At 39.2% G+C, this 72,089-nt stretch overlaps 2 protein-coding genes across 3 annotated transcripts in view; one reads left to right on the top strand and one right to left on the bottom strand.

The window, feature by feature from the left end:
- LOC116324914 (inverted formin-2) overlaps positions 1-1,411 on the bottom strand; it is a 3,670-nt gene extending 2,259 nt beyond the window's left edge. Inside the window, exons 1-2 of one of the 2 annotated variants that reach the window (XM_031745692.2) lie at positions 1,262-1,411; positions 1,108-1,159 (exon numbers count right to left, since the gene is read on the bottom strand). The gene's annotated coding sequence lies outside the window, so the exon portion shown is untranslated. The remainder of the gene's footprint in view (positions 1-1,107; positions 1,160-1,261) is intronic. The other variant, XM_031745691.2, reaches the window with a different exon arrangement.
- Positions 1,412-50,816: 49,405 nt separating this feature from the next.
- On the top strand, positions 50,817-62,639 carry parm1 (prostate androgen-regulated mucin-like protein 1). Its single transcript, XM_031745669.2, has 4 exons — positions 50,817-50,948; positions 54,444-55,103; positions 61,042-61,120; positions 61,546-62,639. Exons 1-4 carry the CDS (start codon positions 50,918-50,920, stop codon positions 61,634-61,636), a joined length of 861 nt encoding a protein of 286 aa, XP_031601529.2. The 5' UTR covers positions 50,817-50,917; the 3' UTR covers positions 61,637-62,639.
- Positions 62,640-72,089: the final 9,450 nt, after the last annotated feature.

Here is a 72,089-nt window from a genome sequence, read left to right as displayed (position 1 = left end):
TAAAGCTGCCATCTCATTAACAGATGATTGGCTGATCCTCACAAACAGAAGGTTTGAACTACGGGTGTGTGGGGGTGCTGTGATCACAGCCAGAAGGTATCCCATCTCTTTGGCTTCCTAAAGATTCCACAGCTTAAAAAAGAACTGTCTAGTATATTTAATATGTTATATCGGAGACATTATCCCCATTGACCACTTTAATAGCAGCAATCAGCCAATCACATAGCAGCAACCTAATACAGTTAGTCAAATATGCATGGTTAAGATGATCAACTGAAGTTCAAACTGGGAATCAGAATGTGGAAGAAAGGTGATTTAAGTGACACTGAACATGGCATGGTTGTTGGTGCCAAACAGGCAGGGCTGAGTATTTCAGAAACTGCTGAGCTACTGGAATGTTCCCACACAATCATTTCTGGGCTTTACAGAGACAAAATATCCAGTGAGCAGCATTTTCTCTGTGTGAAAATATCTTGTTGATGCTAGAAGAGGTCAGAGGAGAACAGCCAGACTACTTGGAGCTGATAAAATGGCAACAGTAACTGAAATAACCACTCGTTACAACCAAGTGAGTGCTGTTTATACATCACAGTCTACCTGAGTATTGTTGCTGACCATGTCCACCCTTTTATGACCACAGTTCTGCCATTATGATACATCATGTCTCAAATAATCCCTACTGGTTTATCGAATGTGGCAAGTAATTCACTGTTACCTCCAAAGTCACCGGATCTGACCTTTGGAATGTGGTAAAACTGGAAATTTGCATCATGGATGTGCAGCCGACAAATCCATTGAATCTATGTGAACTAATGTAGTAGTGAAGACTAAAGGGAGCCCAACTTAGAACTAGGAAAATGTAGCTGACAAAACAGTCAGTGAGTGTAGAAGAGAGAGACATGTCAATGAAGAATCCTGAATGCAGAATTAAACCAGCATATTTGCTGTTGTGTAATAATGACTTTTAAAACCTTACTTTAGGGCAAAGTTAGCAAATTAGCAAAAACATTTTTAAAGTCAGATCTGACTGCTAATTTTATACATGCAGCTCTCATGTCCCACTGAGCAGTGATATGAAAATTAAGATAAAGATAAAGATAAACTCACACGATCAGAGAAATTAATTGATCTCATTGGTTTTGTTCGCTCGAGTAATCACCTGAAAAGTATTAGAAACACAAGAAATAAAAAGGAAACCTTGAAACTGCCACTGCCTAAACTCCTATTTGGTGTAAATTTTTACAAGAAAGTTTAAACTTACGTCATTCAAATGTGACTGCGTTGAGGGCAAATTCATTAGAAAATGTGGAAAAGAAAAAAAAACGGATCACAACAAGAGCTGTGGTAAAGAGCTGCGCAGCTTTCCAGGACCTAATGCGGAATCCTGAGTTCACACCAGTAGAGAGGAAGCCAGTGAGAACAGCAGGAAGCTGTCCACTTCCCTGACATACAGTACGAAAACGTGATTGGAGAGGACTTCCTATTACCATGGTTACAGGAAACTAGTCAAGGAAATGCTTTTTTCAAGGAACTGAGCTTAATTCTGATAGACAAAGCAGAAAACAGATGCTCTGCTGAGTAGAAGCAATATTTATTTCTTACAAAGCTATAAATACCACTCACATCATCCAACCATGTAGGTTAAAAAAGCAAGCCTCCCATTTTGCCGTACAGCCTCATATAACAAAGAAATCCTTTATAAAATGGGTTTTCAAGGCCTCTTTGCTTTGATAAATAAGAGAACAAAATGCCCAATAGAGTAGAAGAACCACATATATGCCTCCTGACCTCTAAATCTAAGGTCTATCTGAGTAAGAAAGAACAAAATTAACAAAAGCTGTTTCAAAGTGAAAGTGCTGTTTCAGAGCCGCCGAAGCAGCCCAAATTATCCCGACTGTGCCGCGGCGGGTCAACAGATGCAGAGAGATGGTGGCCGCCATGAAAGGCTACCCGCTATCTGATGGAGCCTTTATTCGGGGGACGAATAAATGACACAGGCACAGAAAGAGGCCCGCTCCGGCACAAGTCCAGCTCTCATTTATCTGTCTAATAAGTTTTGATGCCGGGCCAAGCCGAAAGGGAGAAACTCTTAGCTTTCGCTCAATATCCCTGCCTGGCAACCTTGCAATCCTCTGATATTGAAGTAGGGAGTAATAATAAAAGATCTGTTATCAGAAGCCCAGTTGTAGTTCAGGGAGGAGGTGATCCGCCCAGGCAACCTGCCAGAAAAGGGTTCAGCAGCTGTCCTGTTTCTTAAAAACACTAAGGCGATAACAGAAAAACAATCTGATGTCTACATTTAGTTTGGTTATTCTTAATGTGTCTTTATTGAAAGTAGCCTCTATTGTCAGGAATGCAAAATCCATGGAAACACAAAGCCCAAAGATTAAAACTAAACTAAGTATAAGGAAAAACTATTAGGCTTTGGTATGTGAGACTGGACAGTAAATGGCAAATAGACTGACTCTTACATAGCACAGAGCAACTTGGGGTTACTCTCTTGCCCATTTCTTTGCATGCAGAATGGAGAAGCCAGGAATCAAGCCAGTAACCTTCCAATTAATAATAATGGATTGCATTTTATATAGCGCTTTTTGAGACCCTCAAAGCGTTTTACAATTCCACTATTCATTCACTCTCACACACTGGTGGAGGCAAGTTACAGTTGTAGCCACAGCTGCCCTGGGGCAGACTGACAGAAGCGAGGCTGCCATATCGCGCCATCGGCCCCTCTGTCCATTACCAGTAGGCGGTAGGGTAGGTGAAGTGTCTTGCCCAAGGACAAACAGAGCTGGGGATCGAACCAGCAACCTTCCGGTTACAAGATGAGCTTACCAACCCCGTGAACCACGGTCGCCTCGAATCATCCTGAGCTACAGCCTCCCTAATATAGATGTCTGTTTAATTTGATGATGTGCTCCACAGGCGTCTTTGCAGCCTCCATTCCTGTTCTTGTACATCTCATTCTTTCAGTAAACTCCAGGTCACACCACCTACTGAAAAACCTGATCCAGTTGCTGGATGAATTAATGATAGGCAGGAGGAGGAGTGCAGAGTACTACTGGATGTTTTTGTGGGAAGAAATGATCTGATTCCATATTTGAATGCCATCTGGAGAGATGGCGGTCAAATTTAGAAGCAAGAGGACAGCTACATGGCCCGTGTCTATTCTGGGACAGGATGTTGAAGTGGTGGGTTAGTACAAGTACCTGGGCGTCCACTTTGACAGCAAGCTGAACTGGAAGTCAGTTTCAGAAGAGGATATCTAGGATCTATTTCCTAAGAAAATACATTTTTTCCCCTTAGGAAATAGCTACTTGTGCAGCAAAATGTGGGCGATTTTCCTTCAGACTCTAGTACCGAGCACTAATAAGTAGGCAGCTTTTATTACTTTTTCATGTAACAAAAATACTCTCTATTAAATGTGACTTCTCCAGTTAATACTGCTCTGAAACACAGCTCCCTCTTATCTTACTTTCCGTTTCTATCACTGCATCCTCACCATCTTTGTATCCGCTTGTTGTAATGACGTATAAACCCTGCATCTTTTGCGTGCATTAAGGCTGTTGACTTTTTGATGTGCTGTGATGTTTAATATCTTGTTCTATTTAATATTTAAAAAACAGCCATTGTCAGTCTCTCTGCCTTTTTCTTAGTTTTTTAAACCTTATGGTGTAACTACAGCCCTTGGGCTAACAGGTTTGACAGATACCAAATATTTGAACATGTCAGAAAAGAATCACACTTATGAATAGTTGAGTTTTCCATAGCAGGTGTTTCCCTGACTGAAGCGTGGTTTGTTTTCAGCATCTATTTCCTGCAAAGTGATTGCATTTGTCTCTGCCCATCTCACATTAACTTTTACTGAGGAGTTTATCCTCCTTTTTCACTATGCTAATGTTTTTATATTATTCTAACCATAGCTGTGTAGCTACCCACCAAGTAACACACGGTTATATGCAAGGTAAACCAACTTCAGTAACTCTACAAACATTGGTTCTGTTTAGATTTCCTTCTTAATTTATGTCCAAAGTGATAGTAGAGCTTTGCTTTTAGTTTTTTTAGAAATCCCTCAGTCAGAACATAGTGTATCATCTTTAGATAGAAACTAGTGAACTAACTTCCTACTAACTTCTAACTCCATTAAACGTTGTGAATCCTGTATTTCATGGATGTCTGGATGTTAAATTTTGCTGTCACACCTGGGAGAGCAGCCACACTGAAGATTTTATCGAAGAAGAAAGAATCTGAGCGTTTTAAATTCTCAGTGTGTTAGGGCTCCTGGGTCACTGACCCAGTGTTTTGGATTATAGACTTTTGGATTTTGTTTATTGTGTTAATGATCTGTTTCTTTGTCTTTGTTCGGTATAGTTAAATTCTCTCAAGCCTCTTTCTTTGTTTGTATTTATAGTTCTTAGGTTCCTGGTTATTTAGTTTGTTCCCTGTTTGTCTTAGTCTTGCGTGTGTTCGGTGTGTTCCCCCTACTTCCTGCTTTACTTTGATAGTCTCCTGTCCAGTGTGTGTTTTGTTCAGTCCCCCTGTCTTTTCTGCTAGATTGTTGCCAGCCGTGTTCCCCAGGTATTTCCTCTTTGTCCTGATTCCCTCTTGTATTTAGTGTCTGCGTCTCCCTCTGTCCAGCAACGTAATCTCCCTCATTATCCGACTGTGTGTTCTGTCTGTTAGTTTAGTTTCTATATTTATACTTCCAGCAATAAAACTGTGTTTTGAGTTCTGCCTATAAGTCTGCATTTTGGGTCCTCCATTCCTGCCCACTTCACATAGTACATGCCACAGTGATGCCACAGTGTTTGCTTGAGTCTGGGAACAGAAGAAGAGTTTGGACCCAGAAATGGCTAATAACACCAGACTTAGTGGCAGTTTATATAAAAGAGGGATGTAGCAACTGTGACATCAGCTGCTGGTTAGTGATCTGTGAGCTCAGCATTTTGTCAGTCATCATTTTGGTGGAAAGAGCAGAGGACTATTAGAAACCGAGGGAAACTGCACACTCACACAAGTTAGGCCCACCTTGACAAATAACATGGTTTACTGCCCACCCAGCCTCTTCCAAACCCAGCTGTCACAGGGCAAGAGGACAGGTTGCAAATCTGTCGCAGCGATTGGGACCATAAATTCATCAGAAAAGTGTTTAATGAGATCATAAATCAAGGATAGGTTTTTTTTGTGTTTTTTTTTATGAGTCACCTCCTGTTGGCCATTAGAAAGAATACAGTTTTTATTCAGCTTCAATTTTCAGTTTCCACACTTACTTTACCCACAGAAAGGCTACTAATAGTTCCCAGTAAAACAAAATATCCGCTTCCTTGTTTGGGACCAGATTTAGTTTCCTTGGGTAATTTGACACAATTGCAAAGTGAAATTTAAGCTTATATGGGACCAGTCAGAAAGTTAATGGTGCTATGGTTATATAGCACCATTAACTATAGTCAGCACTCACTTTGCAGCCAACACTTATTTGAACTGAACTTTACTTTATTCGTCAATTTCTTTTTATGGATAAAAATAAAATAACATTGCTGCTTGCTCTAGGCAAATAAGCATTCAGTGTAACATATAAGTGCCATATCAACATTAATAACTACAATAACTGAGTCTAATTAAAGACAGTGTAGAATAAAATGCAGAATAAAATCTTCTGCATAACAGAAAGTTTATATCCAGAAATCAGAGTCACATGTTTTAGTTTAGTAGTCTAATTACGGTGGGGAAGACGTTATTTGCCAGTCTTGTGGTCCTGATGCAAATGCTTTGGTACCTTATCCCTGACTGCAGGAGTGAGAACAGGTTGTGAGAATGATAGGAGGGATCATTTATGATGATGCAACCTCTGATAATGCAGCACTGGTTGTAGACATCAGACAGAGATGGGAGCAAGGCTTTTTCACAATCCTGTTCAGTTTGTCTCTTTCCTGCTGTTTCCAAGCCACGAAGTGATGCTGTATGTAAATATGCTTTCAATGGTTCCTCTCTAAAAGACTGTCAGTGCTTGAGTGGGTTAATTTATGAAGAAGGTGGAGAGAATTTTGCCTTCTACACAATGGCCAAGCCATCATTCGGATGCATTCCCAAAAACTTAGTGTACTTTACCCTCCCTACCACTAAAGGTCAGCTGTGGAAGAACTCTATGATAATCTCCTTAGTTTTGTCTCTCTTCACAGTGAGGTTGTGCGTTGTCCACCAGGCTGTCAGCTGCTCCACCTAATTTATGTATGCTCTCTAATCCTCAGTGCTGATCAGGCCAACGACTGTGGTGTCATCAGCAAACGTCAGTATATGGTAGGTGTTAGAAGAGTCATGCATCAGTAATGTGAACAATAATGGGCTTAAGTTTATTTGATGTTGTTTAAGGCAGAGTCCTTATAAACAATGAAGCCAGTTGAAAATAAAAGTAAACAGAAGACATACACACAAAAAATAAAAAATAGTGCTAAAATGATGATGATGGTGGTTATGATGACTATGCCGATATCAAGAGTGATGCTGGACATAGTGATGAGAACAAAAAAGAGGTGATGTGAATGCAGTGGAGAGAATCCTTTAGTTAATGATCCCAGAGATGTAAATGCATTCATGAGCTCTTAATGTGAAGGGCTAATGTGTCCGAGTGTGGAGCTGCTGTTCTGACATGGTGACGAGCCGACAGAAGGCTGAAGTAGGATCTCTGTGATTGGACTTTTGTTTTTTTCTGTGTGCATGACTAAAGACTCCCAGGAAGCTGTTAAGTGCTCTTTGACTGGCCACTGTTAACCCGCAGTGTTAAACACAAGCATGTTCGTCACATCCTGCTCTTTGTAGCAGCCTTCATGAGTATGACAGTGTGTGGGGGAGTTTGTCTTCATAAAGAATCTCATACTGAACAGATGCATTATGAAACATGAGTCATCTCAGTTTGGCTATATCATGGTGTTAGTTTTCGCAGACAACGTAGTACTTCTCTAATAATTCTACTCTTTCTGAAAGTACATACTGAAACCTGTAAAATATATTCACTTTTTAACATATAGTTCATTTTAAATAGGGATCCTTGGTATCAAGGCACTTTATATTATAAGGTAAAGACCCTACAGTAATAAACACATTGCCCAACTTAAAAAGATTAAAAGCCATATTTAGAGTGTGTGCATAGTTGGTCAAAAACACTCTTAAACTTTGAAGTAATGAGGTCAGTATAAAAGGCTTTAAACTACTCTAAACAATTTTTTTTTCTACTGTTGGATTGTTATGATGTCACAAGAAGGGAACACGTACCCCACCTGCTTGCAAAGCTTTCTTACTGTTTGTGAGGAGTGGGCAATCAGAGAAAGGTGGCTTAAAGAGAAGTTATCTTTAAGCCTCAGTAACATAGGTGTAGAGACTGGTTGCCAACTTCCTGGTAACCACTGGTCTCAAGAAAAACATGCATATTAACCATCGATGAGTGGTTGCAGGAAGTTGTTTGCTGTGACTGGGTGGCACTGGTGCAAAGAAGTATACCGTACTGCACCAAAAACTTCCTTTTGATGTTGTGGTTGCTAGCAGATTGCTGTAAAGTCTATGTATCACCAACCACATACTAAGCGGCAGTGAAACTGTGCAAACAGGAACTAGTAACCTTCACTAGAAAATAGTCACCTTCAAAGTAAAAGTTGCACCTTTTGAAATGCGCTTGTTTAAGCAGTAAGGTACAACTTTTACTTTGAAGACAAAAGTTTTTAGTTTGTGCTGCACATTTTCACGTTTCACAACCTCTGCAGACATATCTGCATCTTTCATGCAAACTACGGGTGACTGCAGTAATTTGCTATCCAAAGCACAAGGAAAGTTTTTGGTGAAGCGCTCTGTTTGCAACAGCCAGCAACTCCAAGCTCCATCATTCATTAACCAACTGGTTGTGTAATAAACATTTTGCACCAGGTGGTCACTTGTCCGTGTCTGAGCCGATACAGACCTTCTTATAAAACAGGGTCTAAGTTTTAAATATTAGGTTTAAGCTTTTCATTCAGTGTTTTTAAATCTCATGGAAAATACAGATGAAGATGAAATATAATATCTGCAACTCTGATTTGGGACATCAACTATTACGGCGTTGTAGCCCTTGAATTAAATACTTAAACTGATTAGTTGATAGAAATGGGTTTTCTTTTATAAAAACGGAGTCAGTGTAGTGTGTAATGCAATCTAAATGAAGTGATAAGTGCGCTGGTCCAGTCAACCATCAGAAGTTAGAGGTCCCTGCAGTCAATGACCACAATTTATGTAATGTCCACAAAACCTTAAAATAGCAGTCACCTCTAGAAACAGAATTTTACTTCTCTGCAGTATTGTGGGCAGTCTATAGTAGCAGAACATGTTCATAAAAAGAAGCTTTTTAAAAAAGTTGCAACATTTGAATCCAGTAAGTGAAGCAACTGATAAAGCTCAGAGGGCGCAGAAAACAAATTAATAATTTCATCACAACACTGAGCTGTTTTTTTCAATTTTACCTGAGGGACTCAACAGCAGGACACAGCTGAATGACTTGACAGGTTTTGATGAACAGTTTCAGGAATGTGCAGCAAAAGACAGCACTGAAAAGCACTTCTCCAAAGACCAGAACATCACTCTGGAAATTTTTCTCAAAACAAAGTAAGTAAGTATTTTTACTTCTTTTTCACAGGGTTACCCGTCTGGTTTCCTCGAGTTCCAGAACAGGTAAGTCTAACTCAGTGGGTCAAATAAGCGTCCAGGTGAGAACAGACAAACTCACAGGGGTTTTACATTAGGGATGGTTTAAAAAATCGATTTCCTGATTCAAAATGATTTTAGTTTGAATAAAGCGATATCGATTCATTAAATCCTGAATTGATTTTTAAATAGAATAGAATAGAATAGAATAGAATTCAACTTTATTGTCATTGCACATGTCAATGGTACAGGGCAACGAAATGCAGTTTGCATCCATCCAGAAAGTGCTTTAGTCGTGATATAGATATATTACAATATAAATTAGCAATAATAGAGATGTGTAAGTATATTACAGAAATGGGTCTATTATGGTATGTTATAATGTACACAGTGTGAAGTATGTTATGAATATTCTATAACTATAAGTATGTACAGGCTGTAGTGAGTACAAACTATGTACAGGCTATGAACAGGATATAAATATGAAATAAAAACTATACAGAAATCTGAGATATACAGTTATACAGAATGTGAACTATGTAAGTTATAAACAGTTGTGGGATTAAAATTATCGTATGTACAGAATGATTATCTACACAGAACTATACAGTAGTGGTAAAGTGCTAGTGGTTGTGGGTGTGTGTATGTTCAGTCCATGAGTTTAACGTGGGTCAGATGTCAGGAGGCAGAGTTCAGGAGTCTGACAGCTGTGGGGAAGAAGCTGTTCCGGTACCTGGTGGTCTTAGTCCGGAGGCTCCTGTAGCGTCTCCCAGAGGGCAGGAGGGTGAAGAGTCTATGTGATGGGTGACTGGGGTCTCTGATGATTTTCCCAGCCCTTTTCAGACACCGCTTCCTGTAGATGTCCTTTATGGCAGGAAGTGGTGCTCGGGCGATGCGCTGGGCAGTTTTCACGACCCTCTGCAACGCCTTCCGGTCCGAGGCAGAGCAGTTCCCATACCAGACTGTTATACAGTTGGTCAGGATGCTCTCGATGGTGCAGCGATAGAAGTTCACCAGGATGTCTGAGGACAGGTGGTTCTTCCTCAGAGTCCTCAAGAAGAAGAGGCGCTGGTGAGCCTTCTTGACCAGCTTGGAGCAGTTGGTCGTCCAGATGAGATCCTCGGAGATGTGGACTCCCAGGAACTTGAAGCTGCTCACACGCTCCACAGCCATCCCCTTAATGTGGATGGGTGGATGTGGGTCAGCATTCCTCCTGTAGTCCACGATGAGCTCCTTAGTCTTCTCGGTGTTAAGCAGCAGGTTGTTTGTGTCGCACCACTCAGCCAGACGATCCACCTCCTCCCTGTAGGCGGCCTCATCGTTGTCACTGATGAGGCCAATCATCGTGGTGTCATCTGCAAACTTAATGATGGTGTTCGAACCATCAGCAGGTCTGCAGTCGTGGGTGAAGAGGGAGTAGAGGAAAGGGCTCATCACACAGCCCTGTGGTACACCGTGTTCATTGTGATTGTTGATGAGCAGCGGTTATCCAGTCGGACATGTTGGGGGCGGTTGGTCAGGAAGTCCAGTAACCATTTGCAGATGAGGGAACTGATGCCCAGGTCTGTCAGTTTCCTGATGAGTTGTGAGGGTGGATTGTGTTGAATGCTGAACTGAAGTCTATAAACAGCATTCTGGCGTAGGTGTTGTTGTTGTCCAGGTGTGAGAGGACAGAGTGCAGTGCGATGGAGACTGCATCCTCTGTGCTCCTGTTCTGGCGGTATGCAAATTGGTGGGGGTCCAGGGTGGGGGGAGACAGGATTTGAAGTGTGCTAAGACCAGCTGCTCTAAGCACTTAGTGATGATGGGGTGAGGGCTACTGGGCGGTAGTCATTGAGGCTAGATGGGTTGGAGTTTTTGGGTATCGGGACGATGGAGGTGGATTTGAAGCAGGCCGGTACCACAGCGTGGGCCAAGGACAGGTTGAATATGTCTGTGAGCACTCCTGCAAGCTCCCCAGAACACGCTCTGAGAACACGCCCTTGTGGACATTGATCCTGCTCAGCACCGCTCCTACATCGGTGGGGGAGAGAGTCAGAGGTTGGTGGTCTGGCGTCATGTCTGTTATGGTTGTGGTTGTGGGGTTCCCTCGCTCAAAACGAGCATAAAAGTTGTTGAGCTCGTTGAGGAAGGAGGCATCAGAGGATGTGGGGAGGGTTTGGTGGTCCTGTAGTCTGTAATGGTCTGGAGTCCTTGCCACATGCGTCGGGGTTGGAGTTGGAGAAGTGTTCTTCTACCTTCTTTTGTAATGGTGTTTGGCTTTTTGATGCCCTTCTTTAGATTAGCCCTGGCTGTACTGTAGGCGTGTGCATCTCCTGACCTAAAGGCAGTGTTGCGGGCCTTCAGGAGGAGACGAACATCCCGGTTCATCCAAGGCTTCTGGTTGGGGTACATGGTGATCCGTTTCTGGGTGGTGACACTGTCTGTGGTTTCGAGATGTAATCCAGTACAGATGAGGCGCACTGGTCCAGGTCTGTGTGGGTGAACATATTCCAGTCTGTGTTTTTAAATCTGTCGTGGAGCACTGCGTCTGTCCCCTCTGGCCACACTTTTTAATTGTCCTCACAGCAGGTTTCACACGTTGGATGAGTGGTGAATACCTAGGTGTGAGGAACAGGAGAGATGGTCCGATTGTCCAATGGGGGAGGGTGTTGCTTTGTAGGCTCCAGCCAAGTTGGAATAAACATGGTCTAAAGTCTTGTCTCCTCTGGTGTGGCAGGAGACATGTTGGTGGAATCTGGGAGGACTGTCTTTAAGTTGGTGTGGTTGAAGTCGCCAGCAACAATAAAAGCAGCCTCGGGGTGTTTATTCTGGTGTTTGTTAATGGCTGCAGAAAGTTCTTTCATGGCCAACCTAGCATTAGCGTCGGGGGGGATATGTACTGCAGTGAGTATGATCGAAGTGAGCTCTCTGGGGAGATAGTAAGGTCTGCATTTGACCATTAAAAACTCCGCATTAGGTGAGCAGTGACTCTCAGTAGTAGTGGAGTTCATGCACCAAGCATTGTTAATATAAATGCACAAACCTCCACCTCTGGTCTTGTCGGAGTCATCTGCTAGCCTGTCGGCTCGGTGTCTGGCAAAATATAAATGTATTTTGCCAGAAATGCCAGAATCTCAGGTTAAAGCTCACAAAACTATTTCAACAACCACCAGAGAGTTAAAACACCAAATTAAAAAGCATGTAAGCAAATTCCACTGAAAGATGTAAACACAGAGAGTGGATCGTTCACCCTAGGGCACATACATGGACACGCCATCGGGTACTGAAAACCGACATCTCACAGATTCTGAACCTGTAGGTTTTGTCACTCTCCGCAACTGATGGAGAGCCCCAGATTTTAAGCCCTATGGTAGTGTCCCCCAAAAGGGTCATGGACCCCCTGTTTATCCATTACCTAATCACACGAGCCAAGGTGTGGAAACGGGTGTGGGTCAGAAGAGTGACTTTTGTCCTGTAGACCAAGGACAATTTCTGCTGTTCAATACCTGAAGAAATTTTAACTTTTTAAAATTATTCCAATTTGCAAAAGGCTTAGCTGTGTCTCTAATAAACCTCTGTGCCTTTGCTCTGTTTCACTTCAGCAGCATCAGGTAATGTTCATATGTTGAGTCATGGTTTTCTTCTGTTTTTGAGCTACTGCAGAATGTTTTTCAGTGGGTTATCTGCTATAAAAAGCCAGGCCAGGAAAATCTCCTTCATGTTTTTCTGTGCTTTATCCTCAGTTACTTTAACACAAAGGCATCTGCTGTGATGTTTACACCTCTGATGAAGTCACACAAGTATCAACTTTGTTTTTGTACACAGATATAAAAATATAGATACGTACTGATAAATGATCGGGATTATAATATTTCTTTCTTTGTGAATAGGAATCGAATCAATTATAGAAATCAATACCCAGCCCTATTTTACATGAAGTAGAAATGCAGGCAATAAACAGAAAGTGGAGATAGGAAACAGCTGAGCATGCTTGAGTTCAAGCCCACTCCTGGAAAATGGTCAGCATGTGATCCATAGTTAGGAGTTGATCTGGAACCGGATGAGACAACAGTGCTAACCAGTGCCACCGTGCTGCCCCTTATGTAAACATAGTGTAGGAATTTTTATCAGGTAGGGGTCAAGTTGCTGAAATTAACTGTTTTAGTTATTTGGACAAAGCATTTTTTGACTTTTGATTTTAACGAGTGCACTGCTGAGAGTTTGCCCAACTCATTAAATTCAGTTTTTAATAAAAACGACACCTCAGGAACTTAATATGTTGCTTTTGGATATCACAGCACTGAGTGAGTACAGGGACTGAACTCTTGACCTGTCTAATATGTCGCAGTCTGATATACTCATCAGGCTAACTCTGCACGTGCCAATTCAAAGGAGAGTAGCAATTGTTTAATTGATGTGCAAAGTGTTGTTGTTAATGGCTCAACGCCTCCCAGCCCTCACTCTCCTCCTGCCTCCACATCTGACAGTCAGTCAGTCTGTGTCCTGGTGGCTATCTGCTCTTCCACATGTGTGTCTGCGGCCTCGGGCCTCGTGCTGTCAGATCAGCTTTCCACGGCAGACAGCACAAGGTCATCAGACGACGACCCTCGGCCGGGGCTGCCCCGCGGTCGCTCAGCTGTCCAAATTCATTTTCAGCCATCCGTTGTCCTGCGCTCACCAGCCATCAGGGTGGCACCACTGTCAAGAGAGACCCTCATCTGTACACACAAACACATACGAACATGCTCAAAGCAAGCACGTCCATCTTAAAGTATGACGCCTGACATCAGTTTAATTTTTAAGCACTTGGTGCAGAGGCAGCTCAGACTCATGAGCTAAGAGTGGTAATGTATGATTTCTTTTTATTACATTAAAAAAATCCTGAAGTGATGTCAGATATTTAGTTTACTGGTACATAACAAAGGGAAAAACTGAGAAATCTTCAGAAATGCTTCAGCACGCTCATTTTTGGAATTTTGCTCAAAAAAGGAAACTATTTTTTTTAAAACCCAATTCCAAAAACCATTGGGATGCTGTATGAAGTGCAAATAAATTATAAATCTCATAAATCTGTATTTTATTCACAATGCAATATAACAAGTGGATCTTAAAGAGGCAGACTTTCTCAGAAGTAAAGAAGGGCAGCGGCTCACCACTTTTTAAATAACTTTATCTACAAATTGCTGAAGAACTTCAGAGTAATGCTCATCTACAGTACATACTATCAAGAGATTCTGAGAATGTAGAGAAATCATGTTTAAAGGACAAGGATGAAAATCAATATTGGATGCCATTGATCTTTGGCCTTAGTGCTGCGTTTGATACTGTCGATCATAATATCCTATTAGAGCGATTAGAACATGCTGTAGGTATTACAGGTACTGCGCTGCAGTGGTTTGTATCATATCTATCTAATAGACTCCAATTTGTTCAAGTAAATGGAGAGTCCTCTTCACACACTAAGGTCAATTATGGTGTTCCACAGGGTTCAGTGCTAGGACCAATTCTATTTACATTATACATGCTTCCCCTAGCCAGCATCATTAGAAGACATAGCATAAATTTTCACTGCTATGCAGATGACACGCAGCTCTATCTATCCATGAAGCCAGGTAACACACACCAATTAGTTAAACTGCAGGACTGTCTTAAAGACATAAAGACCTGGATGGCCGCTAACTTTCTGCTTCTTAATTCAGATAAAACTGAGGTTATTGTACTCAGCCCTGAAAATCTTAGAAATATGGTATCTAACCAGATTCTTACTCTGGATGGCATTACCTTGGCCTCCAGTAACACTGTGAGGAACATTGGAGTCATTTTTGACCAGGACATGTCCTTCAATGCACATATTAAACAAATATGTAAGACTGCTTTCTTCCATTTGCGCAACATCTCTAAAATTAGAAATATCCTGTCTCAGAGTGATGCTGAAAAAATAGTTCATGCATTCATTACTTCCAGGCTGGACTACTGTAACTCTTTATTATCAGGATGTCCTAAAAACTCCCTGAAAAGTCTTCAGCTGATCCAAAATGCTGCAGCAAGAGTACTGACAGGGACTAGGAAGAGAGAACATATTTCTCCTGTTTTGGCTTCCTTCATTGGCTTCCTGTTAAATCCAGAATTGAATTCAAAATCCTGCTCCTCACATACAAGGTCTTAAATAATCAGGCCCCATCTTATCTTAATGACCTTGTGGTACCATATCACCCTATTAGAGCACTTCGCCTCGCTCTGCAGGCCTACTTGTTGTTCCTAGAGTATTTAAAAGTAGAATGGGAGGGAGAGCCTTCAGTTTTCAGGCCCCTCTTCTGTGGAACCAGCTTCCAGTTTGGATTCGGAGACAGACACTATCTCTACTTTCAAGATTAGGCTTAAAACTTTCCTTTTGCTAAAGCATATAGTTAGGGCTGGACCAGGTGACCCTGAATCCTCCCTTGGTTATGCTGCAATAGACGTGAGGCTGCCGGGGATTCCCATGATGCATTGAGTTTTTCCTTTCCAGCCACTCACTATGTGTTAATAGACCTCTCTGCATCGAATCATATCTGTTATTAATTTCTGTCTCTCTTCACAGCATGTCTTTCATCCTGTTTTCCTTCTTCACCCCAACCGGTCGCAGCAGATGGCCGCCTCCCTGAGCCTGGTTCTGCCGGAGGTTTCTTCCTGTTAAAGGGAGTTTTCCTTCCCACTGTCGCCAAAGTGCTTGCTCATAGGGGTCATATGATATGATTGTTGGGGTTTTCTGTATTTATTATTGTGCGATCTATTGTACAATATAAAGCGCCTTGAGGCGACTTTTGTTGTGATTTGGCGCTATATAAATAAAATTGAATTGAATTGAATTGAATTGAATTGAATTGAAATTGAATCTTTGGGCTCTCTGGAAGCACTGCGTTAAAAGCAGGCACAAGCCTATCTTGGAAATCAATGAATGTGCTCAGAAATCACTGACTGTGAGCAGAATTTCCTGTCTCATCTACAAATACAATAAAATATGAGTACTAAGTATTATATTTTGTTTTCTTATAAACAGCCTCATTTTTACTTCAAGGCTCACGCCCCCAGTCACGCACACATGCATACAAGTGCTTTTTCTGTACCCAAGCCCGGTGCCTAACATTGGCGCAGACATTCACACTGCGATGGATGCATTGGGGCAACTTGGAGTTCACTATCTTACACACAGATCCTTTGACATGCAGACAAAGTAGCTGAGTGGACCTGATTGATAAATGACCCGCTAGTCTTTTCAGCCATAATTTATAACTTGAGCATCAGTTAAATGGGGCTTGAGATAGCTATGCTGTGGCATCATGAAAAGTAAAGAGAAGAAAAAAAGGGTTAATCTGAGCTTTTAGATCAATTTGAAGCAGCGTTTGTGATATTACAAGTTTAAAAAAGTTCAGGCTTAGAAAGAGGAAACAGAAAATGAATCACATGGTTGGGAGGATCCTAGTTGGTGCAGCCTCTGGAAGAGTCATCCAGTATCCTCTTGATCTGTGTGTTGTGACGCAGGCCTAAGGCCTGATGAGTACCAGGACCTCCAGCTGAGGCAGGTCAAACTGCTGTTGTGCAGCTTGTGTTTTCCACTCTTGAGCTTTCTGCTGCTCTACATGGGCCTGGAGAATATTTACAAGATGCTCCCTGTCCTTTCCCCCCCCCAGTGCCAAATGTAGCTCCACAACACTTAACCACATTGTCTGCTTGGTAATTCGTATTTGAATGGGTTGGACTTGACCTCTTCTTCCTCCCCACATGCCTCATTCAAAGAGAAGGGAGAAAAGAAAAATGGGAATTATACAACCCTCCCCCCAAAAAAACAAAACCTTCTCTATTAGATTTAGATCTGGACTTTAACTAGACCAGCCCAAATTTATTTAAAAACCGAGGAATGCAAAATAAAGTGAGAAGTATTGGCCCAAGTTTACAGAAATGCCTTTCCATTCTAAAATGATATAGTACAAATGTTTCTATATCCACAAAACACAAATAAAAACAAGATGTGATTAAATAAAAGCATAATTGTGGTTTCTGTCTTAGATTCATGGTCTTACTTAAAACCTCCTCCAACTTCACCGCCTTGGACTGCAGTTACTGACTGTAGCCGTTGTTCTGCACTGCTGATAGTGAGTTCAGTGTAGTGGTTACTGAACCCTGTTGCAGTGAACATCCAAAGCAGAACAGCTGCTGTCCACAAAAGTGGAGTTGGAGTCCATCAGACTACAGCTTTGACTCTGGAGAGCAGCTGATATCATGGATCATAACAGCGACTGGGTCAGGAGGAAACACATGAAAACTAAATGATGGGAGCTTTGTTTGCAGACCATATGCACGAGGCTCTGAATTGTTGCTGATTAAACCATCAAATGATCTTTTAGGAGACATGTGACTAAAATATCGATGCATTTATTTTGAAACAGCATTTTATAAAAAAGAAGAGGTGAACATAAATGACAGTAGTTTAAAGAGATCTTTCATTAAACGCTAAAGAGAGAGAGAGGGAGAGAGAGCGTATCAAAGGCTTCACTTAAAAACGTATGTTTTTCAGACTCCCCTAAATAGTGAGATCTCATGAACTATAGGCTTCAACCCCAGTTTGTTTGTTTGTGTTAGTTTACACAAATACAATGTAAACAATGTCTGAATTTACAGAGACCCTTTTGGTGCAGAAAATGTGTACCTGAAGTGTGTTAATAATGTCCTGTACTGGTGCTCATTTTATTTTGAAGGCTTTTAATTGCCTTTAAGAAGTATTTTCACAAGATTTTTTCTTTTTTTTTTTTTTAAATCTAAGAACTTCTTAAGTAAAGCGCTATACAAATACAGGCCATTTACCATTTCTTAGGCACTCCAAACTTTGCATGGCTGAATGGGTATTTTAGGATCTGCTTTCATGCCTCCTAATTCAAAGTGGACATTAGTGTCACATTGAATGTGAAGATGAGGTGTGGGTTAAATGGTTTCTATTAGTCTCCAACCAAACGCTTGACAAAAGCTTCACGCTTATCAAGTGATGGCTCATTGGACTGAATAATTTCCAGGCTTATTTGCATATTCATGTTGGTGACAGAGGTCAGAGTTTGAGTTACTGTCAAGGTGCCTTACAACAATTTTTATGGTGAGGACTATCTGATTCAGTATTTCTTTCTGTGGACAGTCAAAGTTAATTTGTGACCTTGGAAAACAGCAAAAAGGCAAAACAAAAGCAATTCAGCAACAATCAGACTCAAAGTTACTTTGAATTCCTTTTTGTATGACTCACATATGAGCTTATTCCACAGCTTTATAATCTGGATCACATGGGCTTAAGAGGATAAGCATACACAAGTGGGACACTTAAAGTTTTCAGAAAAATTCAGTGTTGTAACAAACTCCGTTCACTGATTAAGACAATGTAACACAAGTAAAAATGACCTAAGAAGTAGAGTTCTGAATATGAATTATGACCAGCAGATTGCCCGGGTTGCCTGTAGTTTGTTGCCTGAACCCCATAAGCATGCTCTGCCTTTGCCCATCCATCCATCCATCCATCCATCCATCCATCCAAATGCTCTTAGTGTACTGTGTGCACACTAAGAGGTATGCCTCTGTATATAATCCAGTAAACATTTATACCAACTGTAGGGACTCTATTGCAATTGAAATTATATATTTTGCAATAGAAAAAAAACACTTCTAAGAAGTTTCTGCTCTATCACGTTGAGGTGGAGTGCCTGCCTACCTTCGATCACCTCAGGGAACACAATTAATTATGTTCTTATTCCCAGCCAGACGGCTCCATCTTTCTGATTTATCTGAAATGCTCTGAATAAGTTGTCACTCAGCCCTCTGACTCATGTCTTTCACAAAGCAGCAGGTACAGATTTCCGATGGTTATGTCAGCTGTTAAGTACCCTTTTAGTCAGACTGGTGACCAAGCTCTTGCCAATATCTCCGTGGAAGAAAAAACGATTTTGCTCATTTTTTAAATATATCTTTACATCTTAAAATTTATGAAAGAAATACCATGCTTAAAAAAAATGGTACAGTTTTTGTATTCAATATATCATATACTAGCCCTGCATTTCACAAACCATACGACGACATAAGGTTTCTTTCCTGATATGTCAATCAAAAAATGTCTGAATTACATCGGTAGGCTGGAAAACCACGAAGAAGACTGAAATGTACACCGTCTTGGAGAGAGATCTGAGCTTTTATCAGCCACAGAACAGTTACGTTAAGTGATGACAGAGCAGCATTGTTTCTAATGCCTTTGATTAGGCCCTTATCTTTTTCATAAACCGATAATAGACATGAATCCCCCAAAAAAAATATTATATGATCATTGTAGGCATCTACAGCTTTTTATTAGCACTATCTCCACATAGTACAACACCAGCCAGTTTAACCAACTGCTTGACATAATAAAAGAAGAGCGCTTGTTTATTTTCTAATGCTGCTGTTTATTTTCTGGATAACAACAGAATATGCACCAAACAGGCAGATTGGCTCATTACAGAAGACCCAAACACTCCACGCTGAGATTTGTGCTTCAGTTTTAGTGACTGACAGTATTTTATTAGTCTGTTGCTTAGCACTGATTAGTGGGTATTTGTCTCTTTCTCTGTCATAACTAACCAAATGCTTGGACTCAAAGGAGCTGAACCCAGAGACAGACTGCAGTTTAAAAAGGCTTCATTGCAGGAATTACTAGGACAGAACTGGGAGTCGTTACAGGTAATTGTGCAGGTAAGTGTCTCTTTTACAGGAGCGAGGCAGAGAGGAAACAAGAGGTAGTTTCGGCCCGAAGTGATTGCTTCAGAATTGATTTTGATAACGAGTGAATTTTGGTTAGACTTCTCACTTGGATATGTCCTTGTTTATGTGGAGGAGAGGTTAAGAATGGGCTGGGGAAGCAGAGAAGGACAGCAGTGGAGAAGTGGGCAGGGAGGTAAGTTATAAGCAAGCATTCTGAGGCTCAAACGTTTGTGTCACTTCCAGGGGCGGTCCTAGCCTGTTTGGTGCCCTGGGCGAACACTCCCTCTGCCCCTACCCCCTACCCCCCCAACACACACACAGGCACACACACACACACAAAACATATTAAGGATTGTACATTAACATATTTTATTGTGAAAACTGTTGGCGGAACCACACTGAATTTAACCAGATAAATATTTTACATAGTGAGAGAGAGAGAGTATTCAAATGGCTAACGCCCCTCTCCTCCCTGTGCAGCAAGCAGCAGGTGCACCTCCTAAATGGACTGCGCCCTTACTCCTCACAAATGGGCAATAGAAAACCGTTCGGTGCCCATGCAGTCCCCAAAATGCGCTGGCATGATGTCGGGGCAGCATGGGTGCGAGCAACTTTTTTTTGCCAATGCCATGATTCAATTCAATTCAATTTCAATTCAATTTCTTTATTGTCCCACAAGGGGAAATTAGTTTAGCAGCAGGATAAAAATAAACAGAACAATAATATAAAATAATAATGACAATAATAGTGATAGAAAGTCCAAGGACGGTTATTTGCCATTAAGGAGACAAGATGCAGTAGGGATAAAAGAAACCTGGAGTCTTTTAGTCCTCCTCGGAGGTACTCTAAAACGACGGCCGGAAGGCAACAACACAAACTCACTGTGAAGTGAATGGTTCAAACAATTAATAATAGAATGAGCCTTTCATATTTCTATTTCTATTGTAGATGGCCAAAGTCCATCTTGCCAGCACCCTGAAATTTTGCTAGCAGTTTTACCAGAAGTCCCAACCGATTCTTATTCTTCACCGTCAGGTTACCAAACCAGGCAGCGATACAAAAGGACATCACAGATTCGATAAAACTTCTATAAAACGAAGACAACATCTCAGATGAGACATTAAAAGATCTCATTTTCCTTAAAAAGAACAGTCTTTGTTGAACTTTTTTAGTAGTGGCATCAGCATGAGATTCAAAACACAGTTTATGGTCAAGTACCACACCTAGATGTTTATAACTCTCAACGATCCCAATATCAGCAGTTTTAATGATAGTAGGTGATGAATTATAAGAGGACTTCCTAAAATCAATAATAATAATAATAATAATGCAGAACTGAAGAATAAAGGTATACAGGACATAGCACGTTTTACGATGCCGCCCCCTCCACGATAACACCGAGGGCAATGGCCCATGTCGCCCATATCAAAAACCGCCACTAGTCACTTGTGTATTGGTTCCCATTCCAATTGGCCTTCCAGGATCAGAACAGAGAGAGTAATGTGTTCCTCTACATGCTGCACAAGATCAACACATACCTGCAAGATCTATGATGCCTGTAGGAATCTTTTTTGAATATAATCCAGCACCTCATACTGAGAGATCCTGGGTAACAGATTACCTGACAGAATATTTTCAGTTTGTTAGGTTGGGGAACTGTGTCTGTGAGAGCTATCTTGGCATGGAGCAGGAAAACGGGGAGGCCTTCGAGGTGCAGCAGAAGTTGCCTCCACCTCAAATGAAAGCTATAACACTGTAGATGGAGCCTCTCACAGCGCTGCAGATCTGAGCAGTTCAGAAGGTCCTTTGTCCTCACTTAAATTCATTTTTATCCTTGTTTTTAATGCTATTTAAATATACAAATTTGATAGTGTAAATATAGATGTTACTATATGAATGTTTACAGCACCTTGGCAAACCAATGTGATGAGGAATTAAGGTCACTCTGAAGGCAAAAGGAGGTCCAGCTAGAAAGAGGTACATACTAAAGTTTAGGTGAATAATAACCAAAGCTGAAACTTTCTGTGAAAAATACAGATTTTTCTGATCATTGAGAGCAGTTCCAAGAACTTCATGCTGATGTAAACATGTCCCCCAACCACGTGAATTAGTTTGTTTAAGGTATATATAGTATTGTTCAAAGGTTTGACCATTTTTAAATGTTAACCAGGCTCTTGTTCATCATTCAAAGCTCATCACTCTCTAATAAGAATGATAAAATCAGTCCTCATTATGTTAAAATGTTCTGGTCATTTGGAGAAAGAGAAGGAGGGTTGGATCCAATCGAAATAAATATTTGGTAACTTTTTATCTGTGAATGCAAGGATGACTGGTTTAAAAGCTGTAACATGGGCAGTAAAACACCTTACTTATGGTTTGTATGAGATTATTTTTCTTTCAACATCTTAAATGATTATTTTAATGAAAACTGATAATCGCCTTTTTTAGATGTTCCTAGTATTAACATCCTGCTGTGTTCTTGCAGCTGCGTTTCTAAAGACACCCGTTTGTTTACCCTCCTGTCTGAAAAGGCTGGAGATTTATACAACCTGTAATGATCAGGAATTTTCCAAGAAATACTAAATATTATATGGAAAGCTGCAAATTGGGGCCAGCAGGCCTCATTAGTTGAATCTCTCAAAACATCGTGAAGGCCAGTCATTTGAATTCTGGTTTCTCACACGCGTACCCACCATGTATGCTAAATATTTCTGTGAAAACCAACCAATAGCATCAGTGAACTGCTGTTTATAGAGGATGATTGCAAAATGATTTTAAAAAAAGATGATAATGTCAAAGTGTTCGGTAAAACGCTGAGATTCTCAGCATCAGTAATTATGAAGGGTCGCCCCTGCTTCTGCTGGTTAGAATAATGGAGCCCTCGTCACTGGTGAAGCAGAGTTTTTCATAAATCTTCAACAGTCTGCTTTATTTACCTGATATTTTATTCATATTTCCATGTGATTTAATGTACTTCTCCTCCAAACCACACATTATCATCAGAAAATGTTGTACTCCACAGAGACTCCTGTTTGACTTCACTTGTCAACCTGTCCATCACCACTGCAAACAAGAAGGGGCTCAGAGCAAATCCCTGATATTATTTCACCCCCACCTTGAACCATCTCACCACAGGCTCTCCGTGTTTGAACATGTCCTGAACCACCTTTACGTACTTTTCTGCCACACTTGACTTTATTACCGTAGTTTTTCTCTTGACCCTACCATATGCTTTTTACCAAAATATGAGCTCATATTTAATAGACAAAAACCTATTTTTGGTTTGTTTGCTTAATGTCTTTATTTGTATTTGTAAGTTTGTTTGTTGTTTTTGCAGAATTAGCCAAATGCAGGATTCAAAGCAGACAGTACAATGAAGAAAAACCAAACAAACTTTTCATTCAGCTTCAACATTCAATTTAAAATAGTCCAGCACAGGAACAAAGAGAAATCCAGAGCATACATGTGACAGATGAGGATGCCAGAGATAGGGTGAGATGGAGGTAGATGATCCACTATGTCAACCCCTAAAGGCAGCAGCCAAAAGAAGAAGAAAGAAGAGACCATAAATAACCACACTTGATCATTTGAAGGTTACACACACTTTCTTGAGTAACTTTCTTGGCTGTGTCCCTGCATGGGACGACCATATTAGGCCATAGCTGCTCTCTCTAACATCATAATGAGTAGGAAAAAATTTTGTGTTTTTTAGCTTTTGGCTCACAGGGATTATTTATACATAAATAGACCCCATTATTTAAAACTCTGGCCATGTTTAACGTGATTTGTTTTACTTGTGCTCATAAACTGAAAAACACCCCCCCAAAAGAGAAAAGACTGCGTTTTAAGATATGGCTGAAGATTTTGAATGACTTCCGTCTAGCTAAGAAAACACCAATAGGACAAGACACACAGATAATTTTTTCATGCATGTCAACAAGCTTACATCAGCCTGTTATGACAGGCTTTTAATGATGGTTGTTGTCATTACCCTTAGGTTTTAAAAATCACTGTGCTTTGTAACACCCACTGAGGCGTAACACTGACTGCAATTATCTGTCCTTATCAGACACGTCTTCCTCTCAAACACAGTGTTGTGCTCTCATACACCTTTTTCCCAGCACATTTTGAATTTGCACACAATACAACCTGAATAGAAATGTGACCAATCTGACAAATACCTGAACATTGTATACAGTATGTACATATTTATTTATGGCCCCTAACTGAAAATTGGTTAAAAAACTTTACAAAGCAAAGCGAGTTACAAAGCAAAAAACTAACTGTTTATAAGAGTTCAATAAGTATACAGTTCCAATCAGGAACAGTGTAGATGGTAATTTTTGAATGGATTACATGTGATCATTCAAATTCTCTTCCATTCATTAGGTCATGCAGGATCATCACATATTGTTTATCCTGGTAGACAAAGTTGCCATATTTGCTATATGCCAGAAAAATTTTTCAGCGCTCAATTCCTGATTTTTTTGTTTTATTACAAACTGAACAGTTAGACTTTCATTTTCTTGGATTATTTTTTCTTCTACTTTAACCATGCACACACCAGAAAGATCACCTTTATCCTCACACACATTCAACTGTCTAGTCTGCACGCGAGAAATCGCTTAGGTATTTAAAGATGAAACTGCCACGGTCAATTAGATCAATTATTTGCACGCAATGACTGACACAATCTCAGTCACGCATATCAGGTCTCTTTGATGAAACAGATACGCTTGAAATTTGCTTCACCTGACTGCTTAACGGCACTTGCACATCATCTTGTCATGTCTTGATGCGTGCTCATTACTCCAGGTAAAGTTGATTCTGTTCATCTGGAAGTAGTTTTAAGTGGGACAAACGACTCATCAGTCTTCTGTCTCAGCTGATTTACCCCAGCCCTATAAAAGGACAACACACCAATAAAACAAACTTCAGGAGGCCTACCGGGTTGGTAAAACACACATGGATTATTATAAAAAGGTGAATAATTTAAAAATGAAGAAGCAAATAATTATTAGAGTGCAGGTATTCAAGCTACTAGAGCTGCAGCTGAGCAGTCAATAAGAGGTTACATCTTTTCTGAGTCATTTTGTCTTGACCTTGGAAGAAGACATCATGAGGTCAAGAAAGGGTCAAGGAGGTTTCATAATGACTTTTTGAAATGGAACTGCAGTGCTGAGAGGATTACTGCATAATAATACGATGGAAGACACTGAGTCTGCAAAGTTTAAACTATAAGTCAACAATGGACTACAAAAAGCAGATCTCTGACACTCTGGCCCATGTGCTCTGTTCATGCTTGACTTCATGCAGGCTGCATAAACATGGAGAACCTGCTGGAAAATATCCCTCAGAAGACAGGAAACAAAAACAAACAAAACAACAAGCCTGCAAATCACAATGGAGAAGATCATTTCTCTTCCTGATAAACCCTTCCCTTTTTTAAGACTTTTTCTGAAGTTAATTAATGATAATTATAAAGAAAGAGACTCCAACACATAATATCCCAAAATGAGGCCATAACCAGCACAAACGAATAATTTTCACTTTAATAATTTGGCTAATTCTCCATCTACAGAACATTTTTTTAAACCCACCGACAAAACATGTTGTTGAATGTTCATAATGTATCTGCAGTGTATCCTGTGCATAACCTATTATGCACAGGATGAAAGCACGCGATGATCAGATTCACTAGTTTTTGAGGATGGCATATATCCTAATATGGAGGTGAATGAGATTTTTGTAATGACATTAAGAAGCCTGCCCCATGAGATTTATATCTAGCTTCCTTTAATTCTCATTGTATTCATTTAGTCAGGGAATTAGGAAGGTCACATTCAAATAAAACATGTCCTTTACATAATAAATGCCTCTCTTCATTAGTAACACAAACATGCTCTGTGTTCCATATTTAGTTTGTTGGGATCTGGTCACCCTAGTTTCAACTCGCTGTTACAATCTGTCACTGAGCAAGAGCAAAAAAGCAATGAAAGCAGAGTTTGTAGAATTCTACTGAGCTCAGCATTTGAGAACTTCAACACAGGCTGAACTCGCTCATGCATGGTTTCTTTAAGTAGTCTTCAGGAATAGTTCTCTAGGCTTCTTGAAGGACTTTTAAAGCTCTTCTCTGGATGTTGGCTGCCTTTTATTCTGTTTTCTGCCATGCTGAAAAATGAAGCTGCTGCAATCAGCTCACTGTTGTGCGTCTCTCCCGCCCTCCTCTGTACACACTGATATAAGGGAAGCAAACTTTTCAACTGATTCATGACTTGTTGCACTGATTTTCAGTCCAGCCCTTGTGTAATTTGGGACACCCCATCCTTTTCTCTCGGTTTCCCTTCCTTAACAGATTTAAGGATATGACTTTCAGATACTGTTCATCTGCTGTAGATTATTTTTTAGGCCTCCCACTTGTTCAGTTTCCTCAAATTTTTTTAAGGACACATTGCAAACCATGTCAATACATGCTTGATTTTTGGCTGACAGCTCTTTAAGAATCACCTTGGTGGTACAAAAATATTCTTTTATGTTTGTAAAACTGTATCATTTTTGTCATTTTTTCATAGATTCAATGAAAGCAATGTTGAGAGATTATGTGGTTTTCTGACAGGCTGTTACTAACAAAGTGCCCCTAGATACAATTTAAAATGAGTTCTTTGCTATATTGTCTGATATGTGTAGACCCAACACTGATTCATCCCTTGATTTCAAACCTTTTCATGCTGATTGATTCATAGATCAGAAAGACAAAACAAACAGCCAATGTCTGAAGAAAGCCTGGAGAACTATTGCTCAAGATCACTCAAGAAAGGCTGATTACTTGGAAGCAAAATGACTCAATGCTTTTGATCATTAATGTAATTTATTGCTTTTTACCACCAAACACAATAAATGTATATGGCTGAATAACATCCGTAATGCAAACGGTCTTTTAAAGTGTTGCATATGGTGATGCAAGAAGATAAAGAACACAAACCAACTTCTCCGCACTTAGCTAATGACATCCATTCATTAAGACCACTGCATTTAACATTCAGCCTTTCTGCACGTGCACACCATGGTGTGTTGTGCAGTGACACGTTCGGGCGACATCATCTCTGTGAGCATAAACATGAAAGACGGGCTCATTGAAGAGAGGATAGTTATCAGGCAGCATCGCACCCACACGGCCACTGATAGCTGCAATCAGCAGAAGAAGGAAGAAGGGGACTCGAGAGGGCAGCTCGTCAGCTCTGATAAGGCCTTTTGTATCACCTCTGATTGAGTTGGAATACTTAGAAGATGCACTGTAATGATAGTCATCTCGGCTAGTGCCTGTGCGGGCGTGTTGTCTGAAGATCTGGAGCCATTTTATATTCATGCGTGCTTGTAAAGAGCGAGGGAGAGAAAGTGAAGATGCAGGGGCGTTTGTGTAAGTCAAGAGCTCGAGTGGGGAAATGTAAACACGACCAGGCCCGTCGTCCTCCATCAAGAAATTCAATCTTATGTCACGTTGGATAAAATTAGAATGCAATATAAAGCCACTTACAGTGAGAACATTTCACTAAATAAGCTAATATTGAGCATGACAGTGACTCCATTTGTGCAGTAAATGTAGTTCTCTGGCTGTCTTCTACTGACAGTTACTGGGGAAATTACCTGGGAACCTTAAGTGATGAATATCTCTGTTGTTGAAGCCAATAAATGGAAAAAAGATGCTTCTCAGCAGGGACAGTAGAGTGATTTCCACATTTACAGCCGACAATAATTTTACTCCAAACATGGTGCACGTTCTTTTCCATTTCCCCCACTAATAATTACTACTTCAAATACTTCCAGTGCAAAAACAATTAAGTTAATCAATAAGGTGACTAAGCTTTCATCTGGAGTGATTCTAATGAAACACTGAAATGATTATGTTTTTAAATGTGGCAAAAAAAAATCTGTTTAAATATTTCCTATATAAGTCAGTTTTCTGTATAAGAATCACCAAGCGATTCTATCAATACTGTGCACAAAGCAGAAACTAAAATATCACTGGGTAACATGAGTTACATTCACAACCATATAGACTCAAAGATTAAACAGCAAAATCGTCTGTAGAATTAATATGTGTCAATAACTAATAAAATTGGCCTCCAATATGTTAAATGATAACTTCAAAAACCATCAATCGCATCAGCATATGACCTTGAATGAACAGCTCATTTTTTTATACATCTTTGGCCTTTATGTAAGGTTTATTGTACTAATGTTGTTTGATCCAAAGCCTCTTGTTTGTTGCTCTGAAGCTGGAGAGTTTGAGTTTTCTATAAATTGCTTTTGAGCTTAATATTGTCACATTGATGTTCCTTTTAATATTATTGCCAAGCACTGGCAAATGTGGAAGATGTTCATTAGCCAGATTAATCTTCAGGTTGTTTTCATCCAATTGGATGAGGCATCCTTTGTGTGTCCATATGAAAATGAAGGAATGTTATATAAGTCCTGTTGAAAAGAAAATATACCCTCTGACAGTTGTAAGGTTGTACATATCAGAATATAACGGAAAACTATCCAGTAGTTAGCAGGTCTTAAAACAAGGTAATTACAGCCCAAGTACACCCCATGACTCAATAGCTCGTTGAAGCACTTTCAGCAGTAATAACTGGAAGTAATGGTTTTCTGTATGACTTTATCAGTGTCAGGAATTCTGGCACATTCGTTTTTACAGTGTTGCTTCAGTTCATTCAGGTTTGCAGTCATCCACCTCTGCACCACTCTCCCCACCTTGATTGTTTTCATTTTAAGACATCCTGGTGTAGATTTAGTCCCGTGCTTGGGATCTTTGTCTCGCTGCATGACATAATTTTGGCCAAGTTTTAGCTTGATTCTACAATCTTATTTAATTCATCTTTTTTACTTCTCAGAAGCTGAGAAGTAGCTTTTACTTCCTTATTTTTAGTAGAGACCTGACTGCAAACCAGTGATCACAGGTTATTCACAGATCTGTGCCCCACAGACTGGCTTTTTTAACTTCCTGAGGGCTACCGGATGAAGAGGAGTTGCATTTGTTTCCTCCATCTTGAGTTCCACATTGTCTTCCTAGGTTAACATAACACCTTTTTACATTGCTCTGTATTTATTGCATTGGATCTTGGAAATCGCAGTTCTATTAGAACATCCATAAAAAGTAGTGTGGATCTTGGATATAAAAAACTGGATATGCCACAGTTTATTAGAGTGAAACTAAGGTTTTTCCCCTCCACTGATAATTGGGAGCTTGAAGGATAAAGGCAATGAAACAAATATGAAACAAATTAACATTGTGGTCAAGAGCAGTTTCTTTTAGCTCAGAATCAATCGGCATCATTTTTAAAAAGTTCAGATGTGGAATGGGTTAGGCATGCTTTTGTTACATCTAGTACTTTTAATGGGTGACCTTAGCTTACACATTAAAGTTGCTTCCAAAGGTTCCATCGGTGTTGGACTGCAGGTCGCGATCATTACTGTATACAGACCAGTCGTCATACTGGGTTTATTAAGTGGAGCACTCTGTCATAAAGTTGAAAGCATATAATTGTTTGAAGATTGCATAAGGATTTGCATTGTAGTCCAAGTCACCAGAAGCCTTGTGTACGCCCAGCTACTTTAGGCCACAAGTAGAAAAAAGATACTTTAACTGTTTTAGCTGTAATGTTCAGGCAAACTATTTGATCTATTTCAAGTACTACCGTTTGCCGGGGTGCATTTTCGTGATAGTTGCTGGGAGTGGAGGGCTGAACTTTCTGACTTGCAGCATGTTGTTGGTTTCCCAAAAAGCTCTTTGGCATCATGGAGCTGTCAGAAAGGAGAAGGTCAGACCCATGCTGCGAGCAATCATACCCACAGATGGCTAAAACCTCCCTAATATTAGCTGATGTTGTCACAGCAAGCTGATGTGTGAAGAGTTCCAGATCACACCAAATATGTCCAACATTTTTGTTATGTCTACTCAGAGTGTGACTTTTTGTTGTCAGTCTTGAATTAGAAACAAATTAGGAACACAAAATATGGAGGACACAGGTAGGATCACACCTAGTTCCTTGAGTTAAGTAGGTGAAGGTGGAAAATGTGACTGACAAGGACAAGATAGACTAAATGGATGTTTCGCTGTGTCAACTGAGTTTACATCTCCCTCCCTGCCCACACATGTATATATGAGCCATTTTCTCCCATTTTTAAGTCAGAACCCAGCTGCTGATCATGAGGCTCTGCTCGAGGGTGGAGAAGGGGGAGGGGGGGAAAGCCTGTAGCTCATTTTGCCCTTGGATTATAAACCTGCAGGGACAAAACAGAAAGCCTATGCTTGTCCCTCAAAGCTTCAGTCCTGTGCAGAATACATATGGAGAGAAGTGTGGCATTATTTGAAATTCACAGGTCTTTGAAATTCAGTGAAGGCAGAAAAAGTCTTTAGCAACATTACCTGCACTATAAGGTTTTCATGCTCATTGTAGTTATGAAAGTACCAGTACTCTTTCAAGCTTAATAGCACTGCAGAGAAAAAAGATAATCTGCTCTGTGAGCAGTTTGTGAGCAAATAGTATCGTGGTGAAAGATTCAATTCCATGGAAATGTTTTCTTTTTTCTTTTTACTTAATTCTCATTGAAATAGCTGAGATTCTACAGATGAAGTAGAAATCCTTGAAAGACTGATTTTTAACCTTTGACTTCTCAAACTGCAAAGAAAAGCTCAGTCCATTTACAGTACCATAAGTGTTTCTATTACTTAAAATGCAGAAAAGGGCCACAGGACAGACTTGAACCTGGGATGCCCTCCAGCTATGTGGTCACCTGCTCAGCCATAAATATTACTATTTTTGAGTGGTAAGCACAGTGACATTAAAAAAAGGCTTCAGAGGACTTTTTGCTGTCCTTTAAAAAAAAAAAAAAAGCACAGCCCATGATTCATGTAAAGCCACTTTTAGCAGCAATAACTTGAATTAACTGTTTTCTGGATGACTCCATCAGTTTCTCACGTCATTGTGGAGAAATTATCCACATTTTCTTTTACAACATTGCTTCAGTTCAGGATTGCACTTTGACTGGGCCAGACTGGGATCATTGTCTTGCTGCACGACCCATTTTCAACCAAGCTTTAGCGGTCAGGCAGAGGCCTCATTTTTGACTCTGGAATGCTTTGGTACACAGAGACATTCAGTGACCGCAAGGTGGCCAGGTCCTGTGGCTGAAAAAAGAACACACATCACCACCCCTCCACTACAGTGATTGATAGTCGGTATATGGCGTTTGTACTGATATGCTGTGTTTGGTATTCATCAAATTTAGCACTGTGTGTTGTGGCCATGCATCTCTACTTTGGGCTCATCTGCCCAAAGGACATTGGTCCAGAGGTCTTGTGGTTTGTTCAGATGCAACTTTACAAACCTAAGCTGAGCTGCCATGTTCTTTTTACAGAGAAGAGGCTTTCTTTTAGAAACACTTCCAAAACAATTGTACTGTCATGAACTTTAACATTTAACATGCTGGTTGTAAACCTGTTCACTGTTATTTTTAATAAATTTGACACCCAAATTTAATTTGACTCTTTCCGTCGCACATTGTCTTGTGGGCGCATTTAGTGTTTTCATGTCGTTGTGAAGGTCATCCCATGACTACAAATGAAAATTAATGAAAGCACAAAAAGGACCACGTATGTCCTGGGGTGTTGGGCATTCATTATGGGAGTGCCATTGAAGGTCAGAAAATTAAATGGGACTTGGGATGCCAGCACATTAGAAACTAACGACCAAAGACTATTTGGTTTGAGCTGATTATGAAGACTGCTATGTTCCACATGTATGCAGTGTTGTCTCAGTCCATGTCAGCAGTACTAAAGATTCAAAATTACTACTGTCCAAACTGACTGAATTGCACCACAGAACCATTCTAGATTTTTAAAATGTTATTGGGACTTGAGACAGTCAAACCCAACACATCTGTATTTTGTGCATAATCGAGTCACCAAGTGAAGTGATAGTTGACAAAGTGTTTCAGCTGTTTACTCCTACATAAGGAACACGGGGCTTATTCTGGTTGCTTTTTGGTTCAGTCAGGTCAGAGTCACAAGGAATCACAAACTCCTCGGAACAAAGAAAAATCTGCAGTTGCCCAGTGATTGCGCAATTTTTTAATTTTATTTTTGCATCCAGGAACCGATTGAAGAGAAAGTAGTTGCATCAACTAACTGGTCTCCCAAAAGGTTGCATGTACAATAATCTGAATCTCTGGGTAACCACTTTCAACTGAAAAGGTTAAAATAGAGGTTGCATTTTGAGGGGCAACCTGTCTCCAAGCAATCACAGTCCAGCTTAGACAGACTGCAAACACTCTCGGGCATATTGGAAAACTTTGCAAATAACTGCCATTTATTCTCATTTATAAACACAGACAAATGACCAAGGCGTTGCAATCAATAAGCATCTGTCTGTTTGTCAGCCTCTACTGCCAAGAGCCTCTTGGCAGTAGAGGACTCAACTCAACTGGTTGCCGACTGTTTATATTCTGGATACTATATAAAAGCAAGATTACCAAGCACCTGTGTCAGTTACTGTTAAATCAATTTGCGCTTGCTGCCTTCATTAGCAAGTGCAAACTGATACTATATCACTCATTAAGCAGGTGAACAGAAGATAAACTGCTGCATCTGTTTACAGTGCAGTTCATCAATGAAATGATCAGCAAATTAAAAGAGTATCTGTAGCTGCAATTAGTTTTACAAGCAGTCTACAGTAGCTACTTATCTTGGCTCCTTGTTGTGTCAAAGGCGAGACACTGAATATTTTATGCCTGCTTCAGAATAACACCCAACTTGTGATCTGTTTGTGGTTGTGCAGTTTTTTTGCATCCTTGTTTCTGTTGCTGCCTCCCCAGCAGACTGCAGCATAGAACAGAACACTTCCCACCACAGACTGATTGAACATCAACATTTCACTGCAAATGGAAAGAAATCTTAGTTTTCTTGACAAAAAGAGGCAACTCTGCCCCTTTTTTCTGTCATAATGTAATTTTACTTGCCCAGGGTTGCAGGGGGCTGGATCCTATCCCAGCTGTCATAGGTTAAGAGATGGCCAGTCTGTTACAGGTCTACTACAGACCACCAACCATTAACACGTTCACACCTGCAGCTAGTTTAGAATCACCAGTGACATCAAGCCCAGCCAACTGGTGAATTCAAACTAAGGACTTTCTTGCTGACTCCACACCTATCATTTTAACTCTAATTTTTATCTAATGTTCATCTTGAACACTACGAGCTCTGCCTCTTGTCTTTCCATTAGTGCCACCATCTCAAAACATCCATCACAGCAGGTCTCAATAACATCTCGTTAAGCTCTTTCCTTCTTGTTGCTATTCTTCCATCTCAAGTCACCCCTGACACTCATGTCCACCTACTCCATCCTGCCTGCAAACTGTTTCTTTGAATGGTTGACCCCAACTATATTCAAACTCTTCCACAGCCACCACCTTTCCTCCTTCTAGCTTCGCTGTTACACCTGTCTCCCTCTCATTTACACACATTATCATGTTTTGCTGTGTGGCAGGCAGGATGTAGGACTCAAACACATGACTCATATTTAGAGAGTAAACGCAAAACTCCAGTTTCATTGCTGGAAAAACCAAACCACAAATACAACAAACTAAACTGGAAACTAGAAAACAAACCAGGAACAGAACACTAGGCGCACAGAGGAAAACACAGGGCTTAAAAACACAGGGAGTAACAAGGGAACCAGACACAGCTGGGAGCAATCAAACATAACAAGACAAAGGGGAGGCCAAACTCAACATACTGAACACAGCACAAGGACTATCAAAATAAAACGGGAAGCATGAAACAGACGCAGACTTGACACTGAGATGTGGAAACATGCCAGACTCAGGCACAGAGGAAACATGAAACGCAGTGACAAAAAGTAACTAGACGTGGAACACAGGGAAGAAGTAGTGACAGAGAACTAACACTCAGAACTAAGCCAACAACACACAGAGACAAATAAGGAGAACAAGAATACAGAACTAAACCTTCACAAGAGACATGACACCAGGAACACAGGGTAGGCACAGAAAAACAACAGAAACCTCGAAACTAGGACCTATAAATATAACACAAGCAGAAAACAATAAAACAAAATTGCACATACTGGGTCACAGACTCAGTACCATGACACATGTATTCTGTCTCGCCCCTACTGACTTCCACTCCTCTCCAAAGCCTCCAACTTTTCAGGCTGTCTTCTACCTGCCCCCTACTCTCACTACAGATTAACAAATGTTGTCTGTAAACATTATAATTAATGGAAACTCTAGCTCAGTGGTTCTTAACCTTGTTGGAGGTACCGAACCCCACCAGTTACATATGCGCATTCACTGAAACCCTCTTTAGTGAAAAATAAAATATGATTTTTTTCAAATTCAAGACATAGATATGTTTTTTACTGGTGCACAAAATGAGCCGTGCATGTCACGGCGGAGGCTCTGCCGAACCCCTGAGACAGACTCATCGAAACCAGGTTAAGAACCACTGCTCTAGCTTGACCTCGTCTGCCAACCTGTCCATCAGCATTACAAACTGTTTCCATCACTGAGGGAAAATGTTTGATCAACATGACATCTGACAAGCATAATATCCTATGAAGTCTTTGCCACCTACAAAGAAGGCAGCCATATTCAGAAACATACTCTACGTACGTTGTACGTTTGTCTTCAAATATCACCAAAGGCCTATTTTCTCTAGCATTTTTTAAGTTATCCTGGTTCTCATGTGGTGCATGGCTCTAAAGAAACAAAAAGTTATTACCTACCACAAAGTACTGAGTGTAAGAAAGAAAAAGTGACCTCTTCATAATCTAAAAATGCCACAGTTCCTGTATTTCACAGATCCCTGCACATGTTTGCCTTGTAGGCATTGCTACAGTGGGAAACAGACTGCAGCACCCACTGCTACCATCTGCCAGTCTGCACTGGCCTGACACGGGTTAGCAGGTTTTCACATTATGAAGAAGCTCGCAAGACTCATCTGCTTCTATATAGGAAAAAAAACAAAAAACAGGATAAATTACTTGAGTGATCAACTGAAACTACCTTTGGCAGTTTTCATAGACAAAACTTCTATGAATAAACGGAGAAAAAGTTTTCTCCAAGTCATTCACAAAACTTATCATGAGGCGTGCTCGATCACAGCAACACTGATTATGTATGTGCCTGTGTGTGAGGGTGTGTGTGAGGGTGTGTGTGGCAGCAACTATGAGCCATAAGAGTTCGGGTATGTGGTTATGCGGTGTTCAGATCCTTGGGAAAGAAAATGTCTGCCAATTAAAACAAAGTCACTACAGGTAATTGGTTTAGACTGATGACAGTATGGTATCTCAATTAAATATCTGACATCTCTGATAAAGATAATGATATTCATATATAATTTCATTACTACAGATAAAACAGATTTCAATTACCATAATTAATATGCTGCACCAAACCTGAACACAGAAATTCAAGTACAGCTTTGGGGGTTGTTATTAAAAGTAACCAGAAACAAACATTTCAAATATATGCACTCATGTACAAAAGGAACTAAAACTTTGAATTCTAAGGTTTTATGTATCAGAACATGATGAAAAAAATCACCTGGTCCTTACCGGGTTCTAAAATTACTTAAATTAAACCTGGGATGAAGAACAGACAATTTATCAGACCATGTGATTATTTATTTAACAAAAACAGTCAAACTGCAGAAGCAGCACGTGAAAAGTACACCCTGAGATTCAGTAGCTTGTTGCACCACCTCTAGCAGCAACAATTTCGGGTAACCGTTTTCTGATTGACTTCCTCAGTCTCTCACATCGTTGTGGAGGAATTGTGGCCCGCTCTTCTTTATTTTGTTGCTTTAATCCATTGAAATTCACAGGTATTCGTTTATGCACAGCTCTTTTAAGGTCCCCCACATAATTTCAATCAGACTGAGGTCTGCATTTGCTGCTGCGATTGAAATCATTGTCCTGTCACATGACTCAGTTTGGACTAAGTTTTAGTTGTCAGACAGTTCCTGTGACTGTGGCAGTTATGCAAGTATGAGGCACATTGTTTGTAAAGGGTTTTATAAGCCTTCCCAGATTGATGGGCAGCAAATATCTTTGATGATGTCTTTTCTCCTTGGGATTTTGTTAACATGCCTCGATGCTCCAGGACTGCAAACTGCTAATGTTAGGGTCCCTGGGTCATCGACCCAGAGTTTTCAGTTTTACATTATTATTGAACTTTGATTTTTGATATTATTTATCTTTTCTAGTCTTTTGGTTTCTTAGAGTTCTCTGTCTTATGCTTTATGTCTCTGTGTTCCATAGTTGCTCTGTCTCCCCTCGTCAGGTCCGCATCTCTGTGTTATGTTTCCTGTTTTACTTTGAAAGTCCGTGTCTCATGTTAAAGTATCTGGTTTTGCTTCCCTTGTCTCGTTAGCCCTGATTTGTCCCAGCTGTGTTTCCCTCCTGTCTCCCATTCCCTGATTGCTCCCTTTGTGTATTTAAGCCCTGTGTTTTCGTTGGTCTGTGTCATGATTGTCTTTATCCTATGCTGTGTGTTCTCTCTGGCTGCCTGTGGAAGTTATTTTGGTATTCTCAGTTTTGTTACATTTGAGTTCAGCATTAAAGCTGTTTTGAGTTCATGTGTCTGCACATCGGGTCCACTGTTTCTCCCTGCACACAGCTCATGACAGCTAAAAGATCTGCTCTTATAGAGGTGCCAACACTTGCTGATGATCAATTAGTCAAGCACATTTGACTAGCAGCGACTGGCTGCTTCTTACCCTTTTATTACCTGGCAGCAGTGGCGGTCCTAGCCTATTTGGCGCCCTGGGCGAACACTCCCTCTGGCGCGCGCACCCCCCCCCCCCACACACATACACACATACATACACACACACATACATACATACATATGAAGACAGAGAAAATATAGTATGCAAACAGCTACTAAACAGACATCATAATTCGTCATACAATGAGAACAGGACAAATCAACAATTGACACTGACTAATTACTATTATATTAATATTATATTATTGTATATATTGTTTGGAGTTTAGTCTGTTACTGTAACTATTTTTACCATTTCTTCTTGGAGGAGCTGTAACCCACATAATTAAGAAAGTATTCTGAAAGTTTTAGGATACATGACCTGCCATTATCCAATGACACATCTGCTTACCTGTATCTTTTTGCTCGTTTCTCCTTGTAGGAGCCATAATTAAATATTGAATTTTAATGATCACTGGGTTTTCATTTGTTTGGTTGCTATGGTGATGTGTAACAGGAGTCACGTGGGTGCTAGCGGTGACATTAAGAGGGCGTTGTCAGTCTGTCATTCACTGGTTTGATTTTGACAGAGAGCAGGGCTGGGTAGCTGTAGTTTTGTTGACCGCAGCACAACGAGTTTCCCTTGTTGCATTAGAGCCTGTGATGTTTTAAGAGTTTGAATCATGAGCCGATCACATTGCTCTGTAAACTTTTCAAGCACTTTAATAAACAAGCAAGCAATTCCACCTCTCGCATTATTATGTAAAGTTGACAGCGCGTCAGGCAAATAGGCAGGCTCAGTCCCGGCCTCTAGCGACTGTGGAAGTCGCTACACTCCTCTTCTTTCTCTTTTTTAAACTTTAAAAACGGGTTGTGTGTGAGACTTTAAATCAACAAAATATAAAATATACATTTTAAATTGTTATTGATCCCTTTACCCCGAGTCCTAAAGTGTATATTTATTTTCTTACTCTTAAATATTTATTGTTCGTTTATTTGCACTGCTGTAACTGGAGCCTCGTCGTCTCGTCTCTCTATATACTGGACTGTATGTAGCGGAGATGACAATAAAGTTTACTTTGACTTCAGCAGCGAGCAGGCGCACTGAGGGCTCTCGCGCTCACTTCTCGTGTATTGATTGATTGATTGATTGATTGATTGATTGATTGATTGCTTATGCTTTATTCATCCCGAGGGAAATATAGAAAACATCGGTACAAATTATAAGTCTTTATCATAATGTCTGGTGTTTTCGTGTTGTTGGTTTGTTTTATTTTGTTTTATTTTTGCGAGTTGGTTATTAGATGCTGCTCCAGCCAGCCAGAGAATCCCCGCCACCCGCCCTCTCCTCCTGTGCCGCAAGCAGCAGGCGCACCTCGCAAACGGAGGGCGCCCTTACTCCCAGCAATTTTTAATTTTTTTGCCGATGCCCGTGATGCCGCCCCCCACCACGATGCCGCCCCGGGCAACCGCCCGTGTCGCCCGTATCTAAAACCGCTACTGCCTGGCAGTAAGGGTAAGCTAGTTTTTGAAACAGTGATTCTGTATTTTGTCGTAGCCTGGCATATACCTAATTTTAAGATCTGCTCAAGACCAGATTGTTGTTTTTTTATTATGTCCTGATATGTAAAAACTTATAGATGGTGTATTTTCTTTCTCACATAACTCTATATTGAACATATATTTAAACTGGAGCTTAAATATATGCACTGTGTATATATTTAGCATAGCTATTGGAACACTTCAGGTTCATTAAGATATTTGATTTAATGGTTTGATTCTAAGGCCTAATAGTCTAAAGCTAAATTATATATATACATTGATTTAAAACACAGAAACAAGCAGACAGTAAATGTTCATGCTGGGCCAATAGTGAGATTTTTTTTTTTATTATTATTTATTTTTTTTTTTTATTTAAGCAGTTTGAGGTTGTTTTGTTCTTATTTTACACTGCAAAATGGCACACATGATGCAGCCATACATAAACAAGAAACAGAAGCCTGAAGCAGCATGCTTTATGTGGAAATTTGCTGTCACACAGGACAAAAACGCCAAGAAGTGAAAATTGATAAAAGTCAGAAAGATAGGAGACGAAATCAAGTGTCACTCAGATGAGAATTAGAGGTGTCACAAAGTGTTCATTCTTTGACAGATGCTAACTGCCAGAGAAAATCAGTTTAACCATTTCCTAACAGGAGAGTGTGTGAGCATGAGGCTGAAGCATTAGATGCACTGAAAACAAATGTGGACAAGCTAAACATAGGCGAGATTTACATCTCACAATTCTCACTTTTATGTGAGAAAACTCTCAAAGAGAGAACCTCAAAGGCAAGCCAAATGTGATGAGGACTAAGGCTTCACTCACACAGGCCTAGAGACAGGTTAGCAAACCCCTATAAATATCGTTTCACAAGAAGAAGTCTAAAATTGCAAGGTTTTTGGTTCAGCACCATATACCTCTATGCAAACAATTTCACATTAGCAAGTACTTGCAAACCTTTTCCTAGAAACTGATGGTTGCCAGGACATCACTGTCGAGTCTTTGGGCCAGAGGGACTGGGGTCCCTTTGCCATCAATGTTAGAGACCAAAAACTGAGGTAAAAGAGGCTCAAGCAGTCTATGAGCAAAATACAGCTATATTTAAACAATTTGTTGCTGATTGCGTCTAGCTGCACGTGGGGTAAGTTGTATAGTTTGACAGTTAACGATGAGCTGAAACTTTCTGTTAGGCTCTGAGAGCTGCAGATTTGGGTGCTAATGAGAAACCCTTTTCCTACTGTCATGCTGCCTTTTGATACAAGGATTACTTGTTTGTTTTTTTATAGTTGCTTAAAAACTATTTAGAGCTGTTAGAGAATTAAAAGTTTTACTTATGTTCATACTGTGACGCCCTTTAAAAAGTATTCTGTTAAGGTTAATTATGTATGTGTCACACTGCGCTCATTGGTTGCTGTGCCACCCATTAATAACATGTTTGTTATTGTCATTAGCAGTTAGAGGGACATTGCTACTCATTCTATGTCTTATGTTGGTATCGCCTCCCAGCAGCTGCTGATTGATCATCAACACTGACCTCAGTCTACACTGTAACCTTTGGGACCCTCATCAGGACAGCGTGTGAAACAGAAATAATGTTTTGACTTGGCTGGAGAGACCAAAAGGCCCCTAGATGATCCAGTATGTCATTTTATCAGCCCCTGTCCAGCCTGCAGCCGCTGCAACCACCAATGCATCAATCACATCACACTCCCTCCCCATCAATATAAATGCAAATCACACAATCTGCTATTGCTGTGTAGATTATGACTTAGCAATAGGCTGTCTGCAAAATGATGCTGTGAAAGGTCACCAGCTCATTAAGTTCGGGTGATCTCCAAGACTGGTACACGGAGTAGAAGGGGATGAGCTGATTCGTCTGTACACTGTAAAGAGCAACAGTATTGCTGATTTAAGATATGCAGAGCTGGGACTGCTGTATTTGGCAGCAGCTGTATGATGTTTCAAATCATTTTCAGAAAGGTGAACCTGCCCTGGATATCCATGTGACCTTTTGTCATTTGACGCTATGTTTATGCCCACTGGAAATTTCATATATTTTCCATCTTTTTTCCTGTTGCTGAACTTTTCTTCTTCTTCTCAAGTTGACAACAGATGATTTATTGCCTTTGAGATAATTGTAAAATTTAGAGGCCAAAATGTTGAGAGCTGAGCTAAACCAGGGTCGAATTTCTGTGTGGATTTTAAGTAAGACATGATTTAAATGGTTAATAAATGAAAATCCCCACTGGCCAGAGCAACAAATTACTGTCTCATGACACGAACGTGCTTTGGACTGGCTTCTTAATGATAAAGCAACACACAAACACACAAAATGTCACAGAATGATGACACCAATGGAAATTATATTTTATTTTTAATGAAAAAAGTCGGTATTCGTCCTACAGCATCGCAAAGTGACCAATCTGCACTCTGAACACTTCTGAAACAAAAAAGGGTCAAAAGTTATTTTGCACAAACATTTCTACTTTAGGCAAGAAATATCAATCAACTGCTGGATGCACTGCCTTGAAACTTTGTGCATTTATTTTCCCCTTGAGGATGAAATGAAATAACTTTTGGATTTTAGTCACTGCTGTTTGTTTTTCAAGATTTAGAGCTTATTAAAAGATGTTGACATGACAACACAGGAAATTAAGATGGTGATAACAGCATTCTGCCCTAAATTCACTGGTTGCCACCAGTCAATGGACACTTTATTATGTCACCTCACTAGTACCAAATTGGACCCCTTTTGCTTTCATCACTTCAGTCACATCCTGAGTGCTACCCTGAGGTGGTCACCACAAGGAAAATGATAAAAATTATGTCTTTGTCCAAAAACCTCTGACAGCCTTAACTGGATGGACAGGGACAAATAAATATCCATTAAAGACTAGTTTGGTCCTGTTTTTCTTCATTGTGCTTATTTTTGTCAGTGATCATGTACGAAAACAGTCAAATGAGAGACGCTCTAAACAGAGACACAAACCAGCATCCTGCAAGTTACTGCAAGTTGCTATGCTTGCTCGCCCAAGCATAGCAAACCAGCGCTGATCCCCCCTCTTCCCAAATAGTATAAGTCAGACTTCATATGGAATTTTCTGTCCTTAGTCTGTATTCATTGAAGATGACTCAATGCGCTTCCTCTGTTACCACATGAACAACATGTTTGGGGACAGCTTTTTTTAAATTTCTGGCTGCCCTATATGCCTGTTTGCTCCCATGTCTGTGCCCCACTGCCCCTTCCTCTTTCTCATTTTCTTGCCTACTTTTGCTGGTACCAGGGAGATCTGTCTGGCCTGGAAGCCATCACCAATCCTCACTAAGACCTTCCCCAAACTGCTTCAAACATTGTCTAATTGTATATGATGTTGTTGTCCCTTCTAGTGAAATGATAGTAAAAATCTAGTAGGTAGATTCCACATGACATTAACTAAGCACGGTCAGCTCTAACTGGAGGATGACTGCTTTCCAGTAAAATGACCATGTACCTCTATTTCAAACTTCATGAGACGCATGATCAGCGTATATGATTTGGAGGATACCGTGTTTGCTCTGTTACAAGCAAAGAGAAAACAGACACCTCCGCTTTGGACTTAATCTAGTGATGGCTAAACTCCAGCCTCAAACAGTCCATTTAAATTGCAGACCTTTCTCCACTCGAGGGATAATTACCCCCATTATTCTATTGATCAAGTGGCACCTGAAAATCCCTTTAATGTCTTACCCGCTTTGTATTTAGCAGCAGCAACACGCCTCCTGTGATGTATAAGCAAAAAGTTCTTTTTCAAAAAGGGCTAAAATGGCTCTGTGGGCACCGGTTCAACCTCCAGATAAACCAAATGTCCACCTGGGTTAAACTGTGGTGGAGGAACATTAAACCCCTCCTGTTGCTCCTTTGTGCTTGTAAATCCTTGTTCTTTTATCGGTGGAATAAAGCCCCCGGACTATCGGTATAAAACACAAAGAATTAGAAATTATTCCTCAAATGTGAAAGAAGTATGGGTCTTGTTATTCATTCATGACAGCGCCTCCTTCACTGCCCATCCCCACAGAGGTTTCAGTGGTGCAGCAGCCACCCTCATTTGTTTTGCAAACTAATTCAGAGCTATCAGCCGCCAGGCCGATTAATTAGGCAATTGGTCGGAGAGCAGAGGGAGTTTTTCACAGCAAGGTCACTGGGTGAGGTGTCCGTTATTCTCATCTCCCTCTGAGGTCTATGTAAACTTCTTACTACATGTAAGGATTTTAATGCAGATTGTATTTACATTGGCTACAGCTACTTCATTAGTTTTGGGTAGAAACAAAAATAGGTCTTGTTTGTTAACTGATCAGTTCAATCTGATGGCAAGTCTTGCTTGCTTAAATGCAAGGGCACCTCCAGAATTGTTTACACAGGGGTGGCCATATGGGGGCCACTAAAAATATTGGGTTGGCATACCAAAAACGTCAAACTTCAACACAAATTTTCATTTTTATTATGCTGGGAGAATAAAGCTGGTGCTGTATCTATATATCTTTTAGAAACACTTAGAATGGAACAACTACTTGTTCGTGATGTCTGTCCATGAGATTGAGGATAACCCTGGCCTTATACTCTCTAGCCACTGTGCACACAGAAAGTTGCAGACATGTACGAGTAGCTCCTTTAATGCCACATTCTAATCAATTTGAAGGACGCACGCACAGACAAGACTATGCAGACAAGCTGAAGCAGTCGCAATAAACTAGAGGGGACGTGGATGTCTGTAAAGAGTCCACCCTCTAATGATCAATTTTGCATCACTCTGAGCCACGCAGACCTTTGCATATTTGCAAATGCACACACTGGTGTATGGTGGACTGGCGTTGCTCTGTCTGGCAGTTTGTTTCTACAATTTCTATCCATGATTGAATAATTTGAGTTTCTGGACTATGTCAAAAACTCATGCACCTTATAAAAACTGAACACAAATTATTAGATTCAATTTCCTGGCTGCTTCAGCGTGTGTTGTCATGATTTATACCAACATGTCAGCAGTTAACAGCGCTCAGACTCAAAAGTCATGGTGGCCCGTAGCACATGAGTGCATGAAAAACTGGGGAGATGTGCTGCAAAATTATTATCTAGTGTAAATAACATATGCAGATATTATTCCATATGTCTATTATATAATGATGCCCACAGACTGCCTTAGAGATAATGTATATTCAAAAAATTCCCCTCTCGCTCCTGCAGGAGGTCTTTATCCTTCAAGCTCAGGTCCTCTACTGGTGGCTTGGTAGCTTGAGGGTCCTGCGCAGAATCTTTCCAGTTCCTAGGAAATGGAGAGAGATCTCAGATGTTGTTCCTGGGATCTGCTGGAGCCCCGATTGCTCTGATTGTCACTAGGACTACTGTTACCTTCACCTTCCACATCTTATCGAGTTCTACTCACAGCCCTTGGTATTTCTTGAGTTTCTCGTGTTCCTTCTTCCTGATGTTGCTGTTTATATCTATAACACATCATTAAAATTAAAAAAAAATTAAAATGAAAAAAAGATTTATCAAACAACTTAATTCATTCCATATTGTAAATACTGGACATTATACCATTTGTAAACATACCCTGAAGCCCCAGGAATTTGGCTTTTTCATGATCCTCGGTCATTTGACCCAGCATTTTGAGTTTTCATATGTTTTGATGGTTTATGGTTTATGTTTCAGTTCATTTAGTTATCTTAAGCTCTTAGGTTGCCCAGTTATAGTTCATTGTTTATTAGATTCTGTGTGATAATTAGGCTGCAGTATGGATACGGACATATGATCACAATGATCATGTTTTCATTTGTGATAATCCAGAATCTGCTTTTTAAGAATTGGAAAAACACATTGTTACACATTGGCCTTGTTATAAATAACTATACTGCTCTCTACTGGCTTATGATTTAACTGCCAATATATTTTAAAAACAGCTTGAAAATGTAATCTATGAACTTGGCAAATAAGACTTACAGTATCTGCAAGGATATGCATAAATCCTTAACATTCTGTTGACAATCTTCTGAAACTGAAATATGCAAAAGGCAACCAAACCCCAAGTCACAGAGTTTGCACTCTTAAACATCACACCATGTGATTTCTGCTACTACTGCTACTGCTACTACCACTACTACTAATACTGCACCCTAATAGAAGTCACAGACTGTCTGCAAAATATGATTAGGCAATGTGTTACTACTCAGAATACATGATAGAAAATTGTAGAAATTACATTTCCCATTAACCCCCTTCTCAAAATAACAGATTCAGAGCTTTGGGTCCCAGATTGCTTTTTTCAAATTACTTAAATTACTTGTGTCTATGCCTGAGTATTGCTTCCACTTTCACTTCTCACTTTTTGGGTTGCAGACAAATTTCAGTTTTATTTTGAATCATTAAAGCAAAGGTGTGACACATGCAGCCCAGCTCGCCAAAGGTTTGCCTGCAGCCCACTGCATAGCGCTGCAAAATGTGAAATCTGCAGTTTTCTTTTTTTTAGTAAACCACACTGCCATACCTGGCCAGACGATGCCTGGATGATCACATCGGAGCGAAAACAATGGTAACACCAAGCAAAGATCCTTAGACGTATCTTCTCTGTAAAGACCACCAGAGGGCGAGCCCTCTGCTTGCAAAGATTCAAAATTAGGTACTAATGAGAATACAAAGAGTTATATAAGGTGTGGTGCAGTACTGTGGGAAAAGAGGCTGTTCAACATCCTTTACGTCTTGCAATGTGTGCCATAGGGCAGCAGTTCAAAGAGGGGTGCAGTCTCCAATAATATTAGAGGCCCTTCTCTGACATCTAGAAAAGCTGTGTGCCTATGACGTTCTCTGCAGTCCTGTTCACTCCCAGAAATTTGAACCTGGGGCAGTGCTATCCAGCTCCACATGGTTTGATCAGCTCATGCCAAACTTTAAAAATGGCCTGGATAGAAAGAAATTATTCAAGGACCAACTTATTCTTCTCTGTCCATTTTATTTGCAGTTCACATTCATGGCAGTGAGATCTTCATCATTTATGCGATGCCAAAAGCTGAACAACCCTTCTCTGTTACTTCTTCCATAACAAAATAGCTGACTGTCTTTGTGTAAAGCCAACACACAGCTGATTATACATGCACTCTAAACTTACCTAAAAAGCTACTTTCAGCTGCTCCTTTATTTACTTGCGGTTACCACAGGAGGTAGCTCTACGTTTGATTAGGCAAATTTTTACATCAAATGCTCTCCCTTACACAACACCAAAGGATTTGTATCTCCTTCCATAATCAAACCAGGAGTCTGTCACTTAATCTGTCGCTTGAATGTGTAATTCACAACATTAAAGCCACTCTGACTTCATCTAACAAGCTTAATTCATTTCTTTCCTCCTTTCAGAACTATAGTGGAGTAATTTCTCCCCTTTAAAGGAAGCTGAAACTGATGTCCTTTCAACCACTGCACTGAGTTTGAACTGATGGTTGGACATTCTCCTTCAGGATTTTTTATTAGAGAGTAGAATATATCAATTACAGCGAGGCATCCAAGTCCTGAAGCAGCAACGCAGCCCCACACTATCTTACTACCACCACTATGTTTGAATATTCTTATGATGTTCATTTTATGAAATACTGTGCTAGTTTTATTCCAAATGTAACAGGACTCAAAACTTCCACATAGTTCAGCTTTTGTCTTGTAAGTCCACAGAATATTTTCCCAAAGTTTTGGCGATCATTAAGATGTTGCTTTGACAAATGTGAGATGAGCCTTTGTGTTCTTTTTGGTCAGCAGCTCTCCCTTGATGCTATTTTAGCCCAGTCTCTTTCTTCTTGTTGACTCATGAAGTCTAACCATAACTGAGCCAAGATAAGCCTTACATTCTGTAGATGTTGTTCTGGGTTTTGTTGTGACTTAATGGATTAGTCATGATGCACTGTTGTAGAAGTTTTGGGTGGCCAGTCACTCCTGAGAAAGTTCACCACTGTTCCTTTTGTGGATCATGACTTTCTCTGTGGTTCACTGGAGTCATAAATCCTTGGAAATGACCTTGTAACTCTTCCCAGACTGACAGATGTTGTTTTTCAACTGTTTCTTTAGATCCTGTTTTGATGTGTTCCTTTTTGACCTCTCTTAGTCTACTTCACTTTGTCAGACAGGTAGTATTTAGGTGGTTTATTTCTTCAAGGCATGTGGCAGTAATCAGACCTGGGTGTGAATACTGAAAATGATCTTTGAAGCTTTCCAAAAAATGTAGTCAAGTACACAACTTAAGGCCAGGTACATTTAGATATCTTTTTTCTCTTCATAAATGGGCCTCATCATTTTAAAAAACAGCATTTTGTATTTACTTATGTTGTTTTTGACAAATATTAAAATTTGTTAGATGATCTGCAATGTGTAAATGTGACAAATATTTAAAAAATAACACACAAAAAAATTAGGAATAGGGCAAGTACTCGTACAGAGTTGTTCTCATCTTCTGTCTTTGTGTTTTAGTTTTACTTCACTATCTTCACTTTGCAAAAGTGCTGTTAAACTTGCCAGCCCTTGGCAAAACAACACATCCTTAATTCCTGAGAAACACAACCAGTTCTCTTTCTCTGTGGCCTCACCCGTACTAATCTTATCAGTCACCTACAGTCACACTCCAGGCACACAACATCTATCCGCAGCGCTGCGCACAGCACAAGACGTCTACAGTCTAGGGAGATGTACTGGCTCACTGTGATGAGGATAAGCCAGCACACTTTGAAAACATGAAAGTGAAGTTTTTCATCACCACATTTGAGTGTTTAAATCTAAATGTAAATCTTTAAAAAACCAAAGAAAAAATTAAAAAAGCTCAGGTCAAGAGGAGAAATGATCTTTACTACAAAGAGTCTTTATAACTGGTTGAAATAATGTTGGGAGAATATTTTGTGCTATAATGCAACTGATCCCCTTTGATATATCAACATGAATGTAAATGAAGAAAATGCTGGAAACCTATGACACACTATGCTAAGCAATGATTTAATTATAAGCTTTAAAATCTAAAAAACCCACCAAAATACAATTACACTCCACAGTAGATAAAAGGATGGTATTATTTGTATAAGTATTTGTAAGCATAAAACCATACAGATCTTTTAAGGATTATTTCATTATGGTCAATATAATCAGTTACTAGTTCAAATTATCATCCTTTTAAATGAACAAGTAATGCTGGATCTGCATTATTTTGTTTCACCAACACTACTAAAAAATGAAATTGGCACACTGGTGTAGACACAGGCAGTCAGTCAACAGTTTCAGTTCAAGTTCTTGAACCATTTTCAGGGAAACCGAAATCTTTTCCAGAGAATCGCACAGCCAAACCGTGAACCTGAGCAAGTTGTTCAAGAGAGATTTAACCAAAACACTGATTTAAATCACATCTAATCAGACACCGCCTTAGTGGCACTTTTAATGTGAAAATATTCTATGTTTATGATTGTATTTTATTTTAATTATATTTGAATACTTTTAAACGCCACACAAACTATTTCACATCATGTATATAATTTAACAAACCCTTAGTGAGCTACATTTATGGTTGCTAATTTTATTTTTAACTTGATATCAGACTTGTATTACATTTCAGCTATTCTACTACAGCTACTGTGGTGCTGCAGCTAGTGTAGTGCCCACTTAAGTGTGCCTAACACCTATCTTCCACATCTTTACAAAACAAATTGCTCATGGGTGCCTTTCACCACCCAAACTGTCTTTCATACCTCTTTGTTTTAATTCAAAGCTGATAGCTGAGATAGAAGTAGGCTAACAATGTCATCATTGCTCAGTTGTCAAAGAAACTGCAGGAGCAGCTTTCATGTCAAGTGAAGGGATACGTGAGCTAAAGGTGATCATGTATATTCAGATCTTTTTCAATGTTCCATATCAGAGAAAAATAATCAGAGGAAACTGTGTTGCATTAAATGCTGCCATGTTTGCAGTAATGGTATCTCTTGTAGAGATTTGTGTGTTGGTATTTTTATTGCAATTAAAAAAAACATGTTGCGTTTGGACTAAAAAGATTTAAATTCAAATTGATTCAGTTTCTGGGGCTTGAAGATACAGAAGTGGTATGTATTCATTCATTCAAAAGAACAAATTAATTAGACTTCCTGAGAAAATGTTACATTTTTCTGAAAGGGTTTTTTCTTTTTTTCTTTTTTTAAATAAAGTGTTCTTTGAATTTCCAAGATAACTGAATCTGATATATTTTTTGGGTCAAAGAATATAAAAATCAAAGGAAGTCTGTTTAAGGAGGAAGTCTCCTTTGCTTTATTAGGTTAAACAGTCAGGATAATAACGAGAATATTGAAAATGGTTATCTCATGCCAAATTGCATGTTAGTGTTATAACATGTAACCTGTGTGCTACTATTTTATGCAAAACTAAAAAAAAAAACCTGCAGCTAACATTTGTATTAATGTTAGCTCATTTACACAGCTGGCTCGATCTTAATTTGAGTTACTGGGAACATCTGATGGGTTTCTAATTTGCCTGAGCACTCACTCGATTTACTATTCATGGAATTACATTTTTCTTACGCTGTGTCTACATTAAACTAATAGTAACTGATATATTAGTTAGCTCTCAAAGGCTCATGGCAAGCTCTTTGTCTAATATCTTATATCTTTGGTTCTCAATGACTGGAACGTGACTCAAAACCAGTCCAGTTTTTGCTAAGTGTCCACAATGTTCTGATGTTACAGTTCTAAACCCGACTTAATGGGGCTTAATTTGACGCAACACGGGAAACCTCACCCGGCCCGGACACGGAAAGGATTGACAGATTGATAGCTACCTGATGGCTAGCTACAGAGACATATTAGCAGGATATGGAGGATGAATGTTAGCTTTCTTCCTGTTAAAAAAAGTTAATTTGAGAGTCCCCAGTGGACAGAAACAAATGCAATCATATGGCAGGGAAAACAAGCTGAAACTGGACCAAAGTTCAGTTAAGAGAACACCTGAGATGATCTGTTCCCAGCATGAGGTTAGTCAGTAATATCCTGCTGCAAGGTCTGGATGACTGGCTATGAAAAAATCCTGATTCTCAACTTTGCCTACCCATACAAATATTATTGAATACAAATCTTGATTATTCAAAACATCATAAATATTTAGTGCCTGGCAATCTGAGCCCGTGGGCTGTAGTTAGACCATGAGGTTTTAAAAACTGAGATTAAGGATGCACTGCACATTAACAGTGTTAATAAAAATCCAGAGAGGCCTACAGTGATCACAGATTATTTCTAAGGTCTTGTTTATATTAAATAAAACAAGATACAAAGCATTAGAAAACTTGTTAATACATTCAGTAGGAGACTTGGACTTGAAATTTAAACATTTCTTTTCTTGACTATCTCACATGCACATATTATGAAACCACAGGGGAAGTTCTCAATCATACTAGTTCTCTGACAGATTATATCTAAATCTAATGTGTCGGTCATCTAAAATTCTACAGGCTTTTGTATTTAACATCACAGATGGCTCAGCTTATGGTGACCTTTTAGGCAGATGCTGGGATATTAAAGTGTGGAATTCGGTAAGGACAAACAGCATTATGCAAACAGTAGTATGCAATCCTAGACATACTTGCAAGAACGATGCTAGTGTGGATACTAATAAAAAAGACAAAAGGCTGACAGCATAGCTGGGCAGTATAAAAATTACAGACAACAGGATAATTAACAGTTGCACCATTTTACCTCTTTTGTGTAGAGCAATGCAGTACTATAAAAAAAAAAAGTACTGAGTCACCCTTCATTTCTTTACATTTTCCTGGTAAAATAGGAAACAGGTGTAGTGATTTATTGAAATGTAAAACTCAATAAATAACTACGTGGAATAAGAGTTTACAAGCGGGGGGGGGGAGAGTTTCTACTGGATTTTCAGTCCAGTTCTTGTTTAATCTGGCATACCTCAAAATTTTCTTTTCTATCTTCTTGACAGTGCCTTCCTTCCATTGATACAGAACTGTAGATCTATCTCCAGATGCATCATTCATAGATAGTAGATAGTTTTTTTTAGGCCTGTCACTTCTTCTTTTGACCCATGTTGCACATTATGCCAAGGCATGCCAAATTGTCAGCAAACAGCTCTTTGAGACTCACCTTGTTAGTACAAAACTATAAATTTATGTTCTTCAGACTGTGATATCTTTATCTCTTTTTCATAGATTCAACCAGTGGCAGATGTAGAAAATTTTAGATGGGGGAGGGGTGAAGGAAGGGCAAGAGGTCTAGGCAGGGTGGCATATGCCTCTTCAGTGAAGTATGGGGGAAATCCCCTATATGTAAATGGAGTAATTATCCACAAAAACACTTTAAACTATTTATTGTATCATGGTCTCTCCTGGATTAAACTAGAGAAATTGGAACAAATGATGTCCTATAGTAACAACGTCCTGAAGATACAATTAAAAATTGGTTCAGTCTTTTTAAATGGATTAACAAAAATCAGCCAACGTCCAAACCCGGAGAACTATTACTCAGGATCACTTTAAAAAAAACATTACAAGTCTGACTCCTTGGAAGCATTGAGAGGTGGCTGAAGACTTTCACACAGTATTTATTTGTTTTCACTATTATTTCACACCTTTGAGTCAAAGTATGTCAATGCTGTTCTGTTATAGGCTTATCTGCTGGTTGAGAAGGCCTGAGCCATGTTCTAAACGTTTGTGCTGCTCTCTGCTGGTACAAAATAATAATTACAATTATCAATGGTTAAAGGTTTGATTAATTATTTACATATAAACTGGCCCCATATAAGACAGAATAAATGACACAGATATTCAAAACACAAAATTACAGCTAAAGCTTATTTTGTAATATATTAAAGTGACAAAACTTCATCTCCGAATTGTTACAAGCATATCTTAGATCAAAAATGAAGATGAAGTCATTATAAAAAAATCAACTACAGATGAATTTGTTAATTTCTAGTCAGACTTCCTGTCTTCGCTTGTTCATATCTTGATGAACACAGCCTCATAATGTGATTGTGCTATTTTATGAGGTTTTGAAAGTGACATCACGAAGCCTCGCCCCCCCAGGCTTTTATAATTAGTCACCTACAGTCACAGGCAGCCGTACACACTACAGCTTTCTACAGGGAGCAGAGAGCACAAAGCTACAGCCACACAAGTGTTTGTGAAGACATACAGCTAAAGGAAAACTATGAGGGTCAGTCGTCAAACTCTGATAACATGTAAGTAAACATCAAAACAGGCTCCTTTCCAATTTACTTAGATCTGTTTTGAAAGTAAAGGTCTTGAGTAAGTGACTGAAGAGCCATGTGAACTACTATGTTTATTGTTAGTATTTTTTAGACTATAAGTGTAGAAATTACTCCCTTTAGTAGCTGATCTGTGAATTATTTGAACTGAAGCTGCTTTGGTGAAATCAGCCTTTGCAGTATCTTTAAAAACTGCCTCTTTTCACTGGTTCAAATAGCTTGTTAGAAGTGAACTTTCAGTGTAAGAAGGTTAAACTCAGACCTGCTAGAAGTTACACAACACCATGCTTTTTTAATGTTTGATTTGTTAAGGAAGTAAATGACACATTTCTACCGGTCTAAACTGAGTGATGATGACATGTGGCGCTAAAGCTCTCAGACAGGAAATGTGTTGTTTTTTTTCTTTTTTTGACTCGACACTATTTTGAAACCTTTGGGTTGAATCTTTATCACAAAGTACTGCATCATTACTTTAATGTTTCTTTCTCCCACTGGTGGTAAAGTAGAGTTTATTTTCATTAGATTCTCTTTTTTAAATTAAACTTTTAAAATTGTGATCAAACAACTACAATAGAAGGAGGAAAAAAAATAATACATTCGTCATACTAGATCCCTGCTCTGACTTCCTTTACATTGACAGAAACACAGATGGCAAGACTGTGTCTGTGATGAAATATGTACTACACAGACTGTAAACGTTCAGCCTTTCTGGTCTTTTATTCATGTTAAATTCCAAATCAAAAGATGGGGGAGTTTTTTTTTTTCATGGTTCCGCCAGATAAATTATCATGACTAACCATGACCAACTACATTCTGATTACACAATGGTAGTGGTAGAAGAGGTATGAAATATACAGCCCCGGTCAAAAGTTTAAGATCACTTGAAAAATGGCAAAAAATCATATTTTGCTTGGTTGGATCTTAACAAGGTTCCAAGTAGAGCTTCAACATGCAACAAGAAGAAATGGGAGTGAGACAAAACAGTGCAATTTATTGAAAACAACGCTTAAACTGAAACAGGTTGTTTTACAGCTGATCAATAGTTTAGGACCACATCCCTTTAAAAGGCCAAATCTGTGCAAAAATGTGGATTCATTGTCATTTTCTGTCAGGTAGTCACACTGTCATGATGTACTGATGGCAAAGGCAAAAAAACTTTCCCTTTTTGAACATGGTTGGGTTGTTGACCTGCATAAGCAGGGTATCTCACAGCGCGCCATCACTGCTGAGGTCTGACAGAGTAAGACAGTCATTTGGGACTTCTTAAATGATCCTGAGGGTTATGGAACAAAAAAGTCAAGTGGAAGACCCGAAAATTTTACCAGCACTGAGCCAGAGGATCCAACTGGCTGTCCGTCAAGACACTGGACGATCCAAATAAAGGCCGTTACTGGTGCAGACTGCAGCCCCATAACCATCACACGGCATCTGAGACTGAAGGGCTTCAAAACCAAAAAAGGCCTCGTCTCTTTGAACACCACAGAGCGGATCATTTCAACTTTGCAAGAGTTCACCAAACATGGGACAGTGAAAGATAGAACAAAGTTTTATTTTCTGATGAGAAAAAATTTAACCTTGATGGTCCTGACGGTTTCCAGTGTTACTGGCAAGGCAAGCAGATCCCACCTGAGATGTTTTCTACATGCCACAATGGAGCTTCAGGAGGTGCAGGGGCATCAAACGGCCGCTGGCTATGTCCAGATGTTGCAGAGAGCATCCCTCATGACTGAGGGCCCTCGTCTGTGCGGTAACGACTGGGTTTTTCAACAGGACAACGCTACAGTACACAGAACAAGGGACTATATCCAGGAGAATAACTTTGCTCTTTTGGACCATCCTGCATGTTCCCCTGATCTAAATCCAGTTGAGAACCTTTGGGGATGGATGCAAGGGAAGTTTACAAAAAGGACAACAGTTCAACAGTTCCGTCTTCACCAGTTGGAGAAATGTTCCCACTCACCTCATGGAAACACTTGCATCAAACATGCCGCAACAAATTTTTGAAGTGATTAATATTAATGGCGGAGCTAGTCATTACTGAGTTCATGAACTTTGATGTCTGTTTTGGGGGGTTAACGTGTTTTTTTTAGTTGTTTTTTTAGGTGTGGTCCTAAACTTTTGATTAGCTGTAAAACAGCCTGTTTCGGTTTAAGCGTTGTTTTCAATCAATTGCATGTTCAAAAAATGTTTTGTGTCTCACTCCCATTTCTTCTTGTTGCATGTTGAAGCTGTACTTGGAACCTTGTTAAGATCCAACCATGCAAAATATGATTTTTTGCCAATTTTTAAGTGATCTTAAACTTTTGATGGGGACTGTATATATAAAAGCTGGTTTTGGGCAAAATTAATTGGGTTCAATCCAACTAAGCAAGTGAGATACTGTTCATACCTAGGTGACATTAGACCTACCTTAAATGGAAAAAAAAAGTGCAGTCTGACATTTTTGCAACCAGTTTTAGCCTACAGGAGATTAGAAAGAATGTAAGGTCTTCCCCCTTTAGCTTCAGACCTGGAGGCCTAAATTCATCCTTTATATGTAGTTTATGAGTTTATTGTATAATTAATATAGTTTAGTGCATGCAGACTCAGTGTCTTCAGTCCTTGAAAACAGCTCAGTAATGTATTTGCCGAAAACACTGTTTCACAAAGAAGATCAAAACCTTCAGCAGAACAACAAATGTTGCTACTTATTTTAACAGTAATAGATGCTTTCAGCTTCTCTCTAATTTTCCAAGAGGTCACCAAAGATTAAGCTACACATTTGATTTGTCACTGATGTTACACCAGATCCCCTTCCTGATGCAACCCTACTATATAGCCAGGGTTGGGACCAGTACTGTATGAGCCTGGGTTTGTGTCTCCTAAACAAATAATAACCACTTCCAAAATGTACCTTTAATTGGCATGAGTTCAATAAACTCCAAATAAAGCTGCACACTGTATTTTTTTTTAACTAAATATCAATCAGAGAAGAGGAAATTATCTTTGTTGAGCATTTCTTATTTTAAATGGATGTTTAGTGCATGTGTGTGCCTTTTATAGTAGAATTTGTCTAATGTTTTGTTGATTTGTAAGATAAAAGCCCACTTTAAAATAAAATCAATAACCTATAAAACTATATACAACCTAAATCAGATTGCATGAATTCCAAAAGCAGAGGCATTTCCAGGAAGCACACACATTGCACATTTCTACCTAACTCTAATTTCTATTTAGAAATTCATTTAACGCCAAGAACTTTCAGTGTGACACTCTACTTATCAGCTAAAACATTTTCAATCCTACCTGGTACATATGGAAGGGGTCCACATTACTATCGATTTCTAAAGCTCCGAAATACTAGTTTAACATCATTTTAAGGGAGAAAAGAAAGGACAGGAAAATTCCAAACTCTACATTTGGAAGCAGGAGGAATGTCATATACCACATTCTCACAGCCTTACAAAAATCTCCTGTCTTGAATTGCAGGTGTGTTGTTATTCTGTGCAGTAACAAAACAGATGGCAATCTCCACAGCACCAACTTCAACTTCTGCAAACCTTGCTGAGACATCAGCTGCAGGTGTCACTGAAAACACCAGCACCACTGACATCAACCAAAGCACCAACACAGCCATTACTCCCACAAGCGCCACCGAAACATACAGCACCACTGACATCACCCAAAGCACCAACACAGGCATTACTCCCACCAACACCATTCAAACAAACAGCACCACTGACATCGCCCAAATCACCAGCACAGCCATTACTCCCACAAACACCACTCAAACAAACAGCACCACTGACATTACCCAAAGCACCAGCACAGCCATTACTCCCACTAGTGCCACCCAAACAAACAGCACCACTGACTTCGCCCAAAGCACCAGCACAGCCATTACTCCCACAAACACCACCGAAACAAACAGCACCACTGACATCACCCAAACCCCCAACACAACGATCACCTTAAGCACTTTAAATACAAGTATTCAAACAACCACAGAAACTACTACCAAAACTACCATCACCACCCAAGCTACCACCACAACAGCCATCACTCCTGGAATCACCACCCCCCCAAGAGCCACCACCAGGGGTACCACTCTGGGGCAGGATGAACACAAGCCTAAAGGTCTAAGCTCAGGTATGGAGAATTGCTCAGATACAGTTATTCTTTCTGTTTCATGCATTTCCTTTCTTTTTCAATCGATCCCACAACAATTCTGCTACATGACAATAAGTCAGAAACCAGTGTATCTTCACTGACAAGTAGAACCACATCAAGACTCTGAAAAATGTCATCTAGGATAATTAATATCAAAAGCCTGAATGCAAAAATGGTAACAATAACCAGAGCTTGACTAGACGGTATCATGTAGATTTTTTATCATTTTTTAGCATACAAGCATGACATTATTACTAATTAGTTACAAATACAAATCTGATCTAAAAAATGTATAGTTTATCCTCTTGACACCATGAAAGCTGACAAACTGCCAGTGAGTAAAAGAGAACTCAGATGATAATCAGAACAATTAAAATCGTGTTGTTTATGCCAACTTTATTACTGCCACCCAAATGTTTGCAGCAGAAATCAAAACAAACTCATCAGAACAGCAGTTTTGGTGAGTCCAAGTGAATTGTAGCCTCAGTTTTTCACTGATAGGATTGGCACGTCTTCTTCTGCTGTAGCCTGTCTGCTTTAAGGTTTTGCATTGAGAGATTATGCATTCTGTGGTTGTAGTGAATGGTTAGTTGAGTTTAGTTACTGTTGCCTTTCTTTTCACTTGATGCAGTCTGGCCATTTTCCTCTGACCTCTGGGATTAACAAGACATTTTCACCTAGAGTTACTGCTCACTGGGCCAATTGTTGGACCATTCTCTGTAAACCTTTGAACAGATGGTTGTGTGGGAAAATCCCAAGAGATCAGCAGTTTCTGAAATTCTCAGATCTGCCCATCTGCCACCAACAACCATGCTACATTCAAACTCCACTAAAATCCTCTGATTTGTGTTAGTGAGCAATTGAACAGGTCTACCTAATAAGTGGCCAGTGTTAAAAATGGTATACCCAAACTCTTTAATCCTAGTGAGTTTGACATTTTAGGAGTTAAGGTAACACTTTATAAAAATGACCCAAGAGCAAGGGCTCAGTGCTCATATAATTAAATGGAATTTCAATGTATTGTGTTTAAAATTATGTAATTATATTTAACTAAAAATACAGGTAACTACACTCTAATAAGGGGGAAAGCAAGAAGAAATTATAATGTAATTTTAAAAATGGATAACAGAATATCTATTGTGCACATAAAATAATGAATATTAAATAAAGATGTTAAAAAAAATAAGCATATAAAATGGCAAGATTAAGGCCTGCGCCCCTCCAAAAATACAGGCCCACATAGCAAAATTGGTACGGCCCAGATCTGGCCCACACAATGTGCTTACACACGGCCCACATACCGCAAAGAATGACGGCCCTTTGGTGGCCTAGATCTGGTTTGCCAGAGGTGGTCCACACATGGGCCAGCACAAGGCCAGTTGCAGACACACTGCTGGCCCTGTGCTGGCTCAGAACAGTTTCAGCTCTGGCCCCAGATGTCAGCCTAATGTGTACCCTAAGCCATGTAATAACAACATGTGCCAGAACATAATAGTGCAAAAGTAACATGACGAAACTCTGTTCTTTTCAAAGGAACAGAGTCTTCTAACTAAAACAGGAAAATAGGAACATAAATAGTGCCATCATTGCCAGACCCGGCCCACATGTGGCCATGACACCAGTCAGTCAGAAGTGCCAGCTTGATGCCGGATCCGGGGAAGACCTGTTTTCTGTGAGCCTGGGCCACATAAACCAAACCACAATTGGGCCAGATGTGGCATGCCATCACATAAACAATGCCATCTATGCTAGGCCTGGCCCATATCTGGATGACATACCACTTACCATGCCAGAAGTCAGCCAGCAGTGCTGGCTTGACACCAGATCCAGGCCAGACCTATCTGCTATGTGAGGGATGACAGATGGAAAATATTGTTTGTTTCCTTAAAATTTCCACAAAATTACCATAAAAATAGCACTTAAAACTACTTAAAATGTAATTTGTCTCCTTTCCTGTAAAATACATGAAATTATGCACTTAAAATTACTTACACACTACTGCAATTTATTTATAGTATAGTTGTTGTTTTTTTTTGTTTCTTGCAAAACTTGTTCTTATTCAAGTGTCTACAAAAATAAGTAGCTGGTAATTAATCAGACATATCATGTAAAGTAAGAAAGTATATTTTGTATTAGTATACTCACTGTTTATCAGATATAATTTATTATTTCTTTCTTTTTTCTTTTTCTTTTTTTTTTTTTTGATAACACTAAACTGTGGTTTGGATGCTACAACATTTACCTGAGACACTGCCACATTTTTGATCAGTCAGTGTAGCACCTGTTCAGATAGCACCACATTACACTGCACCAAAACGTGTTACCCAAGTACCTGCCCTTTATAGACAACTCTGTGTTTATTGCAGATGCTCTCTCAAGACACCCACTGTGTGTTCCCTGCGGTTTCATTGAAATTATTAATTATTTTCTTATCTTTATTGTACTCCTTCAGATACACCTCTGGTATGCCAGTAACTCATTAGCTTTTGGTTTTAATCAAAGAATAGTTACAATATACTGCCAATAAAGGGCACGTTCTCCAACATAATGACTGGTTTCTGACCTGAATCTGATGTAAACCATCTGTCTGTCTTTAACACCCCGAATGTAAATATCAGCGAATGTGTTGAACATATGCTTTACAAACACAATGGCACAGGTACTCATAGTTCTTTTGTTAAATGAGCAAAGTGAAAGCATGCAATACTCATGCACTACCCCAGCCCTTCTGTTGCCCGTCTGTGACTGACCTCTTTTCAGCGTGGTTTAGTCTGCGGTTAATATGTGAACAGTTTCCTTTCACGCTTCCTTGTTTACTTCATAGTAACGTCCTTACCAGCTAAATAAATGTTAGTGAATAAGCAGAGAAAGAACTAAGTGTACAATATCCAGTCATTATCACTGTCAGATCACATTATAAGGTATATTAAAACATTCTTTACATTACTTCATGGGCATTTGGACCATCTAATCTCATTAAAGCCAAAATAACTTTAAGTCATTTACAGCAAAGAAAAGTAGTTTTCCACAAATGGGAACCTACTGCTTATTTCCCGTTATCAGTGGCTAGTGCACCTGATAATGTGTGTCATTTCATGTTATTTCCTATGGCTCATTTCATATGAATCATCTGGTTACTCAAAAAGGCCCAGAAAGTATGTTGATCATTTATGTGCAGTTACACATTTTTCAACAGCAATAACTAAAAGTTTGTATTTAAAAAGTAAATAAATGAAAATATGCAGGTCATGATCTGTTCCAAATGCTGATTTGTGGTGTCAAAAAATCGTCACTGCTCAGTCACAATCCATTCTTTGGAAAATAACAGAACGCATTTTCAGTGTCCATTTCCAAAGCGTGCCACCTATCAAGGGTTTAAGACTCAGTTCAAAGATCAGACAGCTTTCTGATAAACTAAGGCGCATAGTCAGCAATAAGCAGGTAATTTAATGTTGAAATTAAGGCTTGTAAGAGTATTAAGAGCAGCCTTGTTTTTCAAGGAAGTGTTTATTGATTATATCTGAACATTTTACTAGGCTGTGCCTCCGGGCCAACAAATAGAAACATAAGATCCTTGAGGTGTTCTGATTTCATCCAATTTCTCACATGGAGATTACTTATCAAAACTAAAGCTCAAAGATCAATTACTTTAGACAATGGGAAGAAAAGAATTATCTTAAGTTCATAGTACACTGTGCCACAAAATGACCACCACCTCTCGAGACTTTTAGCTTACCTCTGCATAGTTAGAGTAGTACAGTCGGCTGAGGCCACTGACATACTTAAACATCAGGTGTGTTTAGTTGATGAGAAAAACAAATTTTATGAATCTTAAATGAAGAATCATTCAATACATTTTTCGATACACTTTAGACTGATTGATTTTAGCTTGTTTGCAGTATGGCTCTTGGGTTAGTGCTGTCCTGATACATCAATCTGGTTGATTTCAACTGTCCTTTAACCTTTTGTTTATTGCTATTTTTAAAACAGCTGTCCAGTTTTTTAGGTTATGACCAAACACATGCACAAAAAGCCTATATACTTAGGCTGTATTCACATTAGGTAATTTATACCTAGCTGAACAAATTTGAACAGCAAATGTAACTCTAACCACCAGTTTTTTCAAATTTAGTGTGATTACTGCATATTATGTGTGAGCATGGTTAACCCTACTTTGTCCTGACCTATTGAAAAGGTCAGGCCAGGCAGGGTTTGGTTTGACTCAAGAACAGTACACATGTAGTGTGATTGATAACCACTCCTGAGCATTGACCTCTTTTAAACCATAATAAAAAGTAAACTAATAAACTGTCATATAGGCTGTGTGGCAGGCAGAGGTAGGAACCAAATGCAGGACTCAAATCAAAAAGGAGTGAACTAAAGAAGGAACTCATGAACCAGGAACTAGGAACTATAAACTAGAAGGGAGAAAAAAAAGAAAATTTACAACTTTGAGTTTACAAGCCAACCATGATGCACAAGGACGCACACAGCAAATGGGGACGATGCAACAACAAGCAGAGGAAGACTGAGCATAACGAGTGTATGGGAAACAGGAGGGAACACACCTGGAACTAACCAGTTAGCAAAGGTACAAGTAGAAGTAACACTACTACAGTTAAAAATACTCCTGATTTAACTTCTTTTCTCAAGTAAAAGTAAAAAAGTACAGGCTCTGGAATTTACTCCAAGCAAGAAAGTAAAAAGTAGCTCTTTGGAGGGCGTTTCTAATTTTGTGCAATGCTAACTGAACCTTGTGCTAGATTTAACATAATGCTAAAACAATATCAGTAGATGAGAAAACAAAATTTAGTCTAATTTTTCAAAATAACTACACTCAACTCGAATCTGAAAAAAAAGAAGGAAAATTTAAAAAAAAATCTCTATATTCTGTTGCCTACATTGTAGAGAGTGACTTTGCCTCTAAACAGGCAAGTGTGTATAGTCAGGGGTTTAATTGGGTCACACACTGTTCTTTACTTTAAACCCATCACAGTAGAGCAAACTAACCTGTTTATCCTGCACTAACTTGCAGAGAATTTTCATGCAACCGTTAAATAACAGTTAGTCTACTTCAGTTTAACTTAAAAGCATGTTTCACAAAATAAAAAAAACAACTAAAAACCATAATGTCACATGTACTGATTTAAAAACATGAGGACTTTCATGTAAGTGTTAAAGTTCCAGTTTATGAAACTGACCTTTGTGGCTTACAGTGTTGGACCCAATCCACCACAAACTTCACAAAGGAAAATGTGACAGAAGTCCACAAGTAATCACTTAGTACTTTAGAACACACACTAAAGTACACAGGCACTTCAACAAAGGGAAGACCGGACTATTTATACACAGAGAATTGACTGGAAGTGACAAACAGGTGAGGAAAGACACAGGGGACAAAAAGTGAATGCACGTCAGGGAAGGCAGACAGGAAGAAAAACTAACACAGGACATAAAAAAACAAACCTTCAAAGTAAAACAGGAAATGACAGAACATCTGAATGCATCTGAATGCAACATCACTATTAATAATGAAATGGTAATGATGATTATAAAAATAGCCACAAATAATAGCAGTAAAATATTTCTCCTCTTGACAAGACAAACAAAAAGAATTTCAAGGAAACACAAATGGATTAAGGCTTAGGGACAGAGTGAGACAGATGGACGCACAACTAGAAACAGTCAGGAGTCTACTAAGATAATAAAATAAGAAACACAAAATATTTAAAAAAGCAAAAAAGAGACTCAATAGCATCACTGTACAAGAATGATCAAAACAGGAAATGACAAACCCAAGTGAAACCAAACAGGAAACAATAAAAACTTGAAGGCAAGTCAAACTCCTGGGACTCAAACCACAGACTATAAGAGGAAACCTTAGACTTATTGTCTATTTCTTTGTTCTTTTCTCCAGGAAGTATTGCAGCCATCGTTTCTTTTTTCATTGTATTGGTTCTCGTTGTGTTGGGAGGGCTGTACTACTACAAGATCAGGTGAGTCAACTTGTGTTATAGAAGCCGAATGCTCATAGTTCACAGCCAAATTTGATTGTACCAGTCAGATGATTTCATTTCTCCAAGCAGCCCCCATATGCGTGACCAAAAGGATAGTTCTCAGGGGATTGATCCTTTGTTAGTCGTGCTTTAAAATTATTTATTTTTTTCATTGATGGTATAAAAGATGCTTCCAGATCTAAAAAGTAAAGCTAACCTAGAAGTGTGTCTGTGGTTGTTGGGGAAACAGCCCTCAGGTCCTTCACTTTTTTACTTTCAAAATGAACTCAGTCATTAGATTCAGGTCAAAACTAAACTTCTGATCACTGTAAGAGTGAGAAAGGTCAAACCCTCACTGAAGTGTTTGGTGTTTTGAAACACTTTACTTCTCTCACTCTGTTTTTTCTTTGTATTTTCCGTTTCAGACGGACGAACTACGGTCGTCTCCTGGAGAGCCAAGATTACGGCATGACAGGAAACTTCAACAACCCAATGTACGACCCCTATGATGCTTGACCTCTGATCCCAGAGAAATCCAAAGTCCTGCAGACAGAGCCAGTCTGATCAGAATGTGCTAACAGTATGCGAGTGATGACTTCACGATGGTCAGATTTTTCAAGTGTTAGATAGACATCGAGCCAGTGTCACGCCAATGCTCGAATGCACTGAATTCCTCGAACTGCTATTATATTTCCAATGTGACCAAAAAGTATGTATTTAAATAATAGCAGCTACTAGCATTTACTCAGTTACCTTTTCAAAGAGCTTTAGCTTCATGAACTCTCATATGTGATCACATTTCTAAGAGTGGAAAGTCACAGGTTATCTAGTGTGTTTGTACAGGTGTTATGACTTTTGTCAGTGAAGATCAGCTCCAGTGTAACATTACAAGAGAAAAAACACAGACGGTAGCAAATAATACAGAGCCAGCAGAGACAACTTTCCAATGTGTCAATAAAGTGATGAGAAAAGTTTTTAATCTTTATACAATTTTCATAGTAATTTTGTTTTATAGAAAAGTGAGATATATCGCAAATCTAAGATGGAGACACATTTTAACAATTCCAGGTGTCCATGTTAAGTGAAGTAATAGAGACATTTACATAAAATGTTTTAGCTTTATTAGTTTGATTGTGTGTGTAAAAGTGTCAAACTGAATGATGCAAAAGAAAAGAGGGACCAGCCTTTAAAAGGCGGGTACAAGGTTGATTGTTTAATTGTATTCATCAAGCTAAAAGATGCGTTTTTTGTATTAAATAGCTTGTGTGTCCTCAGTAAAACACATAATAAGGAGTTACCTCTCTCTCAAACCTGATCAGCTGCATCTGCCATTTTTGAGTGACATTTTACCTACTAGATGCTGTGTTGAGATGTGGTTTGTTTTCATATTTCTGGGATATTTCTGTCGTCAGTCAGGCTGCTGTTTTGATTGTTTGTACATTTTAATGAGCTGTGTTTTTGTGAATAAATTGGTGAATAAAGGTGATTAAAGTCAGTGTTATCGCCATTATGGCAACAACAATCTGAGTGATGTTGTGGAAAATGTAGAAACTAAACCCAGCGCACTTCAATGGTTCAGACTTTTCAGCTGTGCAGTATACAGAAGAAGTACTGCAGCTATCTAAACACAAAAGCATGATGGCTATAATTATCTGAAACCAATAAAATGGCACGACAACACAGCATGCGTAGTACACGCATGCAGATGCTGACGTTCGGTGCGATGTCTTCATCTCTTTGCCTCAGTAGACTCAGTAGGCATTTATTAGTGGAAGCTTTAATAATAGTCCTGCCATCACTGCCATCCCATCCAAACTGCTTCCATTCTTCCGCTTTCTCTCATGGTTTCCCATGAAATCCTCCTCCCAGACCCACACGCAGCTTGTCTGTGTCATTTCGTTTGTCCGTCTTCTTCTTTAATAATTTCCACAGAAGCTCTGAAAAGGTCAAATTCTGTCCATTATAAATGTTTATTTCTGCTGTAAATCTAGTTATTTTAAGAGCGGAGTCTGTGGGGATTGACTCAAATGGCCACTAGAGGAATTGCAGTTTTTGGCATCACAGCACTGACCGCATTTTTTAGCCCCAGAGGCTGCCTTTTCGCTCAAAATAGAGTACTTGCGACTATTCTGTTTGCTTTGCTACATAACACCCATTTTCCCAAAATCCTGTACAGGGTTGTCTCAAGACTGGAGGAAATCTGGTGGAAAGAAGACCTGTGATTCACAAATTCGAGCAATGGTGCATTTTGTAGCTAAATCATTCACATTTCACTTTAAACAATTCTAATCTAAAGCTGCAAAGTTACAAGTAGTTGCAAATGAGGGAGTATTTCTTCCCCAACCAATAAATAAAGCAACATAAAATGGAAAGCTTGAGTACATGAAGTATTTTTAACTTTTTTTAAAAAAATGTGAAACTAACAATAGAACAGGACGAGTGAAGGGAAAACAGTGTATGCAAAATAAACAAAAGACAGGTTAGTTGAATGTGTGTGATGTGTAGTTTGTAACTGGACTGGCTACATATGTGTGTGATAAAGAAAAATACATTCAAATGAATAATAATTTCAGTAACTTTAATCATCATCATTATTATCATCCTCCTCCATCTTTGTGATCATAAAAACACCAAACTGATCATATGTGTATTATCACATATATGGATATTTATATTTTGAAGTGATATATTTATGTATGAGGTTCTAGAAAGTATATGAAAGTAAAGCTTATATAGACATTTTAAATTGTAAAGACAGAGGAAAAAGAAAAACTGAAGTACAGCATTTGAAATGTATTTTATTATACCACCTCTCTGTCGTCACTGCTGGGCAGCAGCAGTAATAATAGAGGGAGCAGAGTCTGCACTGTTATTATCAGGCTCTAAATACTCCAGGCAGTGTGTACGTGTGTGTGTCCTTTATAATTATCATTATTTACATTAGAAATCAGAAACATCTGGATAAGAAGTGAGAACTACAATGACTTAAATTTACCATTTGAATGTGAGCCGCAGTCTGTCACTCACGCTAATCACTCAGACATGTAATTTGAGCAGTTGTGTGTCAGTACACAGCAAATACTGAGCTGTTGATTTGTCCTGAATATTAAGATGGTTTAGGTTCATTTACTGCCTTCATTAAACATAGAAAGTGCCAGGCTCTGACAACAGGAAGTAACCTTTTGCTCTGTCACACTTCATTGCAACAGTTTGGAAACCACAGGCTGATAAGCTGCAAAATGAACAATAACAGGGAGGCGGTGGATAAGCTGAGACTGAGATTACGTCTTTCCCTCTGATTAAATTCTGCATTACAAAGTTAGACAAATAAGAATTAAATGGGCAAAATTTAAAGATCAGAATTTTAAAAATCCTGTAACAATATCGAGCTTTGGACAGAAAAACCTGTTTATTATTTCTGACATACATGAGTCCTTAAAAGGATCAAATCCAGAATGAAAAGCGTGAGGAACGTGAACCTGCAGGCATCATTTTTTAGAAAAACAGTACATTTTAACTTCAAAACCACAAAAAAGCTGCATTCGCCCACTCACTGATAAGAGATGCACTAACAACTAAGAACAGAAAACCACGGTTTGAACTTTAGTTTCATTTAAGAGGAAAAACAGGAGGAGGTTTCATTTTCGACCTAACTGGGACACTTTTGCCCACTGAAGCTTCACTGCATCTGGTTTCAGCAGTTCTAACTTCAGGAGCATGAGCTCAGTTTGGTGCCTAAAAAACAGGTGGGTGTATAAAACTGTGTTTCACTCGTGAAAACTAAACTGTGGTGATGCTAGAAAAGGAGCAAATCATACAAAGTTTTAACTTTGTATGAGTTTAAGATTCTCTGGGTCAAGCTGACTGAATGGAAATATCCATATTATCATGTTTTGTCTCCATATAATCTTTTAACACTAGATATACTCAAATGTAGTGTGCAAGTTATCTTTTGCATAGAATGTCCTGACAATAATATGTGGCCATGAGTGAAGATGTGCCCTATAGTTGTTTGACCCCATTTGCAAAGACAATGTAAAACCTCACAAAGACAACCTGTTTGTGTGTAAATTAGTTTATTTCAGTTATTGATGACAAACTAGAGCCAGACAATGATTAACACCCAGGTTTAACCTACAACATTTGGTTAAGTGTCGACATTTAATAAGGCGGAAGTGTAAAATACCTTTGGGGATTTTTCTAATCTGGTTTTGGTTTGATGTTAATTGTTCATATGTTTTGATTAAACTCCATTTACAAAACTATGCAGTGAACCTGTGTTTTTCCATGAAAACCGATTTGATTGCACCTTAAATTGTTATGTTTTCATAAAAAAAAACAATTTGAAAAAAGAAAATAAAAGAAGGAAATATAATCATTTATATTTTCTTTTTTTCTTTTTTCTTTCTTCATAGTCATGTACCGCTGTAGGAATGTTTTGGACTTTGAACTTTAGTTTCATTTAAGAGGAAAATCAGGAGGAGGTTTCATTTTTGACCTAATTGGGACACTTTTGCTCACTGATGCGTCACGGCATCTGGTTTCAGCAGCTTTAACTTCCAAAGTGCAGGACGGAGGAGACAGGATGTGAAAGCACTTTAACTTTAAGTACTGGCAACTTACAGAGAGGACAAAAATAAGCACAGAGCCTGGTCAGAGCAGAACAAGGAAACGTAAAGCTGAGGATTACACAGCAGGAATGTGGGACGACACAACAAGAATACAGACAAACAGGTTTAGAAGAAGCCACAATATTGACCATAAAGTGCTGGGACAAAACCCAGGAACGTGACAGAATTAGAAATATCAAATTAAACACAACCAGAAGGTCTCTAACTCAAATAATATCAATATCAACTTTATTTAAAGTAAAGTATTTAAAAAAAAATAGCCCTACTAGGCTGTACATAAAACTATACACAAAATAAATGAAAACAGTAACAACACCAAAAAAATAACACATAAATAAAAAGATTAATTTTAAAACTGAACAATGTAAGTGACTGTCGAACGTGCAAACTGAGAATGCTCTGTGCCCTCTGAATTTCAGCTTATGAAGCCTGCAAAATACACATTTATCCAGCTGAACAACTTGTAAACATTTTGGTTTTTAACTAATATATTCACTTAACAGAGGTGGTTTGTTCCACCCCCTCACAGTACACACAGTGTGTAAAAGAGAACTGTTTGACCTCAAAGTAATGCAAGTGAAATTCTCTAAATGTCACAGCTGTGGTTAAAGCCAACACCGTGCGAAGCTGAATATAAAAATATACAACATGTTGTATATGCCTTTGTGATAAAAAACAATGTTCCAAAATAACATCCCAAACTAATCAGCAGTTGAATGAGTCTTCTCAACTCCCACATAGTGGCACTTAAAGGAACAATGCAGTGTTTTGCAAGTTGGGCTGGAAATTATGCACGTGCATAAATCATGCTATTTTATGCAGAAAAAGAAATAGAAACAAAAAATTGTCAGAGATTTGCACAATATGCTCTAACAAAAGCAAATGTAAGAAATAATCACAGTGGACATTGGAAAATGACCAAATATTTTATTTACTTATGTATTTTTTTTATCTTATTGTAGTACTTTTTCTAACTTCAGTTCTTTCATTTAATGTGAATAAGGATGTTCAATAAGGAGAGATCATTAGAAGGAATTGAGCATGATTTATTGATATACAGAACTCAATTATTTGGAGATTAGACCCCAATCGCCCATCACAGTCCCAGCAGTGATTAGGGCAGGATCCCCTCGGAGATGTCTAGACGCTGTTGGTGGAGAAGAAGATGGAGGCTTGAACAAAGCCTGAGTAAAAAGGAAGAGGCGGAGATGGGGGAGAGGTGGGTTGCACAAGGAAGAATGGCAGATGAGCAGTGAGATTTAGAGTACACAGAGTGGAGGTTGATTGGCCTGAAGAAGGTGGGCAGAAAGATGATTGGACTAGAGCAGTGATGTCAGCAATGAACTTGTCTGCGTGGGAAAGTGGAAGTGAAGTAAAGCTTAGATTAGCCACTAAAGAACTGTAAAGCAGAGAGATGTGTGACTACTGATCTTCCTCAATGAACTTATACATAAGCTTCATTATTGGTACATTTATACAGCTGCATTTTGTACAAATTGGAACCTAAAAATTCAACAATACACTAGAATGATATTGAAATAAAACAATATATATTAAAAATCACCTTTCCCTGCAGAGTAGACAGTGGTAGACGTGTGGAAGTAATAAAGGTTATCTTCTCTTATCTTATAAAATATTTCTTCATGAGACACTGTGAGGTTTTTGTTCTTCATCTCGAGTCTCAATGAGATTACTTAAATTTTAGTTTAAAAAAAATAATGTGTCACTTCAACGCAGATGCCTCACTGAGCATGTGACACACACTCCACATCTTCACTAAACTGCTGCATCAGTCACACATACTACAGTGAGTCATGTGATGATGTGTTTGTCAGTGTAACTAGTAAATGGAAAGTCATGAAATATTTGCTGGTGGTCTGCTGAATCTAGTGCCACATATTAACAACCTCATGTATTCCCATAAAATTTGTTGCAGATATTCACGAGTGCCCTCAGGCATGAATTCCACCATTTACCTTAGTGACACTAATTTACGGACTCATGGCTCATTAACTTCAGTTTAAACATTTGTAATGTTGCAACGATTAATGTATAACAGTGGCATCTGTTGGACAGAGAGTATGTTACGTGAATGTAAAATGCAAACTCATATTCTTATAACTTGATCATGGGAGTAAAGTGCAGGACATGAAGTTGTAATGCAACTGATAATATAAAAAAAATAATGTTACTGAGTTATTGTATGAAAAGTGTGGGAGTAATGTGGATGTTGATGTTGTATTTTTGTTTAAATGTCCTGTTATGAGGTGATTTTTAATATTCTTTTCTTCTAATATCAAATTTTAGTGACATCTGTATGAGATGAGTTTACTTTTGTTTGTCTTTGAATGTAGATTGTGCGTGTTTGTGTGCATGTGCTTGTGTGTGTGTGTGTGTGTGTGTGTGTGTGTGTGTGTGTGTGTGTGTGTGTGTGTGTGTGTGTGTGTGTGTGTCTATAGATATATTTTAATTCCCCTCTCGCCCCTGTGGGCCTCTACCAGAGGCCTGAGAGCCTGAGGGTCCTGTGCAGTACCTTAGGGTAAATTAGAATGGAGTAAGTGTTTTTGAATTAATGGGTTATAGCTCATGATAACATCATATAAAACCATCAGGTGAGTTAAATATCAGGTAGGAAAACATACACTGGGTCTGTTTTCTATTATGATTATAGTGCAAATGGTGACTCTAATCTAAGTCAGAGCCCAAACTCTTGGAGTTCTAGTCACAAACTAGAAAGCGAAAATTTCAGAAGAAATTTTATGTGTGCCTATGCCGCTGCTATTCAGTGTAGTTTGCCATTCATATAGCTACAGAGAGCAAAACTCAGAAGAGCAGCCATTCTCCACCATGAACTATGGTAAAAATAAACACAGCCACGCTTCACAGATAACAGCTTACAGTTTTGTGTAAAGATGAAGTTATGTAAGTGACAGCGCCGATTTGCAGGCGCTGAGCACACAGGTTCATGAGCAGAAGTCCCATTGTACCACGGCAGATCCGACAATGTTTGCATGAACACGCTTTGAAGCATTACGTTATGGACCACTTTTCACACATGGTTGGTGTACCCAAACAGCCGGCTGTAGCTTTTCAACTCACAGCCCGACACACACCCAAAACAGCCGAGAGAGAACAGACTACGCCTGAGAGGCGTGATTGCAGGTGCCGCTCAGGTGGGTCCACCTCCCCTGCAGCGGCACTGCAGACCACGCCCGCCACATATACATCAAACACGTAAAATAAATATTTATGCACTTTTTGCATTCACTTTTTGTTTTTGTTATTTTTACACAGTGTTCTGAATGATGAACAATGGTCTACAGCCAATCTTGTGTATTATTATACAAACTTTGGTTGTAAGATTCAGATAACTATTTAATAAAAGCTAAATATTTTATATGAGAGTAAGAAAGAAAAGTATATCTTTATGTCCACCTTTCTCTGTTAATGCCCTACCTGGCCCCTGGCAAAAGCTTTGCTAGATCCGCCCCTGCACAGTTACCAGCTGTCAAATGACACAAAAAAGGAGCTTGGTGTATATTTGTCTGTCAGAAACAGTTCATAACTTCCTTCAACTCATTCATGTCACCTAAGGGTAAACCTGTTTCTCCATCACCAGTTCAGCTCTGATGATTCAGTAAGGACATCTCCTGATTTCATCTTCATGCTCCAGCAAACATCAGCTGATACTAGAAATTAAAAGCAAAAGAATTCTAACAACAGCTGATCAAGCTTAAACGTGCTGCTGTTGTTTAGCGCGATAAACAAACAAGAGAGAAAAGCCGATCATTGATCAGTTTCATGACTGAAGTTTCAACAGGCGAGAGAATGACAGGGAGGCTGTCATAAAGTTCAACATCGGTAACATCGGTAACTTAGCGCAGACAGCTGTATACAAACTCCGTGAGTGCTAGCTAGCACGCAGTACGAGTTGATTGTGACTGAAAAAGGTCAGCACAACGAAAATAAACTACACCTAAACTCAGTTTATATCTGACCCAAATAGAGTGCAGGTCATAACTTCTTACCTGAAATTCAGTTCACCTCACGCTCCTGCCTTCGCTTTCCTGATCCACGATTGACCTCCGCGTTAGCAAACACCGTCGATCGGCGGTACCCTCACCGCCTTGTATGTCTCTGATTCGCGGCATGTCCTTTCTGTCACACAATCGTGGATAGCTGCCTCTGTTGTAGCTCCACCACCAAACAACTCAGTTATTTTTTCCACATCGACCAGCATCATCGGCCCATAAAATTCAAAAATAAGTCCAGCTAAGACACAGACCCTATTGAAATATCGGGCGATTAAACAAATTTTAGCCACCACACTATCAGCCAAGCCTGGGTGACAGTGGTAGTCGCTAGTGGAAGTAATAAAGGTTAGCGGCGCTTAGCTTATAAATATTTCTATCATGAACACGTGAGAGAACTGTTGCTAAATAAACTACACCTAAACTTACTTATATCTGACCCAAATAGAGTGCAGGTCATAACTTCACCTGAAATTCAGTTCACCTCACGCCCTGCCTTCGCTTTCCACTCCACGATTGACCTCACTAGCAAACACCATCAGATCGGCGGTAGCCTCACCGCCTTGTGATGTCTCGTTTGTCATGTCCTTTCTGTCACACACGGTGGATAGCTGCCCTCTGTTGTAGCTCCACCACCAAACAACTCAGTTATTTTTTCCACATCGACCAGCATCATCGGCCTATATAAACGAAAAAATAAGTCCAGCTAAGACACAGACCCTTGCCGGCGATCGGGCGATTAAACAAATTTTAGCCACCTCACTATCAGCCAAGCCTGGGTGGTTTTTCACGAACTTCAGTTAGCTAAACATTTAGTAATGTATCAGCAACGACAAGAGAATTGTCGCTATATGGGATGTCTTGATAAACGAGCAGATATTTGAAGTTTACACACCATTCTTCTAACCTGAAAATATCTTAAAAGTGTATTTTGTGACCTAGAAACACGAATAAAAACATATAAAATAATGGTGTCCGCCATTGTTTAACTCGTGCAGAGGTGCTATGAATTATGGGATATGGAGTTTTGTGTCAAGTTATGAGGTGATTTTCAATATTACTTTCTCCTAATATACCACTAGAGAGAGCCAACCCACCACAAATAAAGTCTGTTTCTATGGAAATTGGCCTAAATTTACACTAAAATCTAAATATTTCAAAAACTATAAAAGTCATAAACACCAAAAGTGTATACCATACTAGTCCAGCTCCAGCCGCACAAAATGATCTAACATATGTAACCCTATTTTCAAAACTGTTTGGCAGAGAAGCCCTGTGGAAAATTTTCACTAAAATATTAATATTTAAAAACTATAATAGTTATAAACACCAAAAGTCATAGCACACCATTCCTGATCCAGTGCACAAAATGAGGTAACATATATGAAGCTTGTCTCAAAACCATCAGGTGAGTTTCGCTCAGGTAGCAAAATTTCAGGCGGGTCTGAAGAATAATAATAATAATAATAAATGGTGAGGAATAGTATATGTGTGCCTCTTCTTGTCATAGGCACACATAATAATAGTTGCACATGATTTTTTTTTTATTACCACTAGATGTCAGTAGTCATAAGATTTTGTAAAATGGAAAAAAACAAAGAATGGAGTGGAACAGACTGAAAACTGGTCAATATTTTTCTTTATAAGCAGGCCTAACCTTTCCTCTTTTAGAGTATACATGAAAGATTAGGGCATTCTGTTACACCAGGGGCATGTAAAACATGCAGAGAGAGTAATTTGTCTAGCCGAAAATGATTACTTAAATTAAAGCAATGCTTTAAATACTATTTAAGAGATTGCAGTAAACAGTTAAAAATGAATTACCAGCATTGAGTAGAAAATAACTAATAATCATCATCATCATCATCATCATCATAAGCTTCTTTCCTTAAAATTCATGTAATCATTCTAAACATGTTGAAGTGCAGCCGCACTCTGAAAGATTCTGACTGTGCTTAAGCTCTTTAAAGCCTGTGGACTGTTGGACACCACAATCACCTAAAACAAACATCAGTAAAGAACCACTGTGGTCTCAACTCATATCAGTTCAAACTGTAGGAGCCAGCTTAAGTAATGCCCAATGGTGTTCAGAAGTCTTCATGGCTAAGGAAATACAAATGTTAAAGAGGAGCCAATCAGGTCTAGGGAGCATTTCAGGGTCTCAGTTTAAAGATTTAAGTCCAGTGGTTGTTCCTCAAAATAACTGTGTTTTCAAAAAGTAACTCCAAGATTTTCAGAATCAAATGTAAGAGGCTTCCAGCTCAGGCTGAACATCCGGTTACATTTGTAATGGGGATTTCCTTATTT

This window comes from Oreochromis aureus, linkage group 7 (genome assembly GCF_013358895.1).
Source record: "Oreochromis aureus strain Israel breed Guangdong linkage group 7, ZZ_aureus, whole genome shotgun sequence".
NCBI classification, from domain to species: Eukaryota; Metazoa; Chordata; class Actinopteri; order Cichliformes; family Cichlidae; genus Oreochromis; species Oreochromis aureus.
The sequence above is the reverse complement of the archived record's forward strand: the minus strand, read 5'-3'. Positions and strand labels throughout refer to the sequence as shown.

Bases quoted from the DNA above. Each gene is read 5' to 3' on its own strand.
- parm1 (XM_031745669.2), top strand. From the start codon at position 50,918: ATGAGGGTCAGTCGTCAAACTCTGATAACAT. The intron at 50,949-54,443 runs GTAAGTAAACAT...CTTGAATTGCAG, and splicing joins TCGTCAAACTCTGATAACAT to GTGTGTTGTTATTCTGTGCA. The intron at 61,121-61,545 runs GTGAGTCAACTT...TTTCCGTTTCAG, and splicing joins CTGTACTACTACAAGATCAG to ACGGACGAACTACGGTCGTC.